The 72,089-nt window shown below is 43.4% G+C and overlaps 1 protein-coding gene across 2 annotated transcripts; it reads left to right on the top strand.

The window, feature by feature from the left end:
- Positions 1–21,539: 21,539 nt before the first annotated feature.
- On the top strand, positions 21,540–48,893 carry RBPMS2 (RNA binding protein, mRNA processing factor 2). Of its 2 annotated transcripts, none has more exons than XM_075855159.1 (8): positions 21,540–22,301; positions 37,527–37,604; positions 39,447–39,485; positions 39,554–39,631; positions 40,082–40,232; positions 42,094–42,242; positions 47,786–47,856; positions 47,979–48,893. In XM_075855159.1, exons 1-7 carry the CDS (start codon positions 22,251–22,253, stop codon positions 47,846–47,848), a joined length of 609 nt encoding a protein of 202 aa, XP_075711274.1. In that variant the 5' UTR covers positions 21,540–22,250; the 3' UTR covers positions 47,849–47,856; positions 47,979–48,893. The 2 variants fall into 2 exon arrangements, with proteins under 2 accessions (XP_075711274.1, XP_075711275.1); XM_075855160.1 differs by having other exon boundaries at positions 21,543–22,301; positions 39,569–39,631.
- Positions 48,894–72,089: the final 23,196 nt, after the last annotated feature.

The following is a 72,089-nucleotide window of genomic DNA, read 5'->3' as shown; positions in this document are numbered from 1 at the left end:
ATTTTTCCGTTGATATAGTACTATGAGGGCTTGATTTTTGCGGGACGAGTTTTATTTTTTTTCGTAGCACCATTTATTTTACCATATAATGTACAAGGAAACGGGAAAAAAATATTTGTGGGGTAAAAAATGAAAAAATCAGAGATTCCTCCATTGTTTAATGCACGCCGTTTTTACTGAATTCACTGTGCAATTAAAACAACATGTTAACTTTATTCTGTGGGTCAATACGATTACGGCGATACCAAATATATATTGTTTTTTCTATATTTTACTACTTTTACAAGTAAAAACCTAAGGCCTCATTCACACGACAGGGTCCGACACGACAGGGTCCGAGTGTCGGCCGGGAAAATCGTCCGTTTTGCATCCGGCTTGCATCCGTTCCGATTCCGTTCCGGGCCGTGTTGCCATTTTTACCTGCCGATTTGGAAAATCGGATGAATTTTATTTAAATTTGTTGCCACACACAGCCCTTTGTAGATAATGCCACAGCCCCCCTGGTAGGTAATTCCACCCAGCCCACTGTAGGTGATGCCACCCTGCCCCCTATAGGTAATGCCACCCTGCCCCCTGTAGGTGATGCCACCCAGCCCCCTGTAGGTAATGCCACCCTGTCCCCTGTAGGTAATGCCACCCAGCTCCCTGTAGGTAATGCCACCCAGCCCCCTGTAGGTAATGCCACCCAGCTCCCTGTATGTAATGCCACCCAGCCCCCTGTAGGTAATGCCACCAAGTCCCCTGTAGGTAGTGCCACCAAGTCCCCTGTAGGTGATGCCACACAGCCCCCTGTAGGTGATGCCACACAGCCCCCTGTAGGTGATGCCACCCTGCCCCCAGTAGGTGATGCCACCCAGCCCCCTGTGGGTGATGCCACACAGCCCCCTGTAGGTTGCACCCATCCCCCCCTTCCAATAGAAGTCACTGACTTCAATGTCCATATATGGACAGTGTAGTCACTGACTTCTCCTGGAGAGGAATTCCCTGCCACAGGTCGGGAATTCCGCTTCAGAAGTGAGTGACGTCACTGTGTCCATATATGGACAGTGTAGTCACTCACTTCTCCTGTAGCGGAATCCCCGGCCATAGAGTCGGGGATTCCGCTGCAGAAGTGAGTGACATCGCTGTGTCCATATATGGACAGTGTAGTCACTCACTTATCCTGTAGCGGAATCCCCGGCCATAGAGTCGGGGCTTCAGCTGCAGAAGTGAGTGACATCGCTGTGTCCATATATAGACAGTGTAGTCACGTACTTCTCCTGCAGTGGAATCCCCGGCCATAGAGTCAGGGATTCCGATGCAGAAGTGAGTGACATCGCTGTGTCCATATATGGACAGTGTAGTCACGCACTTCTCCTGTAGCGGAATCCCCAATCCCCGGCCGGGGATTGGGGATTCCGACTCCTACAGGGAGGAAAAAAAAGACCCTCCTCCTCACATGCACTATGCACTGTGAGGAGGAGGAGGAGAGAGAGTGCGCGAGCGATGTTAGACCCGGCCATCACTCGGGACACATTCTGGTGATGGGCGTGTATTACCCAGCCCCATAGACTTCTCCGTACGGGTTAAATAATGATATATTGTAATAGTTCAGACTTTTACGGACGTGGCGATACCAATTATGTTTATTTATTTATTTTTTTACTATGCTCTAGGGGGAAAATGGGAAAAGGGGGGTTTTTTGAACTTTTAATATATATTTTTTTTTTTACACAAAAAAAAACAACTTTGTTTAACTCATTTTTAAATTTTTTACTAGTCCCCCTAGGGGACTTCAACCAGCGATCGTTAGATCACTTGCACGATATACTGCAATACTAATGTATTGCAGTATATCGTTATTTTGACAGGCATCTATTAAGCCCCCGGAGGCAGGGCTTAATAGGTGCACAAAGATGGCAGACCTGGGGGCTTCATTAGGCCCCCAGGCAGCCATAGCAACCATCGCCCCCCCGCCATTGCGGGGGACGCGATGAGCTATTAGAGGGGGTCGCCCCCCTCTTTATAACGATTTAAATGCTGTAGTCGCTATTGACCACAGCATTTAACGAGTTAAACAAGCGGGATGCCGATAGTTACTCTGAAGTGTCGGCTGTAACAAACAGCCGACACCCGCATCGTATGGAGCTGGTTCACTCCGTGAGCCCGCTCCATACTTCCCCTACCCGACTTTGGCGTATGGATACGTCAAATGTCGGGATGGGGTTAAGGACCCGATCGCCGGCCATAAATACACAACCAGTGGTCGGGAACCTGTTAAAAACTTTGTGCCAATTTTTTTAATTGTTTCATCGATGGAGCTGTATCAGGGCTTGTTTTTTTCAGGGACGAGCTGTAGTGTTTATTGGTACTATTTTGGGGTACATGCTACTTTTTGATTACTTTTTATTCCATTATTTTGAGAGGTTCAGAGACAAAAACATCATTATATATTTTTTTTTACTTACGGTATTCCCCATGCTGTATAAATTATATGTTGACTTTATTCTGCGGGTTGATACGATTACGGCGATACTAAATTTATATATATATTTATATTTTCATGCATTACTACTTTTACACAATAAAAACACTTTTCTAAGTCATGTTTTCGTATCTCCATATTCTGAGAGCCATAACTTTCTAGCCTGCGTGAGCGTCCAATACGCCTGAAATTACGGAGCTGTTTTCAGGCGAAAACAGCTCCTGAATTTCAGACGTAATTGCTCGTACTCGCTTTTTTTTGCGGCGTCAATTCCAGACGTAATTGGAGCTGTTTTTCAATGGAGTCAATGAAAAACGGCTCCAATTACGTCTCAAGAAGTGACATGCACTTCTTTGATGCGGGCGTCTTGTTATGTGCCGTCTTTTAACAGCGGCGCGTAAAAAAATAGCCCGTGTGCACAGAACATCGTAACCCCATTGATTTCAATGGGCAGATGTTTGCCGCGGTTTGGAGACGTATTTTCGGACGTAATTCGAGGAGTAAAACGGCCCGAATTAAGTCCGTAATTAGGGCGTGTGAACATACCCTTACTGTGTTCACCAAACTGGATAGATAACATGATAGTTTTAAAGTTCAGGTCACTATGGATGCAGCGATGCCAATTATGTATCGTTTTCTTAAGTTTTTTTCAATTATAAAGGACTTGATAAGGGGAAGAAAGGCATTTATTTCCTTAGAACTTGAAACCTTTTTTTTTTATTTCTCGGAAAAAAAAAACAACAAATTTTTTAGTCTTACTAAGGCCTGATTCACACAAACGCTACGCATCTCGGACGTGAAGAACTGCAGTTTTTCACGTCCGAGGTGCATCCGTGCTCAGTGCTGCGGGATGCGATGTCACGCATCCTCCATAGTTGAGAGTCTATGGAGGGATGCGTGATGCGTGAAAAGATAGGACATGTCCTATTTTCCCACGAACCTTTCACATTAACCCTTCGCCTTGAAACAACGGCTGTGTGAACGGCCACATTGAATAACATAGGTCCGTGGGACGGCCGCTGCTTCAACAGCTGTACCACGGACGTTTAACACATTCGTGTGAATCAGGCCTAAGGGACATGAAGGTCTGAACTTTTGATTGCTTGTATAATACATTGCACTATTTATGTATTGCAGTGTATTGTAAGGCCTCATGCACATGACCACATTGGATTTGTGGTCTGCAAAACCACGGGTCCGTTCCGGTCCATCGGATCGCAAAAAAACCCTTGTTGTGCATCCGTGTGTCAGAAGAACTTGCAGATCCCCAACAATTCACCAATATTGGTGAATCCCCAAATCCAGACAGTAAAATTTACATATTTTTGCGGCCTGGATTTGCGATCCCCACACCGATCTGTGTAAATCACGGTCAAGTGCATAGGGCCATAGAAAATAATTGGTCCGCAATTTACCCGCAAAAATATTAATAATAATATTAATAATTTGCAGCCGCAAAATCGCGGTCATGTGCATGAGGCCAAACTGTAATTTTTCAACTGATAGGCAGCCTATTAGATCCTGTTTCTGGCCGGGCCCAATAGGCTTCCGTACATAGCAGACCAGAAGGCCATTGTTATGTTTCCTGGTTGCCACAGCAACCATCGGCACACTGCGATCATTTGGGGTACAGAGGGTGCCCCCTCCCTCTGTCAACCACTTAAATGACATTGCTCGTGATTGACTTGGTCGTTATTGACACGACATCTAAGCTGGGTTCCCACGCGTCGGATACACTGTAAAAACTGTGCAGCGTATCCGACCTGGAACCCGCAGCACCGTCCGTCCGAAAAATCGCACCATATTGTGTTGCGGTTTATCTAAATTTCCGCTGCGGAAAAAAAAAACGCTGGGGAGAAAAAAAAAACTAACATACTTACCCCGTCCCTCTTCTCTGCGCGTAGTCCAGCCTTCCTGGATGACGTTGCAAGCCATGTGATTCTACAGCCTATGATTAACTGCAGGAAGAAGGAGAGTGTTCTGGGTAAGTATGATTTTTTTTTAGTAGAAAATGGGAGAGATCCTCCAGCTCACCTGGTTATATGTTCACATTGCCTGTAGCGCTCGGGTCCTTGTGTCGGCACACATGTTGGATGAGCAGGAAAGATAAAGAATGGATCCAACGCTGAGACCAATGTGTCTCTTAAAATCGGAAACTTCTTCCAAGTTTTATTCCACAAGAAAAGGTGATTTAAAATAGACAATGGATGTATTTCAAAGTACGATGGCTATTGAGAAAAATAGGCAGGTGCCTACGCCTTTCAGACGCGGTCTGCGTCCTTAGTCGTGGCTTTCAGTATTATTCTTTTTTGTTGCTGTGATTCCGCCGCAAAAATTCGCAACACTTGGCTTTATGTTGCAGGTTTTGCATCCCCATTGAATTCAATGGGGAAAACCCGCAACAGAAAAGCAACGAAAACGCAGCATAAATTGTTATGCTGCGGATTTAAATTCCATACCGCAGGTGAATTTATTAATTTTTACGTTGCGTTTTCGTTCCGCAGCGTGGGCATGAGATTTTCTTAATCGCATCCACTTTGCTGCTACTGTAAATGCTGCGGAATTTCCGCACGGAAAAGTTGCAGAAATTCTGCAGCGTTTACGCTACATGGAAACCCGGCCTTAGGGGTTGCATCTGCAACACGTGCGTAACTTATCCATATGGCAAATCTCAAGAACCCCTTACCAGCCATGTTGTATCCATATGTTCTGGGGCAGGTAGGGATGTGTACTTTAGTCAGTTCCTGTTGTGATCAGGGCCGGCTCAATTGCTGATCCTACAACTCGCGTGTAAATTATCTGTTCGGCAAATCGCAAGAACCCCTTACCAGCCATGATGTATCCACACCACCTGGGGCAGGAAGGGGTTTTAAGGGTATGCAGAATAAAATAGCAAAGAAAACTAAATTGTCAGCTGACAGCAAACATGTATACAATACAATATTACAGTGCATGTACATTTTAGTAAAGGATCCTTTAAAGGGGTTTTCCAGCCAGTAAAAATGTATAGCCTATCCTCAGGATAGGCCATCAATAGCTGATGGGTTGGGGTCCCACTCCCGGGACTCCTGCCGATCAGTTGTTTAGAAGGTGGTGCAGCGATCGTACGAGCGCTACTTCCCTTTCATTTCTACTTGCTCACTGTGAATCACCGACACGGATGTAGCAGCAATTCACAGTATTGCAGCCTTCTCCCATTGAAGTGAATGGGAGAAGGCTGCAATACTGTGATTCGCTGCTACATTCGTGTCGGCGATTCACAGTGAGCAAGTAGAAATGAAGGGGAAGCAGCGCTCATAGGACCCCCTTCAAAACTGCTGATCGGCGGGGGTCCCGGAAATGGGACCCCGACCCATCAGCTATTGATGGCCTATCCTGAGGATAGGCCATAAATTTTTAGGTACTGGACAACCCCTTTAAGTTTTGAGGCATACTGAGTATGCAAAAGTAAGGCAAGAAATAAAACCAAGTAAACAAAAAAATGAACCAGACAAGTGCTAGTACAATTATAATAAATAAATATTATTATAGCCTAACGCTTTCGTTCATATGCACTCTCCCAAATCCAGCAATGAAGATATAAATATAGAATCTTGCTACATACGATTCTAACAGAAGTCACAAAAGGTATACATATCTGAAATTATGCATGAAAAACAGCTTCACCTGGCCAATGACCATGTCATCTTGACAAAACATTTAGGGTATGTTCACAAGAAGTGTTTTCAGACGTAATTCTGGCATTTTATGCCTCGAATTACGCCTGAAAAAACGGCTCCATTATGCCTACAAACATCTGCCCATTGCTTTCAATGGGTTTTACGATGTTCTGTTCCCACGAGGTGTAATTTTACGCATCGCTGTCAAAAGACGGCGCGTATAAAGACGACCGCATTAAAGAAGTGCATGTCACTTCTTGGGACCATTTTGGAGTCGCTTTTCATGGACTCCATTGAAAAACAGCTCCAATAACGTCCGTAAAATACGCCGCAAAAAAACGCGAGTTGCTAAAAAAGTCTGAAAATCAGGAGCTGTTTTCAGGCGAAAACAGCTCCGTAATTTGACGTATTTTGCTACTGCGTGTGAACATACCCTACCAGAAACAGTCTAGTGAGTGCTATCTAAAGGTGTCCATACATAAAAGGGTATGTTCACACGGCCTATTTTCAGACGAATTCGGGCGTTTTATGCCTCGATTTACGCCTGAAAAAACGCCCCTAATACGCCTGCAAACGTCTGCCCACTGCAAGCCTTTATTTTTACGTGTCGCTGTCAAAATACGGCGCGTAAACTTACAGCTCATCAAAAGAAGTACATGTCAATTCTCGGGGCGTTTTTGGAGGCGTTTTTCATTGACTTCATTGAAAAACAGCTCCAAAAACGGCCATAAAAAACGCAGCGAAAAACGCGAGTTGTTAAAAAAACGTCTGAAAATCAGGAGCTGTTTTCGCCTGAAAACAGCTCCGTATTTTCAGACGTTTTCGGTCACTACGTGTGAACATACCCTCAGGTGAAAGTTGGGTGAACCTGCTAATTTGGGTGAACAATTTAATGTGTAAGTGGGTCACTCGAATATTTATATACTGTATGTAGTGCATTTTATATTTGAGTATTAATGTAACATCTGTCCGCAGAAAACAACGCTATTAAAAATGCCCCATGAAAAATACAGCAAAACGCTGTGTGTGAATCCAACCTTAAACAGGAATATGACATAAACTATTAACTGACTGATGTAAACTAATAATGGACTCCATACTATAAGTTAAAAAGGCTATTATCAGGAAACGGAAGTACATCTATAAGGGTGTATTTACACGATGCAATTTTGCAGAGTTTCTTTGCCGCACGGCCAAAATCTGCACCGAAAAATCACTGCAAAAATGCATGCTTTTTCGGTGCAGTTTTCAGCAGCGTTGCAAAAAAAACGCAGCAAAACCACACCGTGTGAATATACCCTAAGGGTATGTTCACACGTCTTAACAAATTACGTCTGAAATTTCGCGGACGTAATTGGAGCTGTTTTTCAATGCAGTCAATGAAAAACGGCTCCAAAAACGTCTTTTTACACACAGTCTTTTGACAGCGACGCGTAAAATTACACTTCGTCTGAGCAGAACATCATAAAACCCATTGCAAGCAATGAGCAGATGTTTGCAGGCGTTATGGAGCCGTCTTTTCAGGCGTAATTCGTGGCGTAAAACGCCCGAATTACGTCTGAAAATAGGCCGTGTGAACATACCCTCAGAGGAAGGTAGTGTTAAACTAGCACATAGCACATACTGAACAGCCCCCTGAACTCCCAATTGGGAGTCTGCAAGTAAGGCCTTATTCACACGGTCAGTTTTGCGCGCGCAAAAAACGCTGGGTTTTGCGCGCGCTAAAGGTCCGTGTCTCATCAGCATATGGTGCGTGGCTGTGTGATTTTCGCGCAACCGGCATCATGATGACACTCAGGTTTTATGTTTACAAACAGAAAAGCACGTGGTGCTTTTCTGTTTTCATTCATAGTTTTTACTACTGTAGCGCACATCACGTGCGGCACCCGGAAGTGCTTCCGTGTGCTAAGCGCGATTTGTACGCACCCATTGACTTCAATGGGTGCGCGTAGCCCGAAACACGGGCAAATATAGGACATGACATGAGTTTTACGCAGCGGACATACGCTGCGTGAAATTCACTGACAGTCTGAACGGCCCCATTCATTAACATAGGTCCGTGCGACGTAGCACGGACGTATAACATGTTCGTGTGAATAAGGCCTAAGGGTGTGCTGTATGTAAAACATCACTTTCCTCTCCAAATCAGTCAAAAGCTATATGCTGTTTTACATATAGCATGCACTAACTTTCACTCCCTCCATCAGGGGACTGAGAGGCCATTCATTGGGTGCCATTGTAAATACCAGCTAGATGTGCAAGTTTAAATAGATTTCTCTCCATGACAGATTCCCTTTAAGTCCTCATGCACACATCCTTTTCCTTTTATATGGCCAGGAAAAACGAATCCGTTAAACACGGCCCGTTTTTTTTAACAGACCATTGAATAGAATGGGCGAGACAGATCCGTAGAAACTGACAGAAGTAGTACCTGCTATGAGTTTTGCAGATTGGGCACACGGACCTGCAAAAAAAACTAACGTATGTGTGCATGGCCCCATAGAAATGAATGGGTCAGTGTGCTATCCATTTAAAAAACAGATGAAGAAAAACACTAATGTGTGCATGAGCCCTAAGGGTATGTTCACACGTCATCTGTATGAAGCAGGAAAATGCAAGCTATTTTCAAGATGAAACAGCCTCTGAAAACCAGGCATTTTTGAGGCAGGTTTGCCAAAAAATGTTAAGTGTTTCTTCAGAGCGTTTTTGTCATTATCCATAGAAAATGGTCAAAATCTGCCTCAAAAACATCTCAATAAGTGATATGAACTTCTTTTTTACGTTACGTTATTTTACGTCTCATTTTTTTATTTTTTTAACAGCCTCAAAATATTATGCCTCGTAGGCACTACCCAGCTTTTAACCATTGAAAGCAAAGGCAATCTGTTTGCAGGTGTTTTTAAGGTGTATTTCTGAGTATTATGTGACCATTTTATGATCTGAAATATTCCTGATATATGCCTGAAAAAACTCTGCGTGAACATACCCTTAGGCTGGGTTCAAACGTGGCGGAATTTCACTTGAATTCCGCTGCGGACACTCCGCAGCGTTAATACGCAGCGGAGCCGTTTCTCCATTGACTTCCACTTCTATTTAGAAGTGTTCGTTTAGACGATGCGTAAAATTCCGCTGCGGAGCATAGGCTGCGGAGCGGAATTTGGTGTCCGCAGCATGCTCTGTCTGTTGAGGACCAGTGGCGGACTGGTTGCGGACTCATGGCGGAATTTCTCCATTGACTTCAATGGAGATTCTAAGTTCCGCAATGAAGTCCGCAGCTGTCATGCACATGTTATGTGTGCTGCGGATGCGTCTTGCTTTTTTGACATGACATTTCTTCATTCTGGCTGGACCTATGTATTTCTAGGTCTACAGCCAGACTGAGGAAGTCAATGGGGCTCCCGTAATTACGGGAGCGTTGCTAGGAGACGTCAGTAAATAGTCACTGTCCAGGGTGCTGAAAGAGTTAAGCGATCGGCAGTAACTGTTTCTGCACCCTGGACAGTGACTACCGATCCCAATATACAGCAACCTGTCAAAAAAATAGAAGTTCATACTTACCGAGAACTCCCTGCTTCTGTCTCCAGTCCGGCTTCCCAGGATGACGTTTCAGTCTCAGTGACGGCTGCAGCCAATCACAGGCTGCAGCGGTCACATGGACTGCCGCGTCATCCAGGGAGGTCGGGCTGGATGCCGAAAGAGGGACGCGTCACCAAGACAACGGCCGGTAAGTATGAAATTCTTTGGCTGGGATCACACGTGGCGGAATTTCACTTGAATTCCGCTGCGGACACTCCGCAGCGTTAATCCGCAGCGGAGCCGTTTCTCCATTGACTTCCACTTAAATTTAGAAGTGTTCGTTTAGACGATGCGTAAAATTCCGCTGCGGAGCATAGGCTGCGGAGCGGAATTTGGTGTCCGCAGCATGCTCTGTCTGTTGCGGAGCAGTGGCGGACTGGTTGCGGACTCATGGCGGAATTTCTCCATTGACTTCAATGGAGATTCTAAATTCCGCAATGAAGTCCGCAGCTGTCATGCACATGTTATGTGTGCTGCGGATGCGTCTTGCTTTTTTAACATGACATTTCTTCATTCTGGCTGGACCTATGTATTTCTAGGTCTACAGCCAGACTGAGGAAGTCAATGGGGCTCCCGGAATTACGGGAGCGTTGCTAGGAGACGTCAGTAAATAGTCACTGTCCAGGGTGCTGAAAGAGTTAAGCGATCGGCAGTAGCTGTTTCTGCCCCCTGGACAGTGACTACCGATCCCAATATACAGCAACCTGTAAAAAAATAGAAGTTCATACTTACCGAGAACTCCCTGCTTCTGTCTCCAGTCCAGCTTCCCAGGATGACGTTTCAGTCTAAGTGACGGCTGCAGCCAATCACAGGCTGCAGCGGTCACATGGACTGCCGCGTCATCCAGGGAGGTAGGGCTGGATGCCGAAAGAGGGACGCGTCACCAAGACAACGGCCGGTAAGTATGAAATTCGTTTACTTTCACTAGGGAAAGTGTTGTCCCTTCTCTCTATCCTGCACTGATAGAGAGAAGGGAAGCACTTTTTCCGCAGTCCGCAGCAGCTAGTCCGCATCAATTTACTGCACATTTTGGGCAGATCCGCAGCCGTAATCCGCAACCCGGATTAGGTGCGGCATTGATGCGGACAGTTGCGGAGGAAATCCGCCACGTGGGGGCATGCCCTTTTACTTTCACTAGGGAAAGTGCTGGCCCTTCTCTCTATCCTGCACTGATAGAGAGAAGGGAAGCACTTTTCCCGCAGTCCGCAGCAGCTATTCCGCATCAATTTACTGCACATTTTGGGCAGATCCGCCGCAGAATCTGCAACGCAGATTCTGTGCGGCATTGATGCGGACAGTTGCGGAGGAAATCCGCCACATGTGGCCATGCCCTTAACGACCGGGCCTGAAAAGACCTTAATTGACCAGCTCAATTTTTCATTTTTTGCCTCTCTGCTCTCTGCCTTTCAGCAGCCATAACTTTTTTCTTTTTTCACTGACGTGGCTGTATGAAGCACTGTTTTGTGCGAGAGAAATAGTATGTTTTTTTTCCACAGTTTGAGAGTAAAAAAAAATTTTTGACGACATGAATATAGGAAAAAACGATTCTTGGCATAGTTTTTCTTGTTTATTTTTTATCCCGTTCACGTTTCACGCTAAAAAATCCATTCGATTAATTCTTCAGGTCATTACGGTCGTGTAGATACCTAATATGTGTAGGTTTTTTGTTTTTATTTAGTGTAGGGGCAATAAAATGCATTTTATGCAAAATAAAGACTCTTTTTATTTATTTATTTTTTGTCACTTTTTTTTTTATCCCATCAAGGGATAACTTTATTTGTAACTTTTTTTTTTTACTTGTAATGTATTAGCATACTCCAGTATGCTAATACATTACCCTGTGTCACAATGACACAAGCTGCTGATCGGGCAGCACATAGTGTGCCCGAACAGCAGGCAAACGGAACAGACAGCCCTGGGGTCCTTTGTAGGTCCCCAGGGCTGACTGCAGAGGGATTCCCCATTGTTTGATCGCATCACCGGAATCCCGGTGATGCAATCAAAGAGGGGAATTCCCTTTGATCATGCCGCGGTCACGGACCGCGGTAATCAAAGGGTTAAACAGCTGGGGTGTAATGGCAGGGGGTAGGGAGACGGACAAGTGAGCCCTAATCTACCCGCCACTCCGTCCCTGCCTACTTGCAACGACCCGCCCTAGGCGACGGGGTACAACTGGGCGGCGGTCCCTGCGCTCAGTAAGTGCACGACAAACATACAAAGGAACACAAGCAAGGAAAAGGGGCCGTTGCCCACGGCAACACCGTGAGCAACCAGAGTGGTGAACGAGCCGAGTCAAGCCAGGAGTGTGCGATGTACAAAACGAAAAGCAGAAGAGTAGTCGGTAAGCCAGGGTCTGTATGGAGCAGGATCAAAAATAGCAGGAGCTGTAGCTGGGCCAGGAAACCACAAGGAAAGAATCACAAGCACCGAGGGACAGGAAGTGCAGGCTTAAATAGACCGAGGGCGGGAGCTAGCTGAGTCTGGCCAGGTTACGATAGGCTCTCCCACTCCTAAGCCTGCCAGCCTGAATGGTGGAAGCAGGAGTCAGTCTCAGGGATGTATTCTCAGGTGCTGACTGATTAGTTCTGGGAGTTAACCCCGAAGCTGTGCCTGGCAGATCCTTTACATGGGGTCCGAATGTTTTCCGACCCCAGCTATATTCAGGAGGCTGCTCTAAGATCAGGAGCTGTAAGTTACAGCTCCTGCTTAGAGGATAAGCGTTCATACGAGTGCTCATCAGCCTCTCCTGCAGCGACGCCAAAAGATGTCGTTGCAGACTAAGCACCTGCACCACCTGACGTCAAAAGACAGTGGGCGGTCAGGAAGGTGTTAAACAAACTAAGGGCGGATTTACACGAACGTGTAATACGTCCATGCAACGTGCGTGATTTTCACGTGCGTCGCACGGACCTATGTTAGTCTATGGGGCCGTGCAGACAGTCCGTGATTTTTGTGCAGCGTGAGACCGCTGCGTAAAACTCACAACATGTCCTATATTTGTGCGTTTTTCGCGCATCACGCACCCATTGAAGTCAATGGGTGCGTGAAAATCACGCACACCACGCGTAAGCACTGTCGTGGGACGCGCGTGATTCGCGCAACAGCAGTAAAAAGTATGATTGAAAACAGAAAAGCACCACGTGCTTTTCTGTTTTCAAACATACAAAAAGAGTGTCATAATGATGGCGGCTGCGCGAAAATCACGCAGCCACGCATCATATGGTGATGACACACAAAGCTGTTAATTGCCTTTTGTGCACGCAAAACGCTGCGATTTTTGCGCACGCAAAACGCACACGCTCGTGTAGATCCGGCCTAAGTGTTTGGGCATCCTGTTGGCAAATGAAGTTTAATGTAGATAAATGTAAAGTTATGCATCTGGGTACCAACAACCTGCATGCATCATATGTCCTAGGGGGAGCTACACTGGGGGAGTCACTTGTTGAGAAGGATCTGGGTGTACTTTTAAATCATAAACTAAATAACAGCATGCAGTGTCAATCAGCTGCTTCAAAGGCCAGCAGGATATTGTCGTGTATTAAAAGAGGCATGGACTCGCGGGACAGGGATGTAATATTGCCACTTTACAAAGCATTAGTGAGGCCTCATCTAGAATATGCAGTCCAGTTCTGTGCTCCAGTTCATAGAAAGGATGCCCTGGAGTTGGAAAAAATACAAAGAAGAGCAACGAAGCTAATAAGGGGCATGGAGAATCTAAGTTATGAGGAAAGATTAAAAGAACTAAACCTATTTAGCCTTGAAAAAAGACGACTAAGGGCGGACATGATTAATTTATATAAATATATTAATGGCACATACAAAAAATATGGTGAAATCCTGTTCCATGTAAAACCCCCTAAAAAAACAAGGGGCACTCCCTCCGTCTGGAGAAAAAAAGGTTCAAGCTGCAGAGGCGACAAGCCTTCTTTACAGTGAGAACTGCGAATCTATGGAATAGTCTACCGCAGGAGCTGGTCGCAGCAGGGACAGTAGATGGCTTTATAAAAGGGTTAGATAATTTCCTAGAACAAAAAAATATCAGCTCCTATGTGTAGAAATGTTTCCCTTCCCTTTTCCCGTCCCTTGGTTGAACTTGATGGACATGTGTCTTTTTTCAGCCGTACTAACTATGTAACTATATAATAAAGATACGGTGACAATGGATCTCAATATTTCTATATGTTTCCTTTATTGTCTTCACATTCCCCTCCCTGTGCCTCTTCCCAAATTCTACCCTTCCTTTCCCAGACCCCATGGCTCCTCTCCCACACACATCTTTCTTTCTCTCACGCTCCCAATATTCCTTTCTCTCGCTAACTCTATCCATACTTCCTTTGGAGTATACCCTCCATCATAGAAATTCCTAAACCTCGTGCTTGGGAAACTACAGAGACCAGCAGCAAGCAGTTTTATTGACAGTATACAAAGTTGTTTTGGAAATTTGTAGACTTTAGACTTAAAGACTCAACATTTTCTTTTCTGTAGGTTTATAGTAGAGTCAGCAATCTACTATGCACTTTCCATATACACAGTTCACAGTTCAGTGTTTTCCATTACAGTAATTTGAACAATGTTGATACAGGTATATGCACACACTACTCTGAGATTATGTTTGGGGGAAAACCAAAAAAATGTTCATCATAATATAAAAACCATCAGCCTACTATCTATATAAGTAGTCTGCAGCCAAAGGCTATCAAACCCCTGTGAAACTATAAGTTCCAGCATGCCATAAAAGCTGCAGACTGTCATGGGATGTTTAGACTAGGCAGATGTCAGCGGAGAGAAGGGTCGGGCATGTTCAATTTCAACATGCCTGATCCTTTTGTTCGTTTAGAGAGGAGTCTGGCAGCGTTTTTTTCCCTGAGAACACATGCACGCTCAGCCGAGCAGAAAGAGTATGGCCAGCCTCAGGGCTTATTCACATGAACATTGAATACGTCCGTGTGACGGCCGTTAAAGCAACGGACGTCACACGGATGAATGTATTTCAATCTGGCCATTCACACAGCCTTTGTTTCAACGGACTGAGTGAAAGGTCCGTTGAAGAATAGAACATGTCCTATTTTCTTAGGCCCCATGCACACGACCGTAAAAAACCTCCGTTTTTGCGGACCGCAATTGCGGTCCGCAAAAACGGAGCCATTCACTTTCATTGAACGCTGACACCTTTCTGTAGCACTACGGAAGGGTATCCGTGCCGTGGAAATGTTCCGGGAATTATGGAACATGTCTGTTCTTTTGCATTTTGCGGGCCGTGCTCCCATACTTTGTATGAGAGCACGGCCCGAAAATGCGTCTGTCAGTCGGTGGCCGGCCGTGCCCGCAATCGCGGGCCGTGATTGCGGGCACGGTCGTGTGCATGGGGCCTTAACTAGCATTTATATATGGACAGAGACATCAAGCGCTCCGTCCAGGAGCGGAATCCCCGGCCACAGTGGGATTCCGCTCCTTCAGGGAGCTACAGTGGCGCTAGCTACAGGAAGGCAGGGTGCGATCTACAAGGGGGCTGTGTGGCACTACCTACACGGGGGCTGTGTGGCACTACCTACAAGGGGGCTGTTTGGCAATACCTACAAGGGGGCTGTGTGGCACTAGCTACAAGGGGGCTGAGTCACACTACCAACAGAGGGGCTGTATAGCACTATCTAAAAGGGGGCTAAATGGCACTACCTAAAGGAGGGCTGTGTGGCACTACCTACAAGAGGGCTGTGTGGCACTACCTACAAGGGGCTGTGTGGCACTATCTACAGGGGGCTGTGTGCCACTATCTACAGAGGGAATCTGTGAGTGGCGGGCTGATGGCCATTTTAGTGAGAGTGGGGGCTGATGGTCATTTTACTGTGAGTGGGGGCTGATGGTCATTTTACTGTGAGTGGCGGACTGATGGTCATTTTGCTGTGAGTGGGGGGCTGATGGTCATTGTACTGTGAGTGGCGGGCTGATGGTCATTTTACTGTGAGTGCGGCTGATGGTCATTTTAATGTGAGTGACGAGCTGATGGTCATTTTACTGTCAGTGGGGGGCTGATGGTCATTTTACTGTGAGTGGTGGGCTGATGGTCATTTTACTGTGAGTGGGGGGGGGGCAGATGGTCTTCAAGTGGTTTCCACCTCTGACCTCAAATTGAAATTAATAGGAGGCAGAAAATACCTGTGGTGCTCGTTTGGAGTGCTTTTTTGTCTGTGTCTTTTGTATTAGCTTCAAAGGCTTACAAAAAAACGCAAAAAAAAAGTCATAACTTTTGAGGCAGATTTTCTCTACCTCACAAAAAAAACTCTGTGTGAGCATACCCTAAGGGTATGTTCACACGCTTACTAAAAAACTTCTGAAAATACAAAGCTGTTTTCAGACATTTTTTTACAGCCGTTTATACGGCTCAAGAAGTGATGTGCACTTCTTTTTCGCAGGCTTTTTTTACGTGGCCGTTGTTCAAAATGGCCACGTAAAAAACGCCCCGTCAGAACAGAACGCCATTTTTCCCATTGAAATCAATGGGCAGATGTTTGGATGCATTCTGCTTCAGATTTTTCGGCTGTTTATGGCCTGAAAACGTCCGAAAATAAGCCGTGTGAACATACCATAAGAGTGTAGTGCTTGTTTTTAGCCGTTTTCTGTCTTTCTCAAAAAAAATTTGGTAGGGGTGCCCTGAGGAGAACATTTTTTTCCAGTGGTGCCTCGAGTCTGAAAAGGTAGGGGAAAATCTGTACTAGGCTAAAGGATCACGCCGGCCTACGCAAGGATCTTGTCGTGGAGCAGCTCAGTTCGTTGTGGGAACAGGGCATAGGTGAGTACAATTTTTTTTTGGGGGGGGGCACTGTCTACAAGGTGGAGGTGGGGGGCTGTATGGCACTGTCTAAATGGGAGAGGTGGGGGTCTGTATGGCATGACCTACAAGTTGAGGGGGGGGATGTATGGCACTGTCTACAAGGAGGAGGTGGGGGGCTGTATGGCACTGTCTACAAGAAAGAGGTGGAGGATTATGGCACTGTCAACAGGGAGGCTGTATGGCACAATCTACAGGGGAACACCATCTACAAGGGGGGCTGTGTGTGACAGCCAGGGGAGGGGGGCATTATACTGTGTGGAGGCCACTAAGGCTGGGTTCACTTGACCTATTTTCAGACGTAAACGAGGCGTATTATGCCTCGTTTTATGTCTGAAAATAGGGCTACAATACGTCGGCAAACATCTGCCCATTCATTTGAATGGGTTTGCCGACGTACTGTGCAGACGACCTGTCATTTACGCATCGTCGTTTGACAGCTGTCAAACAACGACGCGTAAATTGACTGCCTCGGCAAAGAAGTGCAGGACACTTCTTTGCAACGTAATTTGGGCCGTTCTTCATTGAAGTCAATGAAGAGCAGCTCAAGATTACAGGCGTCAAAAACGCCTCGCATAATACGAGGAGCAGCATTTACGTCTGAAACGACGCAGCTGTTTTCTCCTGAAAACAGTCTGTAATTTCAGACGTAAAAGCCTCTCATCGTGTGCACATACCCTAAGTGGACATTATACTGTGTAGGGGCACTACAGGGGGCGTAATACAAGGAGTTGTTGATAAAACCACATTAAAGACCGCAACAAAACCCAATGTTTTCAATGCAACTGAAAGAACGCATACAAAAATAGGCACGTGTGTGGTTTTCGGATGCGGGTTTTCAATGTGATTTAAATGCGGTTTTCAACCGCAACTAAATTGCACCGTTTGAATATGCCCTCATATTTGCATGAGTGATTTTTATCTTGTTTTTTTTTATCTTAAATATCTTGTTTTTTACAAAAATGGCGCAGTTTTGGTGTGATTCCAAAAAAGACACATGTAAGGATACAGACATGCTCTCTGGCCCCTGCTCAGCGTAGGTCCCAGTGCGACGCAGCCGAAAACCGCACCGGCATGCAGTTTTATCGCAAATCGACGCGGTTTCAAATGATTATTAATGTTCACACAGTTGTTGCAGGTAAACCGGAGTTTTACCTGCAAAAAACAGGTAGATATTACAATCATTTGAAAACCGCACCAATTTGGGGCAAAAAACGCATTTCAGTGTGGTCTTCGGATACATCTTGGTTGAAAAGGGGCTGCTACGTGTGTCAATTTCCATAATATGCCCTTGTTCACACAAAGCGGTCATATGGCGAGTTTCTGCAGCGACTTTCGATTTGCTAAAATTTGGTGAAGATCAATACAAAAATGGGTTTAATCACATCGTGGAAAAAGACCCTTCTTCTTAGATGCAACAAAGATGGCTGTCAGGATCTATTCACACAGTGCGATAAAATCACAGTTTTTTTCCGCCATTAACGCAAAATTTCAGCAAAAGTCAGTATTTTTGTGAATTTGAAGCAATTTTGGGCCATTTTGCCACGATTTAATGGTGATTGCATCAATAAACTACGATTTGATTGCACCGTGTTAATGTAACCTAAGGGCACGGCCAGACGTGGCGGAATTGCAGTGGAATTCTCCTGCGGCCGTTTTTTACAGTTGTTTCAATACATTTTTAGGGAAGGTAGTCCAGACGTTGCGGAAAACTCAGCTGCGGACCATAGGCTGCCGTGCAGAATTTCCCCTCCGCAGCATGCACTGACTGTTGTGGAGAAGAAGCGGAATTTCACTGCAGATTTCAGCCTTTGCAATGCAAAAACTGAAATCTGTGGCAAGTACGCTGTCTTTTCTGCAACGTCTGAATTATCTGTGAAATATGCAAATGTTGGTGCAGATTCGTTGCGTAAATGTCCCAAACCTGCACCAACATTTGCAGCGGAAAAACTCTGCCACGTCTGGCCATGCCCTAAGGGCTCATTCAGACAGCACACAGCACACAGACCCATTAATTTCAACGGGGCTATTCAGACATGCGTGAGTTTTCACACAACGAGTGTCCGTTGCGTGAATCTCACTGCATGTCCTATATTATTGTGTTTTTGCGCACCTTGTCGCCCATTGAAGTCTATGGGTGCATGCAAACCGCGGACAGCATACGGACGACATCTGTGTGCTGTCCGTGTTTTACATATCAGTTACAAAGAAATGCAGAGAAATTAAATTAAAAAAAAAAGAAGTGTGTGCACGGACGTGAAAAACACATGCCACACGCAAAGCACCCTGATGCCATACACAATGCACACTGATGGCACACAGACATGAACTGCTGGAAATACGCTGCATCTTTTACACGAGCAAAACGGACACTCTTGTGGGAATGTAGCCGGATGCTGGGTTCACACGACCTCTTTTCAGACGTAATGCAGGCGTTTTACGCCTCGAATTACGCCTGAAAACACGGCTCCAATACGTCGGCAAACATCTGCCCATTACTTTCAATGGGTTTCCGATATTCTGTGCCTACGACCTGTCATTTTACGCGTCGCTGTCAAAAGACGGCGCGTAAAAAAGACGGCTCGTCAAAAGAAGTGCAGGACACTTCTTGGGACGTAATAGGAGCCGTTTTTCATTGACTCCATTGAAAAACAGCTCTAATTACGTCCGTAATGGACGCCGTGAAAAACGCGAGTACGAGCAATTACGTCTGAAATTCAGGAGCTGTTTTCTCCTGAAAACAGCTCCGTAATTTCAGACGTATTTGCAGTTATGTATAGAGTTTTTTTTTTATTGAATTTAAACAAAAGCGTTTTTTTTCAGATTTGAGATTTTTTTTGCAGCAAAATCACAGCGTTTCTGCTGCAAATATCGCAATGTTTGCTATTTGTTGCAGGTTTTACCTCCCCATTGAATTCAACAAATGTGCAAGTGTCTTTTTATGCTGTGGATTAAAAAATGCACCGTGGGTCAATTTATGAACATTTTCTCCGCAGCATGTTGATGAGCTTTGTTCAAATCTCATCCACTTTGCTGCTACTGTAAATGCTGCAGAATTTATGCACAAAATTCTATTGCGGAAATTCCACAGCATTTACACTATGTGGGAACCCAGCCTGAGGGCTTGTTTACACGAACGTGTATTACGTCAGTGCAACGTGTACGGTCGGACCTATATGGTCTATGGGGCCGTGCAGACAGTCCGTGAGTTTTGCGCAGCGTGAGTCCGCTGCGAAAAACTCACTACATGTCCTATATTTGTGCGTTGTTCGCGCATCACGCACCTATTGAAGTCAATGGGTGCGTGAAAACCATGCATGTCACACGGAAGCACTTCCGTGGGACAAGCGTGATTCGCGCAACAGCACTGAAAAGGATGAATGAAAACAGAAAAGCACCACATACTTTTCTGTTTACAAACATCCAAACGGAGTGTCATAATGATGGCGGCTGCGTGAAAATCACGCAGCCGCGCATCATATGGTGATGACACACGGAGCTGTTAAGTGCCTAAGGGTGCATTTACATGAGATGATAATGGACGCGTAGTAAAAAAAATGCACTACAAAAAGTCACACAAAAAACACACACAGTTTTATTGTAAATTGTCATGGTTTTGCGATGCGGTTTTTGGGAGCACAATTTTTACAGATGAAGCAAATTTATTTTACAGTTTCTCCTGTAAAAACTGCCCAGGTGAAAACCGCATCGCAAACCGTGGCAATTCGCAGTAAAACTGCACAATTTTTTATGCTTTTTTTTGCCACGCAGCCAAAAACGTCTCATGCAAATGCACCCTAAGGCTGGGTTCACACGACCTATTTTCAGATGTAAACGAGGCGTATAATGCCTCGTTTTACATCTGAAAATAGGGCTACAATACGTCGGCAAACATCTGCCCATTCATTTGAATGGGTTTGCCGACGTACTGTGCCGACGACCTGTCATTTATGCGTCGTCGTTTGACAGCTGTCAAACGACGACGCGTAAATTGACTGCCTCGGCAAAGAAGTGCAGGACACTTCTTTGCAACGTAATTTGAGCCGTTCTTCATTGAAGTCAATGAAGAGCAGCTCAAGATATACGAGCGTCACAGACGCCTCGCATAATACGAGAAGCAGCATTTACGTCTGAAACGAGGCAGCTGTTTTCTCCTGAAAACAGTCTGTAATTTCAGACGTAAAAGCAAGCTAGCGTGTGAACATACCCTTATTAAGCAAGAGGAATTAACTGAGGGTAATTTCACACATAAAAGTGCATCAAAATTGTAAATGGTGAAAAAATAGAGAAATAGGAGATTCAATAGGAGATTGATGAACACAAAGAATTTCCATGAATTTGCTTGGTTCGACTACAATATATTTCCAATGTATTTGCATTTATATTTGGCCATGCAAATAAGATCGCTCTCAGCTACACACTTGTTTGGCCGATAGCTAAAGTCAATAGGGTCCATTAGGACTTTTTGGTATCCGATGGCAATTGCATAAATAAATAAGCACCACTGTGTTTGCCATTTCTTGTGTGGATTTCCTAGCTTGTAGCTTTTCCTATTGAAGACAATGGTACACGAAGACAACCCTCCTTTGGGGGAAACTACATTTTCCGCAAACATGACGTCCATAATATGCACACATAGCTCTCCTCATGAGTCAGACGCACATGAGGTTTGTAAACACGAACACATTTTATATGTTTCCAAAACCTGTCTGACACATATGTAGGTTTACTTTAGCAACAGTAAGAACATGGACGCCCTCTAGAGAATCTATTACATTTGTATGGGCGCCATTTATCCAAATTGTCCTTGTTGCCCACAGCAACCAATCACAGTGCAGCTTTCATTTCTCAACCTGTTCTTAAAAAATGAAAGCTGCACTATCATTGGTTGTGGTGGGCCACAAGAAAATTTTAAAAAATGAAGCCCATATTTCTTATAACACATCCTGCCGTTGCAACGTTCTGTGAGGAGGCCACGTACAGTACTTCCTTTTCACACACATTACATCTGGAAATGGCTGCGTTTAGTCATTGATAAATAACTTCCCCAGTAACATTAGCTCACGACCCGTCCATGTTTATTAGGTAGTAAAGGGGAGTTTGTTATTTAACCCGATGTATGCCGGCACGGAGCACACCCCTCCACAGCCGTCTAATTGCCACAAACTACTCTATAATTCACACCCAATAAAACTTCCACAGCGCAAGTTCATCAAAGTTACATTAAAGTTTTTTCTCTCGCCCTTCTGGTAAAAATAAGCGGCCGAGTGGCTGATGATCATCACCGGATTGGCTGTTTCTTCCCTCAGATACTCCGGGAGGAGGACAAGCAGCTGATTCCACTCCTAGCATCACTGGGCACAGCCCTCCACCCCTCCCCTTCTGTGTAACTTTAATTGATGACCCTCCATGCTTGTCCTGATCTTTACTCCCCCCTCCCTAATTAGGCTTTCACTTCAGGAAGGGGTGGTATAAAGAGCAGTCCTCCCGCCTCAGATCTCCTGCACTCTCCCACCTGAGCACTCACAGATACACCTCTAGCACCGCATCACACGCACTGGGCACCTATTCACCACATGAAAAGTTGGGCACCAACTTCAGCTCCAGTCACCACAAGTTCTGCAGCACAGGGGAAAGAAGGGGTGCACGTTCTCTACTACAACAGGGGACCCCAGCATTAGCAACCGTGGACTCTGCAGAGGAATCAGCTGTTGGTTTGTACACCATGAGTACTCTAAAGTCTGACGCTGAGCACAGCAATAACCTAGAGGAAGAGGTGAGTTCTTCCACCCTCCATTCTTTGTCGTTTTCTTCTCCCATTGTAAAATCTTCAATATTCTCCTTGCCTTTCAAGTTCACTTTCAGGTCTCTTTGAAGACTTTCTCAGCTTTGACTTGTGGTAACCTAGTTGTACTATCTTATCGTAACTTCGCGTTTAGTTCTGTTTATTGTAACCTGGGTGTGTTAAAATGCACTTACTAAACACAGATGTAGCAGAGCTAAGTGTTTATATTTTTTTTGCGCAGTGTGAGTTGGGTGAAGCTGTGGTTTACTTGCAGTCCTAGGTAAAAACCGGATGCGTATTGTATTTACGTAGTGGGTTGTCTTGTTTTTGTTACATTCTACAGACATGTAGCTTACGGTTTTATGTAAACTGTTTTACCTCTTGGCGGTTTTGCCTAATGTCACTGGTAAATATTTAGTTGTCCGTCACTAGGCCAGTTCCTATGTTGTCATTGGTGAAGTAAAACATGGCTGTAGACGAGCGGCTTCCTCTGCTTGAGTTTGGTTGTTTAACAAAAAAGTGGATTTCCATGTTGCCAGTTAAACTTGTTACAAAAGGTTGAAGTGTTTACGCTTTCTTGTCTGTTAAGTATTAAATATTATGAAAAGGAGGATGTGTAACTTTTTTTTTTTTCCTTTACATTCCTACACTTGTGTATTGGGTTGTATACACTGAGAGCCTGCAGATATAGAAGTATGTGTTATATAAATACATGGCTATGATTCAGCTTATTCTATTGTGAAGTTAAAATGTATGGACAGTTTTTCCAATATGGTGTATTGGGCTGTGTTCACACTGTTTTTTGCAGGAGGAAAATTCCTCCTGCAAAAACTGCTCCAGTAGATTTTTGCACAGTGGTTTGACAAACTCGTCAAAACACTCGTCGAGGTTTTTTTGTTTTTTTTACTCGTGGTAAAAAAAACTCGTCTGCCTCCCATTGCAATCAATGGGAGGCATTTTCAGGCGGTTTTTGAGGAGTTATTTGGTGCGGTTTCTGCCCCAAAAAAACTCGTAAAAAAACTCAGAACATTAGGGCTCTCCCTGTTCACAGTTTTTTGACGAGTTTTTTGGGGCAGAAACCGCGCCAAAAAACTACTCAAAAAACCGCCCAAAAATGCCTCCCATTGATTTCAATGGGAGGCAGACGAGTTTTTTTAAGAGTAAAAAAAACTTGTCGTGGTAAAAAGAAGCAACATGACCCATCTTGGGCTATGTTCACACGGAGTTCTTTGACAAGTTTTTTCACGCGGAAACCTCGCCAAAAAACTCGTCAAAAACGGGCCGAAAATGCCTCCCATTGAAAAAGCGACATGCCCTATCTTCGGGCGTTTATGCCTCTGACCTCCCATTGACTTCAATGGGAGGCAGAGAAAGCGTATTATGCCCTCAATTTTGAGGCAGAAATTCTGCCTGCAAAAAAACTCAGTGTGAACATAGGTGGTTTCCGCCTCCAAAACCCCATTTCAATGAGTCAGAAAGAGGAATAAAAACCCTTGACGAGTTTTGTCAAACCACTGTGCAAAAACCTACTGGAGCAGTTTTTCAGTTTTTGCAGGAGGAATTTTCCTCCTGCAAAAAACTCAGTGTGAACACAGCATCTGGAAATTAGTTGTGTAGTGTTGGGGGGGGGGGAGACAAATGTCTTGAATTTGACCAGTTCTGCCCATGTTGAGGGTATACCCTTCATCTTGAACCCACGAGTGCATCCAGATTACTTCTCTGGGTTATATTAACTCTAAACGCTCGACTTATTAGTTATAAATGTCAATACAATTAGTCATGAGGTAAGTGTCTAGTTTCAAGTCTTGCCATTATAAATTTAAATCAATTTTTTTTTTTTTTTTTTTTTGTGGGAATTTTACAGGTTATTTGGATCTTGTAGTGAATTGACAATCTGCTATGAATTCAGCTGAAAGTTAGCGCTCAAAGGACAGTTCCTTTTTAATAATGGAAAAGCACAATCCGTTTGCCCATATAACTCATTTGCTGCATTGCCTAGTTATCTGTAATACTGGTCTGGGACTAACCGTTGTATTCAGGCTCAGCGTTGGGGATCAGTTAGGATTTTTCAAATGGTTGACTACATCTACTGTTACCAATAAATGCTCCTACATGTTCTGTTTGAGCCATTGGTGACAATGTAGGTTTTATTTATTGAACCATTGGTAACTGTAATCATTCCAGTTTAGTAGCCTTGCTGAGCGTGGAAAAGCCTGAATTTACACTACAGTCCATATTTGTGAGTTTAGTCTTCCAGTTGCTGTGAGTGATTTGTATCTGTTTTTCGTTGTGATTTATTTTATATTTTTCACTTTTCTGTCTAAACACACAAAGTACAATCTGGCATTAAGGAGCTTATTAAACTGCTCATCGTGGTGTTTAAGGTATATCTGTGTTGTCTTAAATCGGAACCAGTGTATCCTAGTTGTGGACTTATACATTTCCATTGTGGGTGTAGGGGAGGAGAGCTCTACCCAGTTTGTCTAATCCATGGACCCCTTTAATACAATATCCAAATTCCCTAGAGGTTTTTCTCTGACCATAAAACAAGTTGCTAAAAGTTCTAGAAGCTTGCTGACTCTGCTAATCAAACTTGCAAAAATGGGTCAATGAACTAGTTATTGGATCATTACTGGAGACCGTGTTAGGAAAGGTGAATATTTTGATCTTTATAAATTGCTCTGAAACTCGTAGCTTACTGTAAAAGGAATTGCTACAATCACACATTTGATCTGCAATGTAATAATTTCATAATTTAAAGAGAAATCCTCCTGTTTTTGCAGGAAAATAAGCTGTTTTGGTGTGCTTGGTCAGTCTCTAAATTTAATGGGTGCATATAAAGTAAACCATGTGATCCGATCACTGTGCGAAGGATATTAGTGCACTCTGCCAACAATTTTAAGCTATTAGACCTCTTATTCCTCGATTTTCTCTGGCTGTCTGTGCACCGGAAAGTGTAATCTATGCCAGCCATGAACTTCTGTAGATCTGTGCCATAATTTACGCCAGCTACTGGTGTGAAGTATGGTAAATTTGTTAGACCAGAAGTGGCCCTGCCTCTTCCACAAAGCTCTACCCACTTTTTTAAAAAGTTGTGGAAATGGCATAAGTCGCAGTTTTTACTGCAACGTTTGTGCTATTTGAGTCTTTTCTACACCAGAGAACTGGCATAGGAAAGCTAATTTTCCTAGCCGTTTCCAACCAATTAAAATCTGTCAGAACATTTATAAGATGGGTTTCTTGGTGATTAGCGCTACTCCCGTTGAACACTTATACCACCAAAAAAATGTCAATGTGGGGTAATGCAGAATTAACTGTATATGTATATAATATAATTTTTTGGGCCTGATTTGTCAAATGGGCTGTGAAATTACTGCATATAAAATGGTGCCCATACTTGCTAGGCAATATTTGGCTGAACCCAGTTAGGCCAATGATGTAATGTTTGTGAGTGGGTAAAACCCATGGGTTTATGGGGAGTCAGTAGAAAGAACTGTCTGCCAAACTTGCATTCAGCCAATGATTGTGTATGGCTGCCTCCTCTTAACAAATGCAAAGCAGCTTAAAGACTTGGGCCTCATGCACGCGAACATTCTTTTGCGTCTGCAATTCATACGCAAAAAACATGGATGAATTGCGGAACCATTTGTTTCTATGGGCCCATGCACACGACTAGTTTCCATGGTCCGTGCATTGGCCGGGAGCCCAGACCGCAAAAAAAATAGGTTGATTTACAGGCCTCATTTGTGGTCCGGGCTAACAAGTCTATGCACGTCTTGTATGTGCACGGTCCGTGATTGCGGATGGCTCATGTTTCGTTACAGGACAGTATTCCCCGCAGGGAGGCAGGAACACCTAGCGTTACACAACTATGATGCTAGGAACCCAGCTCCCTGCCTCTAAGTTTGGCTTCTTTCAGCTACTGTACTCGGCTTTCAGAATGTGCAACAAAATCCATGAGTATAATATGGAAACCCAGCCTTAAGTCATTAGGTAGCCTTCAGTTAACTTGGGAAACCATGAATTTGCATGTGGGAAAGTCTCAGGGAGGCTCTACCCATGAAGACAGAATTGGTTATGGGAGTTTGCTGCCAGTCCTGGTTTAAGTTGGGTGGACTTGTGCTTGTACATAGCATTAGTGAAGGAAGTGGGCTTTTAATGCCAGGGATACACCTAGATTTTCTGTAGTTCTATGATTTTCAACTATTAAGTCCACAAGACTGCATGCAAGTAGTATGGGAAGGAGAGCTGGTATAACACTAAAATATAACTTTTAATGAGTATTAATAAAAAAAACCTACATTCTTCAGGGTTATATAATTCATCCCTAGGTACTCCTTACATTTTATTAATACTCGTTAAAAGTTATGTTTTAGTTTAGCATTATACCAGCTCTTTCTTCCCTCGCTTTCCATACTACTTGCATGACTCTATGGTGGTGTACACCAGGTATAACAGCTTCAATAATTTAGTACTACAGCATGCAACTCTATGTATTTTATCTGTAGATAAAGAGTTAAAATCCAAAGCCCTACAAAGTCTAGGTATAGCCCTGGCATAAGAATATGTTGACAAGCTGCAGTTCTGACACATGGCTAAAAACTGCACTGCATTACCACAATTTGATGCAATTACTGTGTTAATTGTAAAAACACACACATTTTTGCAGTGAGGTTTTCAGCCCCAAGTCCTTTTGCGTGTGAAGATAAATCTGAAAACTAGCGCTGATTACTATATATTAACCCATTAATTAAGGCCTACAATTGTTACACATGCATGTTTTTTTGTTTTTTTTCATAGCTCCTCTTGCTTTTGACAAGTCTTACCCTCCTGTCTTGTCTGCTAATGACTAGCAGATGCCTGTTTTACACAAGGAGATACAATGCCGACAAATCGTTTTTTAGGTCATCATAAAAGATCTATCAACAACAAATGAGCAATTTCTTGCTGATCTTGATTTAAACAATGTTTACAGGCTTTTACTCAATCTTACATGGGACAATTGTGTAAAATATTGTAATGGTCAGGTCAACCCCCCCCCCCCCCCCCATTCCATATCTAAGTCAATAGAGCGAAAGGCCATGAAATGCATGTTTGAGGAACTTGTTTAAAACCTACAGCTGCTTATTGCATTAAGACCACTTGAAGTAACAGTTCTACATGTGGGAATGGTCTAAAGCATTGTGCACAACACTGTATTGCACTCTTGTAGTGTAGTGCTTTTAAGATTCCATTAAGGAAAAAATTGTTGTACTACACTGCGCAAAGCATTTTAAATGGAGTACCACCGAGAGGCATGGCATGTAACTCCTGGGGTATAGTCTAGGTTCTCAACCTGTGGTACATGGCATGCCTTCCCTTCTAGGGAAATATATGCTGTACAATACTGCGGCATATGAAGTGCTTACAGGCCTCTTTACTCAGTGACCAGCCTATTTTGGGCCTTAAATGGGGTTGTACCAGAATTATCACCTATACACAGGATAGATTATTTTCTAATCACAGGTGTCCCAAACTCCTCAATCCTCCTCACTGTAACCCCCCCCCCCCTGCGAGTAGCAGCTTGAATGGATCTTCAGTCAAGCATGTGTGCTGCCGCTCCATTTGTACAGCACTTGGATATTTCAATCATCCTCGGACACTGAAAAGAACAGCAGCCACCCAAACCGCTCCTTCCTCTGTCCAGCTGATCTCAGGTGGGCCTGTAACTTGAATAGCAGTTCTGTAGTTAGGCTGAGTTCACACATCGCAGAGTTGTCACAGATTTTGTTTCAGTTGACGCAGATCTCACCCATTTGCATTGCAAAAGGTAAAATCTGTGCTGAAAATGAGTCAAATCCGCAACGTGTGAACCCAGCCTTACAAGTGAATAGCGGCTGAGATAAACAAACATGACTCTGATTCTATGTGAATAGAATGAAGCTAATGTAGCCATACAATCAGTTATAGCATTGTAAGCTGACAATGGTATAGCTTTACACTCTATGTTGCACATGATGCTTAGAGCCTTATAAGTACTGTTTTTTTTTTTTTTTAACTGCATCATAACATTCCATCTGACTTCAGTCAGCCGCGGCTGTAGCTTGATGTACATGTAATGTGGCTCACTGCCACTAAACTCCAGACTTCAGTTGTGAAAGGGGGACCTCCATCTAAGGGTACCATGATGCAAAGCACCTGGATCTGATCTAGAGTTAAAGTACATCTAAATCATTTTTGTTATCTCATTGAGGAGATGCTTTTTCAGTTCACATGTGTTTTCCCTTTAAACTCTAAAGCATTACTTTTTGTATTTCGCATCAAAATGTTTGTTCCCTGGAATTGGTTTGGTAATGTGTCAACCCAGGATCTGATTAAATCTTGCCTACACTGTTGGGCCTTGTGGCACTGCAAACATGTACCATTCTACCCATGATACACCATTACTTCGATCACTTGTAACAGTAGCAAAATTGTGTACTATAAATAGCTCCCTGCCTCTTTTTAGTTTGTGGCAACTAAAAGCCACTATTTCTGTTCTCACGGTAATGCTGAGTCCTGAACAGGAAATATATCTAGTTATATGGTGTGTGGAGTAGGTTTTCAGCTGAGAAATTAGAAGTGGATCCGAAAAGTATAAATAAAATACTGACGCATCTGGCATTGGCTAACAATACTAAGCCAAGAACTGAATCAAATTTGCAATCCTGGCCTAACAAATGATTTGACCATAAGACATTAAATATTGCAATAATATCTCACTTGGTATCTTTACCTGATGTACCTTATTTCATGGTAATATCTCCATTTGTACGGTTGTCAAACTGCATAAAGGTATAAGCTAGCTGGATTAAACCCCTACCATTAGTTCTCCTACTACAGTCATTTTAATTCTCTGATCATTGCTATTTCCAAAGAAAAAAAATACATTCTCTAACATTAGCTGGATAAGAATTAATTTCTCAAGTTTTTTTTGTTTCTCAGTTACCAACCACTTATGCACAATAATACACTAAGCCAAAATGCTCATGCACTAGTGCTTTAGCTCCTGCTAAATACTAGGACAGATACAAACTCTAAGCAGCCATGCGTAACAAGAAGCTAGATCCCCTTCTGAGCCCAAACCCATCCACCAGTGCATATTCGACATGATTAGACATAACTGGTAAATATTTTAGGTTATAGGAGTGTTTGGTCCTGATGTGGAATGTTTTCTTGTCATTGCTCACAGAAAACATCCCTAGTGGCTTAATAAGTGAGCTGCTAACATGGGCAGAAGTAAGGGCATGGGACAGATGGGAGGAAGCTAGTGCAGCTGATGGTCACTCTGTTATGTTTTGTCATTTTGTTTAATTTTTTTCATTAAACTAAAAACAGCTGTATTTATCAAACATCCATTTTACCCTTAAGACTATGGACCTAATGCTACACATTACAAAGTAATCTGGGCCCTGAAAAGTTTGGTCTTATAAAACATTAAGGGGATCTGTCCCCTAAATTACTTTAGATGTCAATTGGCTTTTCTTATAAGACAGTCAGGCTACAGGTTCTATTACATGGCCCGACAAGGGCTGTGTAAACTAGCACCGATCAGAGACAGCTTGTTGATCGGTGATCGTTGGCTCCTTTCAAAAGGAGCCATTATAGGCATGAGCACTGGTTACTCCAATCGTTCGTCCCCCATACATTTTTATCATGTCGACAGCATCTCTCCTGGCTTACATCAGGAGATGTGCTGCCGACAACTAATATTTTTTTGGGGCATTTAAAACTATACAATAAGGCAATGAATGAGTTTGCTTGTTGGGCTTCATTCACATCTGCGCTAGGGCTCCGTCTAACTTATTGATTCTGTCAAAACGACAATCTTTGCACAATGTAGACAAACGGAAACCATTGGCACCGGATCCGACACCACTGAAATAAATGGGAATGAAAACTGAAACCTATGGGTTCCATTTGTCTGTCAGGGCTCCGTTTTCATGGAAAGCTCTGTCAGAACAAATGTTCAATTGGCTGGTCATTTCCCTGTTTACACAGGGCAATGATTGGGAACAAGTCTTCTGAACGCTCACTTGCATAATAGAGCTGCTGTGAATGGGCCTTAAGGGTATGTTCACACGGCCTACTTACGGACGTAATTCGGGTGTTTTTGCCCCGAATTACGTCCGAAAATAGCGCCTCAATAGCGCTGACAAACATCTGCCCATTGAAAGCAATGGGCAGACGTTTGTTTGTTCACACGAGGCGTATATTTACGCGCCGCTGTCAAAAGACGGCGCGTAAATAGACGCCTGCGTCAAAGAAGTGACCTGTCACTACTTTGGCCGTAATTGGAGCCGTTCATTGACTCCAATGAATAGCAGCGCTAATTACAGCCGTAATGGACGCGGCGTTCAAGCGCCTGCACATGCCGGTACGGCTGAAATTACGGGGATGTTTTCAGGCTGAAACATCCCCGTAATTTCAGCCGTAACGGACGCCCTCGTGTGAACATACCCTAAAAAAACAACAAAAAAAAGCCTTAACACAGCTTCACTTTTAACAGCATTGTATACTATATCTTAAAGGGGATGTTTGAGAAACCCATTTTCATAGAATTTCCTAACAGGATATGAGTTAACAGTGGGTAAGTGGGGTCCTCTGTTCAGGATCCTTGTTTCTTGGCCATTGTGGAGAGACACTACAAAAAGCAACTCTTGCTCTCTGGTCAACCCATTGATTTAAATGGGTACAGTGTAATTTTATCTGTGGTAGCACTGCAGGGAAATTGAGCATTTACTGAAAATACTTCCTACAGCTTACGGCTAATCACTAGTGGTCCCAGCAGGGGGATACCTTGAGTCTATTGTCAAAAGACCCTTCTAACAATTAGCGATTATCTGAAGTGGACAACACCTTTTAATGTCTGTACCAAGGATTTTTAAATGCTACTGAAGCTTTCAAATAACACCCAGCTGCACACTTTTTAATCCCCCCCCCCCCCCCCATAGTACAAACTGCTGTAAACTGCCCAGACTGACTGATGTGTAGGGTGCGTTACCCTGTACATATCTATAAAAACCTAAATTAATACACTGTTGCCAATTTAAGTAATCGGCAGGTAGCAGTAGACTCGTGTAGTACAAAGCTGACCAGAAATCAAATTTTTATGGGAGTTTCATTTTAACATGGCAATCTTGTGGGATCCCTCTGGGAGATCAGTCACTTGACCAAATGACTATAAACATATATGCCAGAGGTATAAAACTGCTCCTGGGCCCCAGTGCAAAATCTGACTGGCACTCTACCTAAATACCATAATAGTGTGGTCTTATGGGGCCAAGGGGTCTTTTTGTTCCCCACAGGCACCAAGGGCTGGCAAAAAAATTTACCACTATACCCTCTAAGTGCTATGCTCCTGAGGTTTGCTTAGTCAATGAGAGCATGCATGCATATGGGAGTTCTGGGGGTGGTTGAAACATCTATATGGCCAGCTTGAGCTTTTGTGAACCTTTATGACATTTGGTCTCTTACCTTATTGGGCTGTGTTCCCTACTACTGGAATGTGTATCTGATTTAATGTTTGGTCGGCAAACCATATTGCACGTGTGCTGCATCCTCTTTGTAAAAAGTTGGTGTAATAGTGGGGTTGACTGGCTAGTGTCACCCACTCTTACTACCACCTTTATATTGGGGTCACTAGGGTTATGCCTAGTTTCCCCTACCATTCTCTTGTATTAACATAAATCTAGCTTTGCTCCCAAGTAAGCATATACAGCTGTATATAGTAAATAAAGGCAATTTTTATTAATACACAGGAATCACATTTGGATATAAAATACACCAAACACAGTAAATCAGTGTATCCCAATACACCACTTAATATGTATTGAATACTGACACTACATGTGGCACAGTATTAACAAGATATCACAAATACTAATCTATACCACCCCCCACTTATCTAAACATACATATAAGTTATGCTGCAATACACATGCTCACTATTTCTATCCCACTCCCTCCCTCCTAAATATAACTGTCCCTGTACACTAAGGTTTAACAAGAGGGTGGTGGATAAAGGGTTAATTGGGTAAGGGGTTAAAGAACCTTTCACCACCCATACATGTTCAGCTCATAATGGGGAGGGCTGCACAAACTGGGGCACTTTACTTTTTTATTTTCTACCTCCCTCTTTAGATATTGGTGCCCGATATTTAACCCCTTAGTGTCTAAGCCTGTTTTGGCCTTGTGGACACAGCCGACTTTTGCAAATCTGACATGTGTCACTTTATGTGGTAACTCCAGAATGCTTTTGCCTATCCAAGCGATTCTGAGATTGTTTTTCTCGTGACATGTTGTACTTTGATACTGAAAAAATTTCGGCAAATTCAATATTTATTTGTCAAACACATTTAGAGAGAATTTGCAAAAATCTGCATTTTTCTAAATTGTAATGTATCCTCTTGTAAAACAGATCATGCCACACAAAATACTTGCTAGTTTATATTTCCCATAGGTCTACTTTATGTTTGCTTCGTTTTTTGAAGATTCTTTTATTTTTCTAGGACGTTACAAGGCTTAGAACTTTAGCTGCAATTTCTCGCATTTTCAAGAGAATTTCAAAAGGCTATTTTTTCAGGGACCAGTTCAGTTCTGAAGTGGCTTTGAGGGCACCATGTCAGGCTTGAGGAGGTCTTGTGGTGCCAAAACAGTGGAAACCCCCCAAAAGTGACCATTGATCTCCTCTCCACAGCTCTATACACTGTCAGTAGCAGTGACACGCGCCCTTGCCAGTTCAGCAGAAGACTGATCTTCAAAGCTGAAAAGTGCTTTAAAGAGCCTCTGTCACCAGATTTTGCAACCCCTATCTGCTATTGCAGCAGATAGGCGCTGCAATGTAGATTACAGTAACGTTTTTATTTTAAAAAAACGAGCATTTTTGTAGTTATGCAAAGGAGGCTTGCAAAAGTCCAAGTGGGCGTGTATTATGTGCATACATCGGGGCGTTTTTAATACTTTTACTAGCTGGGTGTTCTGATGAGAAGTATCATCCACTTCTCTTCAGAATGCCCAGCTTCTGGCAGTGCAGACACAGCCGTGTTCTCGAGAGATCACGCTGTGACGTCACTCACTTCCTGCCCCAGGTCCTGCATCGTGTCGGACCAGCGAGGACACATCGGCACCAGAGGCTTCAGTTGATTCTGCAGCAGCATCAACGTTAGCAGGTAAGTCGATGTAGCTACTTACCTGCAAACGCCGATGCTGCTGCAGAATCAACTGTAGCCTCTGGTGCCGATGTGTCCTCGCTCGTCTGACACGATGCAGGACCTGTGAGTGACGTCACAGCGTGATCTCTCGAACACGGCTGTGTCTGCACTGCCAGAAGCTGGCCGTTGTGTAGAGAAGTGGATGATACTTCTCATCAGAACGCCCAGCTAGTAAAAGTATTAAAAACGCCCCGATGTACGCACATAATACACACCCACTTGGACTTTTGCAAGCCTCATTTGCATAACAACCAAAATGGTCATAACTTGGCCAAAAATGCTCGTTTTTTAAAAATAAAAACGTTACTGTAATCTACATTGCAGCGCCAATCTGCTGCAATAGCAGATAGGGGTTGCAAAATCTGGTGACAGAGCCTCTTTAACACTGTCAATATCTGATTGGACAGGATCACAACCATAGTAACACGCCCCATTGACCAGGGTGTTAGGTAAATATCGGGTGCCAAATAACAGCACCGATATCTGGAATAGCTGCTTATTTTCAATTCTCTCCTAAAATAAAGTTAATAAAAGTTAATTGATATATTTATAAGAATCTAAATGGTACAATTACAAAACACAACTCGTCCCGCAAAAAACAAGCCCTTATACGGCTATGTTGATGGAATAAAAAAAAGGTTACGACTCTTGGAATGCAACCGTGAAAAAACAAAAAATAATCCTTGGTCATTAACGCGCAGAATGGCATGCCATTAAGGGGTTAATAGACAATTGGGTGTGTTTACTCTTTACCAACTGGGCGTGGTAAAGTGTGACTGACCAATCAGTGTCATACACTTCTCTCCATTCATTTACACTGCACTAGCGATAGTTATATCGTTATGTGCAGCTACATATACACACTATAACATTACTGCAGTGTCCTGATAATGAATATACATCACTACCAGCCTGGACGTGAGGTTTATTCAGAATCCTGACAAGTCTGTAGCATCTGAGATTTACAGCAAGGCAAACTTAATCTTGTGAGTTTATGATGTAACCTGTCATTTCAAATGAGTTTACGTTTGCCTTGCTGGAATCTCACAGAAAAAAATTCAGAGGTGTCAGGATTCTGACTAAACATCATGTCCAGGCTGGTAGTGATGTGTATTAATTATCGGGACACTACAGTAATGTTAGTGTTTGTATGTTGCTGCACATAACTATATAACTATCGCTAGTGAAGTCCAAATGAATGGAGAGGAGTGTATGACGCTGATTGGTCAGCGTCATACACTCCTCTGTACAACACCCACTTGGTTTAAAGTAAAAACACGCCCACTTGGGCATTAAGTAACTCATTAGCATAAAGCTAAAAATCACTCGGTTTAAAATAGACGGTTTTAAAAAAAAAAAAAGCATTACTGTCCCCTACATTATAGCACCGATCTCCTTACATTGGATATAGGGCACTTATAATGTGGTGACAGAGCCTCTTTAAGGGCAAAATCTTTTTTTTTTTTTTTTAGAGCTCTCAAATGTGGGGATTCAAAAACAAACCCCCACCGATCCTGTGGGTAGGTAATAAATAGTGACAGAACCTCTTTAAGGTTTAGAATTCTCTGATTAGAATTATAATTTTTTTTTAATGGAAGCTATTCTAAAAATTAAACTAGACCTAATAAGTATTGCCACAGCCATATTGACCTGTATTAAACTGCCACACTATATATCCTGCGCAGTAAACGATGTAATATATTTAAAATATGCCAGAATTTGCTTTGTTTACCACCTTTTAAATAAAAAAAATTAAAAGAATAAGTTAATTAGTGGCATGTACCACAAAATACCAATGAAAACTACTTCTGCTAATCATGCAATAAACAAGCCTTAATATGGCTGTTGGAAAGCGACAACGCAAACTCAATGTGTTTCCATTGCCCCCTAATCGGGGCAACGATTTGCTTCAGATGTGCGGATGTTTGGACAGAGTGCTGCAGAAAAGTCAACAGACCATACACTCCTCTCAGATTTCCATAGCCTGTCTCTGTATAACCTGCCTTCTGTGGTGATTAGTCACATGTGATTGCTGTACCCCATGATTGGCCACAGCAGTCACATGTGATGAAGCAAAGGTGTGGCCAGGAGGTCAGATTTGTTTTGGAATTTGCAATCAAGTTCTGAAACAGCTGTCATTTCTTGTAGAATATCTGCAGTGATATTTAAAATCCACACTGCAGGTCCATTTATGCACTTATTTTTTGCGCAGCAGGTAGATGAGATGTATTCAAATGTTATCCACTTTGCTCAACACAACATACGACACTTATAAACTGCAAGTGAACATATCCTAGGGCCCGAACTACTCCTTAAGGGGTCAGTATTAAAATTGGATTAAAAAAACATGCAATAGTTTGGTGCTTCAGCAATGTTTTAAGTGAGCTTAAAGCATATGTTCACCTTTCAGGACCATTTTCTGATTTAAATTTACATAAAAATTACCATTTGTGTCCAGATCTTTTCACTTTTTTTACATTTTTTTTTAAATGTACTATTCCTGAGCTGCAGCCTACACTACATTGTAGAGCTGCATTCCCAATTCTGCAAGAACTGAAATCTCATGGCTTTCCTTGCTGGCTAAGTGTCTGCTCAGACCATGCGCTGCTAAGAATTCTAGCAGGGTAGGCTAGCAATGGCCAACTTCATTACAAGAGCCTGGCTGTTACAACTAAAACGGAATTATGTTTATTACACTATAGGCTGCAAGAATGAATTAAGAGCCTGTTCACGTTACCGTTCTGTTGAGGGGTCCGGAGGTTTGTCGGGTTAACCCCTTCAACGGAGAGGCAAACGGAAACCTAATCTTCCGTTTCCCTCACCATTGAGCTCAATGGTGATGGAAACCTAGCTAATGGCTTATGTTTGTCACCGTTGTGACAGGGTTCTGTTCTAGACAGAACAAATAGTCGACTGCTATTGATTCCATCAAAACGACAGAACCCTGTCACAACGGTGACAGACAGAACCCATTAGCTAGGTTTCCATCACCATTGAGTTAAATGCTGGGGGAAATTAAAGCTGAGGTTTCTGCTGAGGGGTTGACCCGACGGAACCCCCTCAGTGGAAAGCGACGGTGATGTGAACACAACTTAACACAAGTCGATGGATGTTTTCAGTTGATATTTGTCATTTTTCTGAGGTCTGAACTGGAAAAGCAGCACTAATTACTTCCTTAGAATCCACTTGAATCCATCATTGAGAGATGTCAACCACTAGCTGGAATGAAATGCTCAGTCTCTAAGGTTCTTCAGCAGCTCCAGTGTCCATAAACTAACACGTGACCTCAGATTTCTAAGGGCCTATTAACATCCGCATTGGGCTTGTATAGTCCATGAAAACAGTGGCATGTGCAGATGCTGTTTTGCAGAGTTATTCTCCCCTGGAAGCTTTACTTTGGAGCACATCTCCAGAATATGGTGCCATATTGAGGTTGGATAATGATGTAGCAATCCAGCTTCCTTTAAAGGGGTTTTCCCATGAGGGACATAGGATATGTCAGGTGCAGGTCCCACCTCTGGGACCCGCACCGATCTCCAGAACAAGGTCCCCTAAACCCCGTTCAGCCACTGGTTTAGGTGAATTCCGACCATAAAGTTATATGGTTGAGTTACGAAAACAGCGTAGCTCACGTGCTACGCTGCTTCTGTAACTGCCATTCATTACTATGGCAGTTACGCAAACACAGCTCAGCGAGTTATGCTATTTACATAACTCCTGACCATATAAGAAGGAAGTGGCTGGGAGTCAGCTGCAGCAGACTAAGCTAGAATGGGGTTTAGGGGGCCCAGTTCTAGAGATAGGTGGGACCCACATCTATCTGACACTTAAGACCTATCCTGTGGATGTCTTATGGGAAAACCCCTCTGCCATAAATGCCCCACATTAAAAGTTAATCGGGGGATTGTACTTGCAAAGTATAATGAATGCTTTCTAGATAATGTATAAATGTACTTGACTACTGTCTTTATATCCTTATCTACAGGTCAGAACACTCTTTGTCAGTGGTCTTCCAATAGACATCAAACCCAGGGAACTTTACTTGCTATTCCGCCCATTTAAGGTAGGATGAGCATCGATTGTTTTCAGAATGATATAGCAAGCTTCATTTCAACTCATTTAAAATGGGCAATGGAAATTTTGCATTAATGTTCTAAAATAGTCTAATTTTAGTGACTCCAACACTATTTAATCGCATTTTCATGTAGGACCAAAAATAGGTCTAGAAGCAATGGCATGCTATATACAAAAACTATTTAATCGACATTACATTTGTTTAACCCCTTCCCACCCACACAAATATTGGGCCAAGGGACAGGTTCTTTCTCCTGCAGCCGGTTAACTTATGTGCGTTTTAATGGCACTGTGTGCTCGCACAGTGCAATTGACTGCCCCATCTTGTACAGTGACAGTTAACTGAAATCATTCCCCCCCCCCCCCTGTCAATAAAACAGTGTGCATATTGAGCGATTTGCTTCGGAAAGAAGCAGCCACTGCATTTACTTGGTTACTAGGGAACCCTGTGACATCACAGGGATTCCTTGTATAGAGGGGTCTTAAAAGGATGCAGAGAAGATGTGACCTGTCATGTATGGCAATGCAGATCACTGGTAACCATGATCTAATAAGCTTTTGCCCTTAGGACTGTCAGTGATCTGTATAAGGGGACAGCAGGGAACTCATAAATGTGTTCCCTGCTAACCTGTGACAAAGTTAAAAAAATATAAATACATACAGTAAAAAATAAAGTGCACACATTACACCAATTTTATACGTTTTATGTGACAAACTTGTTTTGCATGGATGTTACTTGGGCATTAATACCTCCGTCAAACAGAATATTTTGTACCAAGCATAAAATCGCCCTTGTGACCAATTTTAGTCCTAACACCGTATCTACTTTTGCACATTTACTAAAACGCTGCTCTATAGTGATTATAGAGCGCTCGAGACTATAGTGATGTCATATCTTACACAATGTACATATATTTGACATTGCTATATGCAGGAGAATTAGAGTATTAATTTTTGGGGTAAATATTAGTGAAAGTGGCTTTCGTTTTTGCTTTTTTTTTTTTTTTTTTTTTGTTCATTGAATATTTCCTTTTAAAGATATTTAAAATTGGAGCAGATATTAAATTTTTTTTGTACAAGAGCCCTGTGTCCTGCACAAGACTATCTTTTGGGGTAGACTAAAACGGAAACATTTTTTAGGATGAGACCCTGGTCATGAAAGGGTTACATTTCAAGGAATTATAATAGGATATGAACAGTTTCCCAATGTCTTTAGGGGAATGGGAATTGAATAGGTGGGAGGCAGTCAAATGCTAGATGGCTAAAATCCCTTAGTTCAAAAAAAGGTAACTGGTTTATTTTTCTCTTCCCTTCTTTGCCTGAACTGGGGGTCTTACTACAGTGAAAGGTACAATTTCAGATTCCACCACTCTGCCACTGTACATAAATCAAATGATGGGCTAAATTGACAAGGATTTTACACTTTAAAATGTACTTTGATGCTGCTTAACGTGGTTGTGTATAATATGGAAACATGTGAGCTTTATCTCCTTGTAAGTTTGGCATTTTAAAGTTTTATGCCCATGTCAATTTCTCAATCTCATCTGTCAAATTGCACAGCATAAGCACAAATTCCCACACTGACAGAGCACAGCCTTAGGCACTGCTGGGAAGTTATGGGTACCACTTAAATTCTGCTACTGGGGACCACAGCACCACCTCATGGCAGAGGGTGCACATACACTCCCTCTGCAGCTTGTCACTGCTGTCCCCAATTAATCATGCAGATCTACCCTTTCCTAGTGTCCAGCACTTCCACTTCCCAATGCCGCAGTAACACCACAGGCTTTTCCCATTTCTAATATCCTATCTTAATTTTTCATTCTCTTAGGGATATGAAGGATCACTGATAAAGCTAACCTCAAAACAGGTAACATTTTTTTTATTTTATTCTGTTATGCACTAATGTAAAAGACTAACATTTGTTACTTTAAACAGTTCTTGTTTCTCCAGCCTGTAGGCTTTGTCACCTTTGATAATCGGGCTGGTGCAGAAGCTGCAAAGAATGCCTTAAACGTAAGTGGCTTGTGTTCGATTTTAAGTGACACTGACTAAACTTTCCATTGATCTTACAGAATTGTTTGAATCCAGTATGCCATGTAACCTTTCATCCACGTGTCCACTTTACTTCCAACCAGAAATAAATAAACCTTTAAACTTTTAAATCTGTCATTGAAACCTGAACTTATGATAAATTGTCTTGCATGTCTTCACAACCCCTTAAATCCTGAAGTATTTTATCAATTGTTCCTGATATTTTAACGTTCAGCTGGACACTTATGTTGGAGTACTATGCCCTTAATTTGTGAAATATTGGTATCCCATTACTAGTGGAACTATATGAAGAACTGTTCATAATACACTGAACTACTTGAAATTGCATGGCATTGCTTTTGTTTAGGACACTGCTTTAACGATTGCAATGTATATGGGTCCAGTAAGACTTTCCATTGGTCCTTTCCTTAGGGTATCCGTTTTGATCCAGAGAACCCACAGACCTTAAGACTAGAGTTTGCAAAGGCCAACACAAAGATGGCCAAGAACAAATTAATGGCTACACCTAACCCCACAAACCTCCACCCTGCACTTGGAGCGCACTTCATTGCACGAGATCCATGTAAGTTATGATACTGCTGATTTTGTAAAAAAAAAACAATTAGGGGAATTAGTCAGTCTCAGTTAACATGTTCTGTGCACATGTTTGTGGTATACGACCACTTAAGTTTTTAAAGTTACAGAAACGTATGCATTTGTAACATATGCTTTTTTGTTGTATACATTTGTCTGTTCTTACTTAAAAAAAACGCATATTTTTTGTTCATCTAAATCAAACTTTATCAAGACAAGATTTCCCATATATGGTGACAAACCCAATGTTTGCACACGTTAACATTTAAGATTGCATATGTCACCATTGACTTCAATACAAATAAACGTATTCGTTTTGAAAGTACTGAAAAGCATAGTAGACTATAGTTTTCAGGACATGGGGAGGGGGGGGACAGAACATAAGCACATAATGTCGGCAAAAACTGCATCTGTCCTGACCATAGAAATCAATGTGCACACTGTGCTACACGTTTTGCCTTTTCACAGAATTGTAGAGAGCACAGTATCTCTAGAAGACTACACATTGTAAGGTAATGGTATACTGAAAGTCAGGTGACTGAGGAGGAAAGCCATGGATCCCACAAGGCACGATGGAGGTGGAGAATCAGTTCTCACAGCCTCCAACTTTTCAAAACTAGCGATACGATTAACTATTAACCATAGAGAAATCAAGATCTGCTGTACGCCACTTTGAAGCTATTAAGTTACCAATTAAATGGGTTGTCCTGAAGTCTTGAGATTTGTAGATCAAACTTATTTTACTTCAAAAGCTTACTAATTTGACAATCGAAAGTTGCAGAATAGAAGTTTCCTTTCCTCCATGCTCAAGATGTTTGCCATCAAATTAACCTGTGCCAGGTGGATCTAGTTGAGGATTTTTCTCACAGGTGATTACCTAAATGCAGTGTGATGTATAGAATTTAATATTTGAGGCATACAGTGGGAGTTCTATTATGGAGCTTCAAAACTAAGCCTTAATACAGCTGTGGACAAATGATTATACTGCAGTCCCAAAGATTTCTATGGGTTCTCTATTTGATAGTTGTACGGATCAATAATAAATTCTAATAAAACCATAAATAATGGCTTCCATCTAAAACAAAAGTTTTACAGTTTCTTTATATACTTAGTTGGCCTTCTATTGGTGGTTTGCTAATGGGAAGCAAGATTAGTATAAAGGAATTGGCATGCAACTTGCTAAACAAAATCCAGGCTTTACTTGCAAAGTGATACTATAACATGGGGGTTGCCAGGCGTTTTAGTCACACCTACAGCAACTTATCTTTTCTATTGCATGATGAAGTAAAACGTGTTTTTTTTTTTTTTTGTTTTTCGTCTAGCAGTGTGCTCTGTGTAATCACATTTTGTTAGATTTTGGGTTTTGATACAGCTGCTTTGTATCCTGTATACAGAACAGCTGTATCTAGCGCTGATACCTGAATCCATGAGGTCAGCAGGACTGACTGGTTAAGTGTCAGCGGGTCCTGGGGGTCTCTGACATGCAGGATCGAGCTGTTAATGTATTTTCACACAACTGCTTAAATACTGAGCTGTTCAGCCGCTTTTGAAGCCAAACTTTTTTGCAGCATATATATATATATATATATATATATATATATATATATAGCCTTTAATCAAATTAAAAACCATGATGGCACATGTTTGTCTGTGCATGAGTTAAATAATGCCACAATCTGCAAAGTAAAGTTAATCTACATGGAGTTTTAGTAGAATAAAGGGTTCTCTTCCGATGGTAAGACTCTGCAACCTACATTTCATGTGTACTTGCTTCATGGCCAGCAGTTCATGACCGCTAAAATGGTTTCTCAAAGTTTTCCTAAAACTAACTTTTTTTTTCTCCTCTGTAGATGACCTAACAGGTGCTGCACTGATCCCAGCCTCACCAGAAGCTTGGTCTCCCTATCCACTGTACGCTACAGAGCTAGCACCAGCAATCCCACACGCTGCATTTACATACCCAGCTGCAGCTGCCGCCGCAGCAGCTCTCCATGCGCAGGTACACTTTCACCCTGCTGTGAATTAAAGACTGGTTTTAAAGTTCTAATGTATTATGATTTGAGAAGACTGGAAAGTGAAGTTTTTCTTTTGTTTGTACTTAGTAATTTTTTTTTTGTTTTTTTTTTTAAAAACTTAATGGGAAGGAGCTGGTGACGACTGAATTGGAAGCAGGGGATGGGCATATTGCAAATAAGTAACCATGTGGACTCATAAATGGCTTATCACTGCAGAGACCCACATTTTGACACATGACCTTCTAAAGACAATGTAAACATTTTCCATGACCGTAATTAAAAATGCTCATTATCGCTGCTTTAGCTTGCCAAAACTCCAGCTTTCAGAATCTTCAGAAGCCTTTAAGTGAATTTTTTTCATAGGCTACACAATTATAATATCAAGACTTTAGGGCTAGTGCTTCTCGACTTCTGTTGCCGAAACTTCTGTACCTAAAATTCTTCCATACATAGAAACAGGCTTTTTTTTCTGCAGGATGTGCAAGGATTCTTTTAGACCTTTCTGTACATCTGAATGGAATTGATAACAAATTATGCCACATGTGAACATATCTTAAAGGGGTTTTCCAGTCCCTAAAAATTGACTGCCCACATTCTCAGGGTAGGCCATCAATGGCTAATTGCACAGGGTCTGGGACCTGCCGATCAGCGCTTTTTTTTTTTATTTATTTTTGTTTTATTTTTTTGGGGGAGTGAGTGCAGCAATCATACAAGTGCTGTTTCTCAATTTCTACTTGCTCACTGTGAATCCCCACTGCAATACTGTGAATCACCACTACATTTGTCAACTATTCAGTGAGCAACTAGAAATTTAGAGGAAGCCCCGCTCATCTGAGCACTGCACCCTCTTCAAAACTGCTGCTCAGCTATGGACAGGCCTATCCCAAGGCTAGGCTGTCAATTTTTAGGGACTGGAAAGTGCTCCTCAACAGCTTATTCTGAGTTACTGAAAGGTACGCTTTAAATGTGTTGGGTTGAAATTCTCTAGTCAATGATCGTATATGTGCTTGCACCATGAGCAAGCCTTAGCTGCCTTCAAAGCAATCATTCTGTTTTTAATACTGCACTGTATTAACATAATCTGAATGGTTGACCGATTTTGTTCAATATAGTTAAACATTACGTTCTCCTACTAACCGAAGACTGCTTTAAGCAATTTTACAAGGGTCTATGGCCTCCTGCACACGTAGTGTTTTCCACCTCAAAATCTGAATTCTATTTCCAGGTTTTGCTAGGGAATTCACCCCTTCTACACTGAACTTTGAAATCTGCAGTGATCAGAGTGAGCATGCTGCAGTTTTAAAAATCCACAGAATGCTGATTTTTGGAGTGGAAAATGTTCAGCTGCATGTGGATTTAAAAAAGTCATCCGCTTGCTTCCAACAGTCGTCCGTTGCAGACTTTCCACCAACAAATGCAGATGGCCTGAAGGCCCGTTTTCAGACATGGCAGATTTGCAATGTGGATTCTGCCATAAAAATCTTACGTGTATTGTAAATTGTTGAAGGTTTTCAAAACCCCATCCACGTAGTTTACGACATCTTTGCAGATTTGAGGGCTTTCTGCAGGTTTTAACACATCCATATTTGCAGTAAAATCCATGGTGGAAGATATGTGCCAAGTCTGGCCTTACCAGTGATGAAATAAAACTCCAGTATAAATCTGGCTTAATAAAGTGATTAGAGTAAGCTAAAATGCACCTGTCTGCTAACGTATCTTATACTGTTTGGTCCCGGTGAAGAATTGTTGCATTGCCTTTTTTTTTTATTCTTTTTAAAATGGCTTCTAAATATTTAGTTGCGAGTCATTTTGCCTGTGTGGGTTTTAATTTGTTTACACCACAGGTCAGGGTTTAGAGTACTCTCTGTTCGTGTTCACAAAATTGCTTGGGACAGCCACTATTTAACAATCAAGATCTTAAGAGCCATCTTCTCTTGGCTGTATTCTCAATAAGAACACTGTCTAAATTTGTAGTTTCACCCTTGACGTACATTCGCTCCTAAAATGATGCTTAGTAATGGAATGTTATCTCCTGCTCCCTCCCCCCTGCTCTTGCCACAGACTGAACAGAAAACATCTGTCTGAAAATGGCTATTGGATAGTTGTGTAATATCCTCCATTGCTTATTTTACAAACCAATTTTCTGGGTGGAAGATAGGAATTCAAGGGATATCTGCATAGTTTAAATAGCCATTAAACAAATGTAACTTTTGCAGGTCTAAAAAAGCAGCTCATGCTATTCTCGGAAGCAACAGTAAAAACTAATACTTTCCTGTGAAGGCTGCTTAACCAAGCAGTGTAGCCAAATTATGTATTTGACCTGGCTACAACATGGCTGACAGCAGCTCTTTATATATATATTTTCCATAAAAAAAAATTTATGACTCTTCCCTGTTTACTTTTGTAGTGTCACTTTTTTATAATTCACTCCGTGTACCAGTTCTAGGGTGAAAAAGCGTTGGTAAGTTCACTTTTTTTTTTTTTTTTACGCGGAAACTGTCAGAACGGGCCAGAAATGCCAACCATTGATTTCAATGGGAGGCGGAGGGGTTTTCCCTGTCCTAGCTTCGGGTGTTTACATCTCTAACCTCCCATTGACATCAAGGGGAGGCAGAGCGTGTTTTGCGGCGTTTTTTCCCTCCGCTCAATGACCGCGGACGAAAAACACTGAATCGGCGTGCAGGCAGTGACATGCCCTATCTTGAGGTGTTTTCCGCCTCAAACCCCATTGAAATCCATGGGAGACGCTTTTTTTTTTGCCTTTTTTTTTTTTATGTGTTTTTCGGCAAACTCTCATGGTTATTCCATCTTTCTGTTTAAGAGATAAAAAAATAACTCAAACACCTCCTAAAACAATGCAAAAAATCGCAGCAAAAACAAACACGTGTGGTACAAAACAACTTAAAAAAAGTAATTTCTGCCTGAAAAAACGGTGAACAAGGCCTGAAGGAGTTATTCCACAGATGTGGTGTGTTAAAAAAAAACCCACTTGTTTAAATATGCAAAAACAAGTGTCTAGATAATGCTGTGTACAATTGTGGCACCCCTGGTGTCCTTATTCCCTCTTAGAACATCCACCTAATGTGTCCAGTGCCAGTAGAAACGTATGCAGTGTCTGGATCCTCATGTACACATGTGATGGAGTGATTCCTGCTAAATGTCAGGCCAGGTGATAATCTGTGCACTAGGTGGATGTCATGAAGGGATGTTATGGAACCCACTGGTGTTCTATAGAATCCCAAGTATGGAACAGCAGAATCTAGACCAACTGGAAACCTTTAAACATAATTCTTCTGTTTGACATGATTTAACTCTGACAACTGCTTTAAAAAAATAAAAATAAATTTAAAAAAAACCTCTTCCTATCGCCATCTAATGGCTTGGGTACATTTACTCCAATTATGACCACTTTCTCAATGGTTAATAGGGGTGGTGTATACATGTGCACTGAGGTAGGTGTAAGGTTTTGAACTCCTAAATTACTTTGGACAGAGTAAGCAGCCGGTGCAGTGAATGCCGATCAACGACACCTTGTTGATTGGCGCTCGTTTGCTCCAGTCACACAGAGCTATGGATGGGGATGAGTGGTCGTTACTTCGATACCTCATCACCATCTATCATGTTGGCAGCATGTTTCCCTGTTTACTCATGGAGATGTGCAGCCGACAACGATAAGCCCTTATTCACACGACATTTCCCAGCAGGGTGACAGCAGTTCATAAAACAGCTGTCACACTGCCGCAGCAGGAATATTAGACCCCTAAGGAGGCTATTCACTTTTTTTTTTTTTTTGACTGGCCAGGAAACCCGGCCGTCCAAAAAATGTGGCATGCCTTATTTTCAGCCGTACACCCGGCCGCCCAGCTCCCAGTCTGAGGCCAGGTAATACACAGCCATCACTGGAATGTGTCCCGAGTGATGGCCGTGTCTACCGTCATGGTCTCCTCCTCACAGCGCAGTGCATAGGAGGACTTTATACCATTCGGACGAAGCGCTATATGCTGCCGGTACATTTCTACAATGTGGGGGTGCTGTATACAGGGGTACTGTGTGGCAGGGCCAGGGTGTACAGCAGGTGGAAGGGGTCGCTGCGCTGGCTCCCATCCCCTGCTTGGTTTAAAAGCGGCCCAGCAAATAAGCAGCCGCCTTTCCACCCGGGCGCTACTTCAAGCATCGCTACCGCTATAGGGGCTGCTAGCGGCGACACCTTCCATGGCCGATGGCGCTGCTACTGCTGTAGCGACACCACTATAGCAGAGCAGGGAGGTATCTCCCTGCTCTGCTATATGCTAGCCCTACTTTAGCTCCCTGAAGGAGTGGAAACCCTGTGTTCGGGGATTCCACTCCTGGACAGTGCTTGATGACTCTGTCCATATATGGACAGTGACACCAGGGGCAACTCCTGTAGCAGAATCCCCGACCATTCTGTGAACAGGGATTCCACACCAGGAGAAGCCAGTAAAACGTTCAGTGTCCATAAATGGACACAGACGACTGGCTTTTCCTGAAGTGGAATCTCCGGCCACATGGGGATTCCACTTCAGGAGTTGCCCCTGATGTCACTATCCAGATATGCCTGGAACGGAATCGGTACGAATGCAAACCAGCCGGGAAAAATGGCTGATTTTATCGGCCGACACTCGGACCCAGTCGTGTGAATAAGGCTGGATTCACACGAGGATGTTCGGTCTCTAAAGGACTGAACATATTTCGGCTGCAAGTCCAGGACCGAACACACTGCAGGGAGCCGGGCTCCTAGCATCATAGTTATGTATGACGCTAGGACAACTCTGTCCCGTTCTGTAATGTTTTCAGTACGGGAAAGTAGTTCAATGAAGAGGCAGTGACACCTAGCGTCATAGATAACTATGATAGGAGCCCGGCTCCCGGCAGTATGTTCGGTCTGGGGTCTGCTGCCGAAATACATTCTGTATTTTACAGACCGAACATGCTTGTGTGAATCCAACCTTATTGTTTTTAAAACTATACCACCAGCAGATTGAGCGTCTGCTCGTTCAACTGCTCATCGTTCCAGTGTTTACACAGCAATTGGCAACGTGCCTATATGAACTCGTCTGCCTGTTGTAAAGGCGGTTTTATAGAGTTCAGTAGCTATCTTCCCAGGGGAAGCTTTGATTTGGGAGAACATGGAGATGTCAGACTCCCAAGTGGTGTGAACTTTACTGCTCCTTAGACTATAGAAATGCCGATCTATTCCATCATGCTTTTTCATTTCTTTGCATGCTACTGCTTTCCAACTTGTCTTGTTTGGTCCTGTCCATTTATTTACTAAATGTGAGGGCCTGGTCTGTTAACGCATACTATCTAAAAACCTTTAGCTTTACTGCACCTAGACAAAAGCATTCAGCAGGATATAGGGACGATCTTTATTGAAATGAACACTGAATCAGTGATTCCTACAATTAGTCATACTATAAAACATTTTTTACTGTACTTGGTGGTACCTGTGTAACTTTCACTTGGTTTATGTAATGTAAATGTAAGCATAAATATTCTTGATCCTCAGATGCGTTGGTATCCACCGACTGAAGCCACCCAGCAAGGATGGAAATCTCGCCAGTTTTGCTAAGCTCTATGGTAAGTACTGTAGATAAAATCAATGTTCAATAGACAAATTTGCATACTGTAATAAGGGTGTACTAAAACTCTTTCAGCTAACAAAAAAAGGAGTAAACTACATTTTATCTTTCTCTCCCTAGGATTGCAACCCAACATCTTGGATTTTTTTTTGATTTTTTTTTTCCTTCATGAAGTGATGTGCCCAGACATGAACAAATAGCGTTCACTGAACATTGTATTTCTCCATATGCCTCCAAATATTTGGTCCAGCTCTCCCAACATGGAGTCTTCCAGCCAATCCCTTGCATCAATATTGACCAGTCTTTCTGTGGATAACTATTAACTGTGTGTAAATGAAGCCATCTGCTGACTTTTGAAACTGGTAGAACAGGGTCTGGTTGTAGCAAGTCCATGCTCTGTTCATTTCTGTAACGCTAACAAATTTCCTTTTGTTGCATGTTAAGTTTTCTGGCATGAATTTACTATTTAAGTGTGTGGTAAAGATCTATTGTGTACAAGTTTTGAGAAGGTCTCCCTTGAGACCTTTGCTCTAGTCATGCTTCTAATGTGCTGCTCATTCCACCACCTCAAATGCAGTCAAGTCTTCTAACCTGGTCTTTAACTTTATTTACTTTTTCATTGGAGAGTCTGTTTCTGCCAAATAATGCAACCTTATGGGGAAATGGAGCAAAAGTACCAGTATTTTTGTAACTTGTTTAATAAGGAAATATTTATGCATCATGTGTTTGTTTGTTTTTTGTGTGGTATTAATTATTAAAAATATATTAATCCGTCATAAGTTAATGTTCAGTTAAAGAGCTCATTCTGTATGGTTTGTCTACTGTACTCTATGAACAATTGTGCAATTTTGTTTTGCTGCAGTCTACTGCTTGGTATTGTCTTCAGTATTATGAAAGGTCTCCTGCGAGTATTGAGAAATTGTTTCTTCAATAATGATTCTGTGAGAATGTGATACTGTATAAAATATAAACTATTTAAGAATTGTTTGTGTGAAATTTCACATTTCTGACCATTAAAGCAATTGAAAACCTGTAGATCGTTGTTCTGTGTTAGAAATTGCACTAATCAATGATGCTGCCCAACCCTCGAGTGTTCTCCAATTTGAGTATTCATGTAAATCTTGCCTTAGAAGTAAACCTGTCAATAGACAGCCATATTTTACAGCAGCTAGTATCAATATGCTTTCAGATAAGCCACTGCCGGGCTCATCCTTAAGAACACCAGGTCAAACATGTTGTAATCCAGCAGTTGAGGTTCCCATACCCATGATGGTCTTAGAGCCTGATATGAACTCGTGTAATAAAAAAAAAAAATACTAAAACATACCTGTTGGCTATCCATGAGGTTTTCTGTTCTAAGGGTTATTTGACTCTATGGCTAGGTTCACACAGCACAAATATGCTGCGTGAAGGTACACAGTGCATCCTCCCTGGCAGCCACTGGAAATTCCGGCCGAAAAACCAGACCAAATTGTTGTGCAGTTCTTCGGCTGGATTGTCTGCTGTGGAAAAGAGGGGGGAAAAAAACTTTCATACTCTCCCTCTGATGCCCTGCCGACCAGTGTCCAGCAAAGACATTTCATCCCAGAAGACAGCTGCAGCCTATGATTGGCTGTGGAATAAAGTTCTGTACCGCAGGTCAATGTCTGAGTTTTCCTGCTCCATTTACACAGCATGTGGATGAGATTTGTTTTCTCATCCACTCTGCTGCTACAGTATATGGATTTTCTGCAACAAATTCGGTTCTGGAAAATCTGTACGATTCACACAATATGTGAATTGACCCGCAGACTTTTTTTTTACAATCTGCAGTGTGAACATATCCTGAGGCTGGGGATTCACACGAGCATGTTCAGTCCGTGATATGCAGTCTGCATGTCGGCAGTATTTCCAGGACCGAACACACTGCAGGGAGCCGGGCTCCTAGCATCATGGTTATCTGATGCTAGGGGTCACTGCCTCGCTGCAGGAAAACTATCCCGTACTGTAATCATGTTTTCTGTACGGGACAGTAGTTCTCCTCAGATGCAGGGACACCTAGCAGCATAGATAACTGATGCAAGGAGCCCGGCTCCCTGCGGTGTGTTCAGTCCGGGAAATGTGGCGGACATACAGACAATCACAGACCGAACACGCTCATGGTAATCTGGCCTTAGGCTGGGTTCTAACATGGCATAAATGCTGAGGGATTTCCACATCTGAATTCTGGGCAGAAAATCCACAGCCCTTACAGTAGCAGCAAAATGCATGAGTTTTGAACAAATCATGCACATGCAGCAGAAAAGTTCTGCAAAATTCATAAATTGGACTGCAGTGCATATTTCATTTTTAAATCTGCAGTATGTGAATTTATGCTGTGAAAATAACTTTTCCCCATTTGAATTCTGTGGGGAGGTAAAAGCTAAAATAACGCAAAAATTGCAATGTTTGCCAGACACCAATTCAGCCACAATTGCAAATCGGAAAAACTTCCTTTTTTGTTACAAATGTAAAACACCACACACTCACTCTCATTCCTCTACCTGCTCAGGTGTCGTAGAGCAGAGTGAGAGTTGGTCTCCTAAATAATCCCAAGTGACTGCTGTGGCCAACTATTTTAACTGCAATTCGGTGTGGTTTTCCAGATGGAATTCTTTAGGTGGTTTAGGTTGAATATGCTGCATACTCTTACAAAGCGTATCTGACCCATGGGGAACTTAGGCTTGATTTGGTCCTTAATGTGCTTAGTGGAAAAGCAATCTTGTGACAACACTCTTATTTTTTTTCGGTAATAGTGGGTGACTCCATTTTCATGGCAAGCATTGAAAGAAGGTAGACTGCAATAAATAATTTTATAAATATTGCATTGTAAAATCTGAAGCCTTGATAGTAAAAAAAAAAATAGAAACCCAGGAGCTAACGGCATGAATTTTGGACTACAATTAGAACCTTAATGAGGACACCTGCTCAGCTTCAGGAAAACAAAAGCTTAAAAGAAAATTCTGCCCTTGAATGACACACATTACAGTATTCCAGTTTAATTGACAAAGTTAACTCTTTGCAAAATAGTTGCTACTTGTACCACTGACATATGACTTATTGGCTGTTCCAACAGGATAGGTTCAGTGTTCTGCTGGAATCAAGTGCATTGTGGAAGCTCAGATAACTGATCGTTAAGGGGGTTTTATACTGTATGATTGCCCTAAAAAAAAAGTGAAACATTAGCACATCTCCCTGTATAAACAGTGAGACTCGCCGATATGATGTATGGGGATGAGCGACAGGTGTAACGATGGCTCGTCCCCATACATAGCTCCGTGTGACAGGAGCAAACTAACGTGGATCAACAATGTCTCAATCAGTGCTCTATTGGTCACAGGTTGCATGGTGCTACAGCACTGTCTGATCTAAAGGTGCAGTAATGTATATGAATGGTGAACAGAACATGAAATGTATTGCTGCATTTATCAATTATTTACATCTCTACTGAAATTTTGCTAAAAGGTGCCATTTTATTTTTAAGTGCAAATTGGGTTGCTTTTCTTGTATACATGAATTAGAGTGACTCCTCTAAAATCTTGCTTTTTGCATTGGTGTATATGATCCAAGTTGTTTTTGTGCGCTGAAACAATACTGTGGCCAGAGGTTTTTAAAGTCTGCAATAAATTGAGCCTACATACACAGCATTTTTGTGTTTTTTTTAAAAAAAAACAGCTTTTTTTTTTTTTTACATTTATTTATCTTTACTAAACAATAGGACTTAGGCCTCATGCACATGACCGTAGCCAGCCAGGTGCACAGCTGTGATTTTCAGGCCGGCCACTGAGACAGCCGCCCGCAAATTGCAGGCCGTGCACATGGATGTGGCCATTATTTTCAATGAGCCCGGACCACAGAACACTGCCGTAATAAGACACGTCTGTTCTTTCTGCGGTGCGTGCGCCTGGTCTATGCACTGACCGTGAAAACCACGGTCGTGTGCATAGCCCCATAGGATTGAATGGGGCTGCAATTCTCCCGGGGTATTGTGGCCACAAAAGCACGTTTGTGTGCATGAGGCCTTTAAAGAAATTGCTCTCCAAAGAACAGTAAAGTTAAAAAAATAAAAATCCCACTAATGCATGTAATATGCTATTAAATGTTTGAAGTGCAACGTTTTAAAACCAGTGTGCAAATGACAAAAATGGACTGTAAGGTGCAGGGGAATGACAATGTTGCAGGATGGAGACTCCACTGTTCAGGCTATTCCACTGGTAAATGCAAAGTCTTTGATTATAATGACTTGCATCCAATTTTTATTGTGTTAAATCCATGGACATTCCTATTGAGTAGCGACACGTCAGACATAGAAAATAAGCTGATATAACGATGCAAATTTTTCATCCTAAATGCTCATGTATGCACAGGATACAACCTATTAAAAAAAAAAAAAGCACATGAAGGTTGAACCTGTAGTACATAAACTTTGCTCTACACAAATGAGATGGATCAAGTGAAGATTGTCCCCCTGCTTTCGGATATTTCACACAGTTGTGCAGCTTGTTTTCCAGAGATTTCCAAGGACCAGTGGTAAGTAGTGTGCAGCCACTTTTTCAGAGATTTGTGACTTTTCAGTGTCCTTTCTGATGGATACCCATGACGCACCGTTCTTGTAAATACACTTCCAAGAATATCCATCAGAACATTGGCGACAAGCGATCCAACGTAGGGGTTGATGACTGGTTTCACGTAAATAGCGCGGTTTCATTAATTTAATGGCATCGGGTTTTTTCGTACCAGCTAATCTATGAGGACTTGTCTTCTCGAAGCAATATCTATCCATTTTAATTTAAGGGCAACAAAAAAAATTGCAATCAGTGAGAGCTCAGGTTTCATTTTACTTGAGCTCATTAATATGACAGCTGTAGGGTTGCTATGGGCAACAAGACATTCTTACTATAATACAGCTTGATGAATCTCCCCCAGTATCAGTATAATCTTGACCGCTTCAATCTTAAAGACAAACTTCGCTTGATCCAAAAAAAATTATGGAATTGGAGGCATATGGATGTTCAGTAAGGCTCTATACACGTATATGGGCGCAGCGAATTATATCTCTGTACGCACTGTAATATAATTGCATTCTCTTGGCCTGACATCAAGGTTGTTTTAAAATATAATCTCTGCCCATAACATAAATATACGTTGCAATAAAAACTGTTGCAGGAAAATTTGGATAGGTTTCTGGTTTTGTAATAGAGAAAAAAATGCTCTGGAAAGCTGATTAATTGTACAACTTTTTTTTTTTGAATTTATACACATCTGATTTCCCTAATGGGGAGGTCCAACCCCAGGAGAGAGAAATGTTTGTAATGGGGCAACTAGCGATGCATTCACCTATGAATACAAAGAGTATCTGCCACAAATATTTAACAAAGGCCTGCCATGCCTGTCAATGTTCTGGTCTATACACTGTGCGGTCCAATTGTGGTTAATTGCTGTGATTACAGCAAACCTGGCATTTTGCTGCAATCTCGAAGAAATGGTGGTAATGATCCATGATTTGACTGCAGTGTGCGAGTAGACCCGGTAGGTTCACATGCATTGAAGAAATGGGTAGAACACAGACCGGGCCGGTTTTAGACAGAGTGCGGCCTTTGACAAAGTTAAGTGGGGCCTCAAATGATGAATTACTTTATCAATAATGCAGTCAATTGAGAAGGTGATGTGCAGAGAACTGCATTGCTGACTCCTAGCGCACCCAGGAGTGTTACAAGTCCCAAAGCATATGCCCCCCCCCCCACACAATTTTATATATATATATTCATTCTCATACCACTGTACCAGATGAAATATTACCTGCATGCTGTTACTGAACACAACTCACTATTATAAGACCAATAATAACAATATAAAGGTCCAAAAAAAACTGCACACCATAACGTGACTGAATAATACCCCCATACTGTTACTGAATAATACCACCACACCATAACCACATAGTGACTGAATAATACCCCCATACTGTTACTGAATAAAAACCACTATACAACTACCAATATTACCACCGTATAGTGACCATATAGTGGTAGATGCCAGTTATATACAGGAACTCTGCAGACCGTATAAGTGTTTACAGCACATTTCTATCAAGTCACTCACAGGTGATGTTTTCTCTGATTAGAGTCGTTCACTTACCCTTTTTTTTTTCCTCCATCCGGCCCAGACCACTGTGACGACTTTTTCCAGCCACGACTCATCTCTGCAGAATTTGACACACAGACATGTTGGTTTCTTGTTTTTCCAGCACCCCCACACCTATACCCCATCCTCTAAACAAACTCGTAATAAACAGTGCCCCGGTGGGTAATAATAATCCCTCAGTGCTTGACACAATAGAAGTGCCCCCACATTAATAATTCCCCCTTTTTCCCCCTTGAATATAACGCCACACACAGTGCCCTGTAGATAGCGCCACATAGCCCTCCCCACTTGTACATAGTGCATACAGACCCCCCTAGTAGATAGTGCCACAGCCACCCCTTGTATAAAGAATATATATATTTATTCATTTATTTTTTAAATAATCAAACAGAATTTTGCACTTAAAAAAACAAAGATAAAAATGGAAATGTATTTTTGCGTCAATGTTTTCAGAGATTTACATTCAGTAAAGTACAACAGGTCTTCCACACATCCTTTTATTTATTTTTTCCCTCAATACACTTCTACATAAAGAAAATGGGGAGAACTATGTGCTCTAAATGTTAACCTAGTAAAGTCACTTGTGGTCAGGTTTGCCAACCTGATTTTTTCTTTTTCCAGGACAATGTATACAAAAATTACGGACAGCCAACATTTTTCATTGCCACATTGAAAAACCATAATAAATCATAAAGATTATAAGTAATAGATGTCTATGGCTTAGAATAGTGATATTAACACATTAACAGCATTTACTGTGACCTCTAAAATTATGATAATTACAATCCCAATAATCTGTACAAGCTCCTCTAAATAAAATATATATCACGGATGCATTCATTTTTAATTTTTTTAAGGATACTGGAAAAAAGTGCCCTATTTTTACAGACTGTCCAGGCATAGGAGAGTTGACAACCCTGCATGTAAGCTCTGGTCCTTTGGCCTAAGGAAGACTTGTGTGCTGTAGACAACAATCTATAGTAAGAACCGCTAGAGACTGCCAAATACGCATCATGGTTGGAGCTGTTCTTCAAAAGTTTAGCATAGACTTGTGCAATTCTGCACAAGCAAATGGCAGAAAATTCCCTTAGTAAACAAGTAAAGGAAACCTTCATTAAACTTAATGGAAGTTTCTATAGTGACAAGTTATTGAATTACTAAAGCAGTTAGTTTAGTTAAAGATTAAGAGATTTTAAAAAAGAAATGTCTAAGCGACATGGGCTACAAAATCCTATTTAACATTTGAAGCATTAAGGAACTTTACAAGTGTAAGCAAACTGTGCAAACTAATGTTGGGTCAGGTCAGTGGTTCCCAAACCTGCCCTCAAGGATCCCCAACACTTTTTGTTTAGAAATACTGAAAATTAAGGTTATTCTCCACCTTTTAACACATGTAGTTTTTAGGTCCAAAATCCTGTTCAGATTAATTTTTTAATAGATCTTTAGGCTATGTTTACGCAGAGTTTTTTGCAGGCAGAAAAATCTGGCTCAAAATTCCTTCAGGAACTTTGTGGCAGATTTTGACCTGCATGCACTTTCTTTCCGGCGGTTTTCGCTGCATATTTTGACCGCGGCCATTGAGCGCCGTGGGCAAAAAACGCAGCGGAAAATGCTTTCTCTGCCTCTCATTGATTTCAATGTGAGGTCAGAGATGGAACCACAAGAAGAGCATGTCGATTTTTGTTTTCCGCAAGCGGTTTTTTTTTCATGTGGCTCTATCTACGCGGGGAAAAAACGCCTCCACCTCCTATTAAAATCAATGGGAGGCGATTTCCACTTCAAAAACAGCGCAAAAAAACTGTGTAAACTGAGCCTTAGGCCTCATTTACACGAGCGTATTATACGCGCGTGCGACGCGCGTGCTTTTCACGCGTGTCGTACGCACCTATAATAGTCTATGGGGCTGTTTAGACGATGCGTGAATTTTGCGCAGCGTGAGTGCGTTGCGTAAAACTCACGACATGTTCTATATTCTTGCGTTTTTCACGCAACACGCACCCATTGACTTCAATGGGTGCGTGAAAACAACGCATGCCACACTGACGGTCCTGCGTTGCATGCGCGAAAATCACGCAAGAGCTGTCAAAAGGATGAATGTAAACAGAAAAGCACCACGTGCTTTTCTGGTTACAAACATCCAAACGGAGTGTCAAATTAGAGATGAGCGCACCGAACTTCACCGGGTTCGGCCGAACTCGTTTTAACCGAACCCGGCAAAAAATGTTCGGGTACGCGACTTCAGGAGACAGTCACTGCCCACGGTGCTGAAAGACTTAAACTGTTTCAGCACCATGGACAGTGACTTTCGATCACAATATACATATACGTGTAAAAAAAAAAAGAAGTTCTGACTTACCGATAACTCCCGGCTTCTTCCTCCAGTCCGACCTCCCGGGATGACAATTCAGGCCAAGTGACAGCTGCAGCCAATCACAGGCCAAGCACAGGCTGCAGCCAATCACAGGCTGCAGCGGTCTCATGGCCTGCCGCGTCATCCTGGGAGGTGGGGCCGGATGACAAGAGAGGGACGCGTCACCAAGGCAACGGCCGGGAGACCGGACTGGAGGAAGCAGGCAGTTCATGGTAAGTGTGAACGTCTTTTTTTATTCACAGGTTGGTGTAGATTGTGATCGGCATTCACTGTCGAGGGTGCTGAAAGAGTTACTGCCGATCAGTTAGCTCTTTCAGCACCTTGGACAGTGACGGGCGTCGACTACCTCATCTCTATGATGGCGGCTGCGCGAAAATCACGCAGCCGCGCATCATACACGGATGACACACGGAGCTGTCAATTGCCTTTTGCGCACGCAAAACGCAGCGTTTTTTTGCGTGCGCAAAACGCACACGCTCGTGTAAATGAGGCCTAAGACCGGTCAGAGATCTGTTTTTCTGATACACAGCTTCAAATCCACTGCATAGACATAGATTCAAAAGATAACCTGCTTGCTGCCTTTAGCTGCCACTAGAGGGAGCTTGCGGCATACTGTTTATACACTGAACTGAATAATAAAACAATATACATATGATGTCCCTAAGCACCCTCTATAAAGATATATTAAGAAATTATTCAGCACAAAATTACAGTTGGCACAATGCAGTCTGGCAGGTAGCGTTCTACTGGCTTCTGCCATACCTAGATGCAACCATCAGAAAAGCAGATAGAGAAACGTGATTTATTACTCCACAGAACACGTTTCGACCTCCTCAGGCCTCATACACACGACCGTGCCCGTAATATGCAAATTTTCTGCACAGTGTAAAACATGCAGATTTTGAATGCGTTTTTCTCACAGAATTGCTGTATATTTCATCCTTTGCAACACACAGGGTGTAGTAGTCTATAGGAAATCCAACATAAGATCAACATCCAATAAATAAAATTTCCCTGAGACCAAATCGGTTGCGTAAAGATATGCCACATGTCAGTCCAGCCTTTATATATATATATATATATATATCAGACAAAGAAATGGTGACCGCACACTGCAGACACTAATGCCACCTAAGCCACTAAATATAAATAAATATGCAGGAACGCTAAATCTACTCACAAATAGGGAGGTTCTTAGTGCACATTTTGATAAAAAAGTGTTAGCCCACCTGCCACGACAAGGCAACCTCTGTAAGGTGGGGAACTACTCTGCACATACACCCAGAACTGGGACTAAGCCTACACATATACCTGGGGATGGTAGAAACCAGCACTAAACTAATTAAAATCAGCCAGGGCAGAATGGGAGGAGTCACTAACCCCACATATATGAATCACATAAACACAACAAAAATTTGAACAGCACATTCCAACAAAATGATACAAAACGTGTATGCAGGTGCAGGAACACCTGTGACTGCAAATATACAGCAGACAAAGAAATGGCGACAGCACACTGTGGACACTAATGCCACCTAAGCCACTAAATATAAATAAATATGCAGTAACGCTAAATCTACTTACAAATAGGGAGATTCTTAGTGCACATTTTGATCAAAAAGTGTTAGCCCACCTGCCACGACAAGGCGACCTCTGTAAGGTGGGGAACTACTCTGCACATACACCCAGAACTGGGACTAAGCCTACATATATGCCTGGGGATGATAGAAACCAGCACTAAACTAATTAAAATCAGCCAGGGCAGAATGGGAGGAGTGCAAGAACAAAAATGGGGGCAGTCACTAACCCCACATATATGAATCACATAAACACAACAAAAATTTGAACAGCACATTCCAACAAAATGATACAAAACGTGTATGCAGGTGCAAGAACACCTGTGACTGCAAATATACAGCAGACAAAGAAATGGCGACAGCACAATGCGGACACTAATGCCACCTAAGCCACTAAATAACAAAAATGGAGGCAGTCACTAACCCCACATATATGAATCACATAAACACAACAAAAATTTGACCACCACATTCCAACAAAATGATACAAAACGTGTATCTAGTGGCTTAGGTGGCATTAGTGTCCACAGTGTGCTGTCGCCATTTCTTTGTCTGCTGTATATTTGCAGTCACAGGTGTTCTTGCACATGCATACACGTTTTGTATCATTTTGTTGGAATGTGCTGTTCAAATTTTTGTTGTGTTTATGTGATTCATATATGTGGGGTTAGTGACTGCCTCCATTTTTGTTCTTGCACTCCTCCCATTCTGCCCTGGCTGATTTGAATTAGTTTAGTACTGGTTTCTACCATCCCCAGGTATATATAGTGAAGGAAATAAGTATTTGATCCCTTGCTGATTTTGTAAGTTTGCCCACTGTCAAAGACATGAACAGTCTAGAATTTTTAGGCTAGGTTAATTTTACCAGTGAGAGATAGATTATATAAAAAAAAAAAAACTGAAAATCACATTGTCAAAATTATATATATTTATTTGCATTGTGCACAGAGAAATAAGTATTTGATCCCTTTGGCAAACAAAACTTAATACTTGGTGGCAAAACCCTTGTTGGCAAGCACAGCAGTCAGACATTTTTTGTAGTTGATGATGAGGTTTGCACACATGTTAGATGGAATTTTGGCCCACTCCTCTTTGCAGATCATATGTAAATCATTAAGATTTCGAGGCTGTCCCTTGGCAACTCGGATCTTCAGCTCCCTCCATAAGTTTTCGATGGGATTAAGGTCTGGAGACTGGCTAGGCCACTCCATGACCTTAATGTGCTTCTTTTTGACCCACTCCTTTGTTGCCTTGGCTGTATGTTTCGGGTCATTGTCGTGCTGGAAGACCCAGCCATGAGCCATTTTTAATGACCTGGTGGAGGGAAGGAGATTGTCACTCAGGATTTGACGGTACATGGCTCCATCCATTCTCCCATTGATGCGGTGAAGTAGTCCTGTGCCCTTAGCAGAGAAACACCCCCAAAACATAATGTTTCCACCTCCATGCTTGACAGTGGAGACGGTGTTCTTTGGGTCATAGGCAGCATTTCTCTTCCTCCAAACACGGCGAGTTGAGTTAATGTCAAAGAGCTCAATTTTAGTCTCATCTGACCACAGCACCTTCTCCCAATCACTCTCAGAATCATCCAGATGTTCATTTGCAAACTTCAGATGGGCCTGTACATGTGCCTTCTTGAGCAGGGGGACCTTGCGGGCACTGCAGGATTTTAATCCATTACGGCGTAATGTGTTACCAATGGTTTTCTTGATGACTGTGGTCCCAGCTGCTTTGAGATCATTAACAAGTTCCCCCCGTGTAGTTTTCGGCTGAGCTCTCGCCTTCCACAGGATCAAGGATACCCCACGAGGTGAGATTTTGCATGGAGCCCCAGATCGATGTCGATTGACAGTCATTTTGTATGTCTTCCATTTTCTTACTATTGCACCAACAGTTGTCTCCTTCTCACCCAGCATCTTACTTATGGTTTTGTAGCCCATTCCAGCCTTGTGCAGGTCTATGATCTTGTCCCTGACATCCTTAGAAAGCTCTTTGGTCTTGCCCATGTTGTAGAGGTTAGAGTCAGACTGATTAATTGAGTCTGTGGACAGGAGTCTTTTATACAGGTGACCATTTAAGACAGCTGTCTTTAATGCAGCCACCAAGTTGATTTGGAGCGTGTAACTGGTCTGGAGGAGGCTGAACTCTTAATGGTTGGTAGGGGATCAAATACTTATTTCTCTGTGCACAATGCAAATAAATATATATAATTTTGACTATGTGATTTTCTTTTTTTTTTTTTTTATATAATCTATCTCTCACTGGTAAAATTAACCTAGCCTAAAAATTCTAGACTGTTCATGTCTTTGACAGTGGGCAAACTTACAAAATCAGCAAGGGATCAAATACTTATTTCCTTCACTGTATGTAGGCTTAGAACCAGTTCTGGGTGTATGTGCAGAGTAGTTCCCCACCTTACAAGAGGTTGCCTTGTCGTGGCAGGTGGGCTAACACTTTTTGATCAAAATGTGCACTAAGAACCTCCCTATTTGTAAGTAGATTTAGCGTTACTGCATATTTATCTATATTTAGTGGCTGAGGTGGCATTAGTGTACGCAGTGTGCTGTTGCCATTTCTTTGTCTGCTGTATATTTGCAGTCACAGGTGTTCTTGCACCTGCATACACGTTTTGTATCATTTTGTTGGAATGTGCTGTTCAAATTTTTGTTGTGTTTATGTGATATATATATATTATGTGTGTGCATACATACACCTTCCGACCCAGTTTTTGTGCTGATGTGACTTCCAGAGGCGGTTTGGAACTCTGTAGTGAGTGATGCAACAGAGTCTGGGCGATTTTTATGCCCCACAGACTTAAGCGCTTGACAGCCCCACATTGTGAGTTTGCATGGCCTACCGCTTCATGGTTGAACTGTGTTATGGAAGGTGGGGCCCTGGATGGTACAGGCAGGGCCGGCCCTAGGATAGAAGGTGCCCTGTGCAAAATGATCTTTCGGTGCCCCACCCCATCATTAAAAAAAAAATGCCCCATAAAAAAATTATAATGCCCCTTTAGTGCCCCCATACAGTATAATAATAATAATAATATTTAATAATATATTACAACCCCTTCAAGGACACAGTATTTTGTCCTCTAATTGTGCCCACAGTATTATGCCATCTGTAGTACCCCTACACAGTATAATGTCCGGTTAGTGGCCCCCACACAATATAGTGCCCCCCTTTAGATTTTGCCATATAGCCTCCCTGTAGACAGTTCCATAATCCCCCACCTCCTTTTTGTAGATCGTGCCATACAGCCCCCCACCTCCCCCTTGTAGACAGTGCCATACAGTTCCCCACCTCCTCCTTGTAGACAGTGCCATACAGTCCCCCACCTCCCCCTTGTAGACAGTGCCATACAGTCTCCCACCTGCCCCTTGTAGACAGCGCCCCCAAACAAAAACAAAAATTGTACTCACCTAGGCCCCGTTCCCATGATGAACTGAGCTGCTCCATGACGGGATCCTGTGGCATAGTACAGAGTTTCCCACCCTTTTCAGACTCGAGGCAGCACTGGAAAAATAAAATTTGCTCAGGGCCCCCCTACCAAAAATTGTTTCGAGAAAGACAGAAAGCGGCTAAGAACAAGCACTATACTTGTAGGCTATGTTCGCACACGTTTTTTTGTAAGGCAAAAAAAATCTGCCTCAAAATGCCTTCAGCAACTGACAGCGTTGTTTGACCTTTTTTTTTTTGTGTTTTTTTCTTAAGCTGTTGAAGCGAATGCAAAAGACGCCGGAAAAAAAGCTCCAAACGAGCGCCGCAGGTATTTTCTGCCTCCTATTAATTTCAATTGGAGGTCAGAGGCGTAAACCACTTGAAGACCCCCACTCACAGTAAAATCACCATCAGCCCGCCACTCACAGTAAAATAATCATCAGCCCACCACTCACAGTAAAATGACCATCAGCCCACCACTCACAGATTCCACCTGTAGGTAGCGCCACACAGCCCCTTGTAGGTAGCGCCACACAGCCCCTTGTAGGTAGCGCCACACAGCCCCTTGTGGGTAGCGCCACACAGCCCCTTGTGGGTAGCGCCAAACAGCCCCTTGTGGGTAGCACCACACAGCCCCCTTGTAGGTAGCGCCAGATATCCCCCTTGTAGGTAACGCCAGACAGCCCCCTTGTAGGTAGCGCCACACAGCCCCCTTGTAGGTAGCGCCACACAGCCCCCATGTAGATAGCGCCACACAGCCCCCTTGTAGATAGCGCCACACAGCCCCCTTGTAGATAGTGCCACACAGTCCCCTGGTAGGGAGTGCCGCACAGACCCCTGGTAGGGAGTGCCGCACAGACCCCTGGCAGGGAGTGCCACACAGCCCCCAGGTAGGGAGTGCCCCACAGCCCCCAGGTAGGGAGTGCCCCACAGCCCCCTGGTTGGTAGTGCCACACAGCCCACAGCCCCCTGGTTGGTAGTGCCACACAGCCCACAGCCCCCTGGTTGGTAGTGCCACACAGCCCCCTGGTTGGTAGTGCCACACAGCCCCCTGGTTGGTAGTGCCACACAGCCCCCTGGTTGGTAGTGCCACACAGCCCACAGCCCCCTGGTTGGTAGTGCCACACAGCCCACAGCCACCTGGTTGGTAATGCCACACAGCCCACAGCCCCCTGATTGGTAGTGCCACACTGCCCACAGCCCCCTTGTAGTGCAAGGACTACGAAATGACCCTGATAGCTGGCGGGCAATAGACATTCAAAAAATGACAACTGTGCAGGAGCACACAAAATACCCAGCTTTCCAAGCTATCAAATAAATGTGTGGAAATAAACTAAGATATAACTTTTATTTAGTCTAGCTAAAAGATTAATCCTTTTAGCTAGATTAAATAAAAGTTATATCTTAGTTTATTTCCACACATTTATTTGATGACTGGGAAAGCTGGGTATTTTGTGTGCTCCTGCACAGTTGTCCTTTTTTGTAGGTAGTGCCACACAGCCCACAGCCCCCTTGTAGATAGAACCCCCCCCCCCAACCCCTTCCAGTATAGATAGCGCCAGTGTAGCTCCCTGAAGGAGCGGAATCCCTATGTGGCTGGGGATTCCGCTCCTGGAGCGCTGCTTGATGTCTCTGTCCATATATGGACAGTGACACCAGGGGAAACTCCTGAAGCGGAATCCCCGTCCACAACGCTGCTGACAATGTGCCCGTCGATTCCACTCCAGGAGAAGCTCCTGTCGTCTTTGTCCATGACGTCATTGGCTTCTCCTGGAGTGGAATCCCCGGTCATAGCGTCTGCAACGCTGTGACCGGGGATTCTGCTTCAGGAGTTTCCCCTGATGTCACTGTCCATATATGGACAGAGACATCAAGCAGCGCTCCAGGAGCGGAATCCCCGGCCACATGGGGATTCTGCTCCTTCAGGGAGCTACAGTGGCGCTAGTAGATAGCAGAGCTTGGAGATACCTCCCTGCTCTGCTATAGTGCTACCGCTATAGCAGCCGCAGCAGCTGCTAGTGGCGCCACCACCCTCATGCCCGGTGTCACCGCTAGCAGTATGGCTGCTAGAGCGGTAGCGACGGCCACTAAGTTAAGAAGCGCCCGCGTGGAAAGGCGACTGCAGTTAGTGTGTATCCCCACTGGTAGTTGCAGCGGCGCGGGGATACACACTCCCGCTTGCGCCCCTCTTGCAGTGTGGCGGCTGGCGCCCTGTGTGACCACACTGGTCGAACGTATCCAAGGCTGGCCATGGGTACAGGGCATAGTTGCCAACATGTAAAAAAAAATTCTAGGGACACTTAGGGTGTGACATCTTTGGTGGGTGTGTCTTATGGGGTGCTGCTTATCTGATGGGTGTGGCTAGTGGGTGATGCTTTCTTGCCAGAATTTCTGCATACAAATAAACAAACAAAAATGTCTGCACTACTTTGGCTGACAACTATTATGGTGGCTGGTATCTCTCTGGTTAGCCGGTTGCAGGCAGGTGATGTCTCACAGTGCCACACAGCCCACCTGTAGATAATGCCACACAGCCCCCTGTAGATACTGCCACACAGCCCCCAGTAGATAGTGCCACACAGCCCCCCTGTAGATAGAGCCACACAGCCCCCTGTAGAAAGAGCCTCACAGCCCCCATGCAGATAGTGCCACAAAGCCCTCCGTAGATAGAGCCACACAGCCCCCCATGTAGATGATGCCACAGAGCCACCTGTAGATAGTGCCACACAGCCCCCCATAGATAGAGCCACACAGCCCCCCATGTAGATGATGCCACACAGCCCCCCGTAGATAGTGCTACATGGCCCCCCATAGAGCCACACAGCCCGCCATGTAGATGATGCCACACAGCCCCCAGTAGATAGTGCCACACAGCCTCCAGTAGATAGTGCCACACAGCCCCCCTGTAGATAGAGCCACACAGCCCCCCTGTAGATAGAGCCACACAGCCCCCCTGTAGATAGAGCCACACAGCCGCCTGTAGATAGAGCCACACAGCCCCCCTGTAAATAGAGCCACACAGCCGCCTGTAGATAGAGCCACACAGCCCCCTGTAGATTGTGCCACACACAGCCCCCTGTAGATTGTGCCACACACAGCCCCCTGTAGATTGTGCCACACACAGCCCCCTGTAGATTGTGCCACACACAGCCCCCTGTAGATTGTGCCACACACAGCCCCCTGTAGATTGTGCCACACAGCCCCCTGTAGATTGTGCCACACAGCCCCCCGTAGATTGTGCCACACAGCCCCCCGTAGATTGTGCCACACAGCCCCCCGTAGATTGTGCCACACAGCCCCCTGTAGATTGTGCCACACAGCCCCCTGTAGATTGTGCCACACAGCCCCCTGTAGAATGTGCCACACAGCCCCCTGTAGATAGAGCCACACAGCCCCCTGTAGGTAGAGCCACACAGCCCCCTGTAGATAGAGCCACACAGCCCACCGTAGATAGTGCCACACACTGACGTGAGGTCAGGTGACTGACTGGAGTGGTCCACTCCCGGCATTGACCTTACTCACTTGGCCGTGGCCTGCATATTTTCAGATTGAAAATATGCCTGTGGCCGCCTACTCTTCCCTTTGCACTGCGCGTGTTCTTTTTGGCGCATGTGCAGTGCAATGTTCCAGTATAACTAAATCCTGGACAGTGCTTTTTTCTGCCGGACACTATGGATGGCAGAAAAAAGTTCTGCTGATATGGCGCTGCATGTAAAAACCTGATTCAGGTTTTTACATGCAGCGGCCACATAAAATGAGGTGGCGGGCCGGATTCGGCCCACGGGCCTTGTGTTTGACTGGTGTCTTAGAGCATCTGTCAGGCTCTGTTCACACCACGTTTTTGCATTCTGTTGTAAGGTAGTGTTTTTCTTCAAGATTAAAAAAGGCACAAAACCGGATGCATATTCTTCTGCATGCTGTTGCTATTGACTTCTATTGTACAAAAAACAGGATCCATCTGGATCCTGTTAGCAGGATGCAAAATTGTGATGTGAACCTAGTCTTAGATACCCAAAGTAAAGGGAGTTTGTCCCAAAAGATTCACTTTAACCCAAAGATGGAAAAACAGTATTTACTGTTATTTTGGCTTCTGTGTTTTTCTCATGTTCCTGTCATGATCTGAGCAGTTGCCTCAAGAATTCCAGTGTATAAAGGGCCACATGCATTGTGAGGTCTCCTAACATGTCTATTTAGTAAATACTTGCATTCCCCATGAAATAACAATTCTCAAAAAAAATCTTATAAATTTGCATTGTGCTGTTCCTCTGTTATTCCTCAAAGAAATTTATGAATATATGGATAACTGGGGTTACTATCCCTCTAATTAAAGGGGGTGTCCTTACACAGACTGGGACTGTCATCACTGATTGGACATTGTCAGTTTGTGTAGAGACACACCCCCAACTGGTAACACCCAGCTGTCAATTTATTCATACATTCTAGAAGGAATAACAGAGGAACGATACAACGCAGAGTTTTAAGAAAAAAATGCTCCAGAATTGTTATTTCAAGGCGAAGTATTTACTAAAATAGACATTTCAGGAGAAGTGACAGGTTCTCTTTAATCAGATGTTGTTACATATTATGATCACACTTGTGACATCATCTACTGAAGTACAACAGATCCTTATAGTATCACAGTATCATAGGTATCACATTAATTAGCATTGCTGCCTTCTGGAGCATGAGCCTTGGAGAAGGACTCTCATAAGCCCTATATGAAAGGAACTTCAGTTTTTCTGTAATAGAAGTCATACATTTTTGTAACAAGTCGCAGAAATTGAAGTTTCAGGTCCATACCCAGTGTGTTGCCCATTTTCTGGTGGTTCACTATTGTCAGAGAAATATTGGGCCTGAAATATAAAATGAGACTGCAGTTTCTGGTAACTAAACAGCAGTAGCTTACGAGCAGGTAGCAGCAGCTAGTCTTCTCTCTGTGACTTCTTATGGAGCGTGTGAACACACACAGGACTGGAGGAAGGCAGCAGGAATAAGCAGCAGCTGTATTTGTAGACGCTGTCACGGGACTTTGTATGTGTCTTTCTTTGTATGTCTGTGTCTGCAGTGTCATAGCTGTAGGATGTGTAGAGGTTGCAATCACCTGGACCCTGTTGCCCATACCTCCCAACATTCAAGAATCACAAAGAGGGACAACTCAGCTTGTCCCGACAATTTTTTTTCTTTTAAGCCACGCCTCTAATCTCACCCAATCCCTGCCCATACACACCCTATTCAGCCCACACAGTATCATGCTCCTATAGTACCTCCCACACAGTATAATGCCCCCATAGCTGCCACCATACAGTATAATGCCCCCATAGCTGCCACCATACAGTATAAAGCCAACACAGATGCCCCCATACAGTATAATGCCCACACATGTTCTCCTATGTAGTATAATGCCCATACAGATGCCCCCATGCAGTTTAGTGCCCAAATTTCCCCATACAGTATAATGCCCCCTTAGCTGCCCCTAGTGCCGGTGCCCTTATAGATAGTGATACAGTGCCCATGTATATAGTGCCCATGTACCTAGCGCCACAGTGTCCCCTGTAGATAGTGCCCCTATATAGTGCCACAATGTCCATGTAGATAGTGCCACACCCTCATGAAGATATTGCCAGCCCCCCTGTAGATAGCGCCATTGGGACTCCCTCTAGGAGCGGAATCCCCAGCCAGAGCATCGGCCTGGGATTCCGCACCTAGAGGGAACCCCTGTTGTCACTGTCCATATATGGACAGTGAAGACAGTGGCTACTCCTTTAGCGGAATCCCCGTTGCCGACTCTGGCCCGTGAGTCGGCTCCAGGAGGAACCACTGACGTCAATATCCATATATAGACAGTGACCTCAAGGGTTTCCTCTAGGAGCGGAATCCCCAGCCAGATCATCGTCAATGGGAATTCCGCTAAAGGAGTAGCCACTAATTCTGAATCGGGGAACCATCAGCTCCCCGCTTCAGAATTAGTTCAGAGCGGATGAGCAGAGGGAGCTCTTCTGCTCACCGAGGACTCCCCGGGCACAGCGCTACTGTAACCTATGTGCAAGACGGTACTGTCCATATATGGACAGTGACGTCAGTGGCTACTCCTTGAGCGGATTCCCCGTTGCCGACACTGTCCGGGGATTACGCTCCAGGAGGAGCCACTGTCGTCAATGTCCATATATGGACAGTAACCTCAGGGATTTCCTCTAAGAGCGGAATCCCCGGCCAGATCATCGGCAATGGGGATTCCGCTCAAGGCTTAGCCACTAATTCTGAAGCAGGGAACCATCAGCGGGACATACCCCCGGCCGCCCAGAATCCGGGACTGTCCCGCTGAATCCGGGACGGTTGGGAGGTATGCTGGTGCCTAAAACGGCCTATATTGCCTTCTACCACATAAGACCATGCTCACACGGATTCCGCACCACGAATACAGCGGAAGTTATTGTGGTTATGCAAAACGTTCTTCACGAGATGCAGAGAAAATCAGTGCAGATGTGAAGGCATGCTGCAAATTATCAAGTGCTCTAAGTACAATGTTGCGAAAAAGCATTTGCCCCACACCCAATCTCTTCTATTAATGCTAGTTTCTCACATCTAAATGTTTCAGATTATCCAACTAATTGTGCATATATATATATATATATATATATATATATATATATATATATATATATATATACATACATATATATATATATATATGTATATACACCGCGTTCCAAATTATTATGCAAAGGTTATTTTTCGCTGATTTTCCTAAATAGTCGATGCAAATGACAGTCAGTATAATCTTCAAGCCATCAACCGTTGGAGTATAATGCAAATTTTATTGAACAAATCTCCTAATGATAACAGGTTTTTTTTTTAGAAGTAAAAAACTCAATATGTACTGTTTCAAATTATTATGCACAACAGAGATCAAAACATTTTAAAGGTTGTAAAGAGAACTAAAATGGTAATTTGTTGAATTTGCAGCATCAGGAGGTCATGTTTACAGAAATCAAAAGCTCTTTCAATCAAAAAAAATGTAACAGGCCAAGTTACATGTTAACATAGGACCCCTTCTTTGATATCACCTTCACAATTCTTGCATCCATTGAATTTGTGAGTATTTGGACAGTTTCGCTTGAATATCTTTGCAGGATGTCAGAATAGCCTCCCAGAGCTTCTGTTTTGATGTGAACTGCCTCACACCCTCATAGATATTTTGTTTGAGGATGCTCCAAAGGTTCTCAATAGGGTTGAGGTCAGGGGAACATGGGGGCCACACCATGAGTTTCTCTCCTTTTATGCCCATAGCAGCCAATGACACAGAGGTATTCTTTGCAGCATGAGATGGTGCATTGTCATGCATGAAGATAATTTTGCTACGGAAGCCACGGTACTTTTTTTTGTACCACGGAAGAAAGTGGTCAGTCATAAACTCTACGTACTTTGCAGAGGTCATTTTCACACCGTCAGGAACCCTAAAGGGGCCTACCAGCTCTCTCCCCATGATTCCAGCCCAAAACATGACTCATTGCTGACGTCGCAGCCTTGTTGAGACATGGTGACCATTCACCAACCATCCACTACTCCATCCGTCTGGACCATCCTGGGTTGCACGGCACTCATCAGTAAACAACACGGTTTGAAAAGTAGTCTTCATGTATTTTTGAGCCCACTGCAACCGTTTCTTCTTGTGAGCTTTGTTTAGGGGTGGCCGAATAATAGCTTTATGCACACTTGCAAACCTCTGGAGGATCCTACACCTTGAGGTTCGCGGGACTCCAGAGGCACCAGCTGCTTCAAATACCTGTTTGCTGCTTTGCAGTGGCATTTTAGCAGCTGCTCTCCTAATCCTATTAATTTGTCTGGCAGAAACCTTCCTCATTATGCCTTTATCTGAACGAACCCGTCTGTGCTCTGAATCAGCCACAAATCTTTTCACAGTACGATGATCACGCTTACGTTTTCTTGAAATATCCAATGTTTTCATACCTTGTCCAAGGTATTGCACTATTTTACGCTTTTCGGCAGCAGAGAGATCCTTTTTCTTTCCCATATTGCTTGAAACCTGTGGCCTGCTTAATAATGTGGAATGTCCTGTATCTGTGGTGTTACATAGGACTGCAGTTAACATCTACTACATCATCTGTACTCAGAGAGTTATCACTGTGTGTTATCCGTTGTCTTACATAGACTGCAGGTAACATTACTACTGTAATGATGGGGGTAGGGAAACGGACAAGTGAGCCCTAATCTACCCGCCACTCTGTCCCTGCCTACTTGCAACGACCCGCCCTAGGCGACGGGGTACAACTGGGCGGCGGTCCCTACGCTCAGTAAGTGCAAGAGACAAACAGACAAGAGAACACAACGCAAAGGGAAATGGGGCAGTTGCCCACGGCAACACCGTGAGCAACAAGAGTGGTGAACGAGCTGAGTCAAACCAGGAGTGCACGAGTTACCAAATGCAGAGCAGGATAGTAGTCAGAAAGCCAGGGTCAGTATGGAGCAGGATCAAATAGTCAGAAGCTGTAGCTGGGCCAGGAAACCACACAAGAAGAATCACAAGCAAAGGAGGAACAGGAAAGGCAGGTATAAATAGACAGAGGGCAGGAGCTAGCGCCGTCTGGCCAGGCTGCGATAGGCTCTCCCACTCCTCAGCCTGCCATCCTGAGTGGTGGAAGCTGGAGTCAGTCTCAGAGACATAGACTCAGGTGCAGACTGATTACCTATGGGCGTATACACAGAAGTTGTGCCTGGCAGATACTTTACAGTACCCCCCTTTTATGAGGGGCCACCGGACCCTTTCTAAGTGGACCTGGTTTATTGGGGAAACGAAGGTGGAACCTCCTGACCAATATTCCAGCGTGAACATCCCGGGCGGGTACCCAAGTCCTCTCCTCAGGCCCGTATCCTCTCCAATGGACCAGGTACTGGAGGGAGCCTTGGACCATCTTGCTGTCCACAATCTTGGCCACCTCGAATTCCACCCCCTCAGGGGTGAGAACGGGAACAGGAGGTTTCCTCGAGGGAGCCAAGGACGGGGAGCAGCGTTTAAGGAGGGAGGCATGAAACAAGTCGTGTATTCGAAAAGATGGGGGCAACTCCAGTCGGAAGGAGACAGGATTGAGGACTTCAATGACCTTATACGGCCCAATAAACCGGGGAGCAAACTTCTTGGACGGGACCTTAAGGCGCAAGTTCCTAGATGATAACCACTCCAGATCTCCGACCATAAACAAGGGGTTAGCAGAACGTCTTCTATCAGCCTGAGTTTTTTGTACGCTCTGGGACGCCGCTAGGTTCTTCTGAACCTGGGCCCAGACTGTGCACAGTTCCCGATGAACGACCTCTACCTCGGGATTGTTGGAACTACCAGGTGAGACGGAGGAGAACCATGGATTAAACCCAAAATTACAGAAAAAGGGGGAGATCCCTGACGAGTTACTGACCCGGTTATTAAGAGAAAATTCGGCGAGGGGAATGAATGAGACCCAATCATATTGATAGTCAGAGATAAAACACCTTAAATATTGTTCTAGAGATTGATTAGTCCTCTCAGTTTGACCATTTGTTTCAGGATGGAAGGCAGAGGAGAAGGACAGATCAATCTCCAACTTTTTACAGAAGGCTCTCCAAAACAATGAAACAAATTGTACCCCTCTGTCCGAAACAATATTGACAGGGACCCCATGGAGACGCAGTATGTGTTTGACAAACAAGGTAGCTAACATCTTGGCATTAGGTAGTATCTTGAGGGGCACATCTTACTGAAGCGGTCTACTACCACCCACACCACCGACTTGCCTTGAGATGGAGGCAAATCGGTGATAAAATCCATGGAGATATGGGTCCAAGGTCTCTGGGGAATGGGCAAAGAACGTAGTAAGCCCGCTGGTCGGGACCTGGGAGTCTTGGACCTAGCACAAACCTCACAAGCGGCGACGTAGGCCTTAACGTCTTTAGGCAACCCAGGCCACCAATAGTTTCTTGCAATGAGGTGTTTGGTACCCAGGACGCCTGGATGACCAGATAGTGCAGAGTCATGATTTTCCCTAAGTACCCTAAGCCGGTATTGCAGGGGAACAAACAGCTTGTCCTCAGGAAGGTTCCCGGGAGCTGAACCTTGATCAGCCGCAATTTCAGAGACTAAATCAGAATCAATAGAAGAAATGATTATACCAGGAGGCAAAATACAAGCAGGATCTTGGTCCGAAGGAGGGCTGGCCATGAAGCTACGTGACAGTGCATCGGCCTTAATATTTTTAGACCCAGCCCTATAGGTAACCAAAAAGTTGAATCTGGTAAAAAAATAGCGCCCATCGAGCTTGTCTCGGGTTTAGCCTCCGGGCAGATTCTAGGAAAACCAGATTCTTGTGGTCGGTAAGGACCGTTACCTGGTGCCTAGCCCCCTCCAGGAAGTGGCGCCACTCTTCAAATGCCCATTTAATGGCTAAGAGTTCACGGTTGCCAATATCACAGTTACTCTCAGTGGGCGAAAACTTCCTGGAGAAGTAGGCACAGGGACGGAGATGGGTGAGGGACCTGGTACCCTGGGACAAGACAGCCCCCACTCCCACCTCGGATGCGTCAACTTCCACGATAAATGGCTCCATTTGGTTGGGCTGAACCAGCACCGGGCCGAGATAAAGCACTTCTTAAGGACCTCAAAAGCCTGGACAGCCTCAGGGACCCAGTGGAGGA

This window comes from Rhinoderma darwinii, chromosome 3 (genome assembly GCF_050947455.1).
Source record: "Rhinoderma darwinii isolate aRhiDar2 chromosome 3, aRhiDar2.hap1, whole genome shotgun sequence".
NCBI classification, from domain to species: Eukaryota; Metazoa; Chordata; class Amphibia; order Anura; family Rhinodermatidae; genus Rhinoderma; species Rhinoderma darwinii.
Note: the sequence above shows the minus strand (reverse complement) of the source record. Positions and strands in the feature narration are given on the sequence as shown.

What these genes read in the sequence shown, in the direction of transcription:
- RBPMS2 (XM_075855159.1), top strand. Translation starts at nt 22,251, where the DNA reads ATGAGTACTCTAAAGTCTGACGCTGAGCACAGCAATAACCTAGAGGAA. An exon ending in TGCTATTCCGCCCATTTAAG is followed by an intron (nt 37,605 to 39,446) that starts GTAGGATGAGCA and finishes TCATTCTCTTAG; the next exon opens with GGATATGAAGGATCACTGAT. An exon ending in CTGCAAAGAATGCCTTAAAC is followed by an intron (nt 39,632 to 40,081) that starts GTAAGTGGCTTG and finishes TCCTTTCCTTAG; the next exon opens with GGTATCCGTTTTGATCCAGA.